General features: G+C 40.8%; 6 protein-coding genes across 6 annotated transcripts; 2 read left to right on the forward strand and 4 right to left on the reverse strand.

Moving 5' to 3' along the window:
- Nucleotides 1-1,593: 1,593 nt before the first annotated feature.
- LOC104450743 (DNA repair RAD52-like protein 1, mitochondrial) lies at nucleotides 1,594-5,996 on the reverse strand. The gene is made up of 4 exons (XM_010065425.3): nucleotides 5,581-5,996; nucleotides 5,325-5,362; nucleotides 5,124-5,218; nucleotides 1,594-2,210 (listed from the first exon to the last, which is right to left on the reverse strand). Exons 1-4 carry the CDS (start codon nucleotides 5,880-5,882, stop codon nucleotides 2,067-2,069), a joined length of 579 nt encoding a protein of 192 aa, XP_010063727.1. The 5' UTR covers nucleotides 5,883-5,996; the 3' UTR covers nucleotides 1,594-2,066.
- A 696-nt stretch (nucleotides 5,997-6,692) lies between these two features.
- LOC104452280 (GDSL esterase/lipase At1g71250) lies at nucleotides 6,693-8,725 on the reverse strand. The gene is given in 6 exon segments (XM_010066771.3): nucleotides 6,693-6,984; nucleotides 7,083-7,307; nucleotides 7,310-7,337; nucleotides 7,430-7,672; nucleotides 8,113-8,240; nucleotides 8,419-8,725. Coding segments are annotated over 6 exon segments (1,098 nt in total). The 5' UTR covers nucleotides 8,672-8,725; the 3' UTR covers nucleotides 6,693-6,763.
- A 1,595-nt stretch (nucleotides 8,726-10,320) lies between these two features.
- On the reverse strand, nucleotides 10,321-14,394 carry LOC104450744 (protein NRT1/ PTR FAMILY 4.4). Its single transcript, XM_010065426.3, has 5 exons — nucleotides 14,013-14,394; nucleotides 13,403-13,620; nucleotides 12,358-12,801; nucleotides 12,102-12,244; nucleotides 10,321-11,789 (listed from the first exon to the last, which is right to left on the reverse strand). The coding sequence occupies exons 1-5, from the start codon at nucleotides 14,164-14,166 to the stop codon at nucleotides 10,907-10,909; spliced, it is 1,842 nt and encodes a 613-aa protein (XP_010063728.1). The 5' UTR covers nucleotides 14,167-14,394; the 3' UTR covers nucleotides 10,321-10,906.
- A 10,009-nt stretch (nucleotides 14,395-24,403) lies between these two features.
- Nucleotides 24,404-26,801, forward strand: LOC104452281 (probable beta-1,3-galactosyltransferase 8). Its single transcript, XM_039314684.1, has 9 exons — nucleotides 24,404-24,559; nucleotides 24,625-24,689; nucleotides 24,808-25,007; nucleotides 25,129-25,386; nucleotides 25,484-25,571; nucleotides 25,698-25,823; nucleotides 25,984-26,093; nucleotides 26,254-26,411; nucleotides 26,736-26,801. The coding sequence occupies exons 1-9, from the start codon at nucleotides 24,404-24,406 to the stop codon at nucleotides 26,799-26,801; spliced, it is 1,227 nt and encodes a 408-aa protein (XP_039170618.1).
- A 1,649-nt stretch (nucleotides 26,802-28,450) lies between these two features.
- LOC104450746 (PHD finger protein At1g33420) lies at nucleotides 28,451-31,883 on the forward strand. The gene is made up of 5 exons (XM_010065428.3): nucleotides 28,451-29,020; nucleotides 29,530-29,665; nucleotides 29,809-30,024; nucleotides 30,160-30,765; nucleotides 30,854-31,883. Exons 1-5 carry the CDS (start codon nucleotides 28,681-28,683, stop codon nucleotides 31,719-31,721), a joined length of 2,166 nt encoding a protein of 721 aa, XP_010063730.2. The 5' UTR covers nucleotides 28,451-28,680; the 3' UTR covers nucleotides 31,722-31,883.
- LOC104450745 (vacuolar protein sorting-associated protein 9A) lies at nucleotides 31,831-37,371 on the reverse strand. The gene is made up of 6 exons (XM_010065427.3): nucleotides 37,026-37,371; nucleotides 35,743-35,890; nucleotides 35,166-35,336; nucleotides 34,053-34,232; nucleotides 32,449-32,758; nucleotides 31,831-32,228 (listed from the first exon to the last, which is right to left on the reverse strand). The coding sequence occupies exons 1-6, from the start codon at nucleotides 37,157-37,159 to the stop codon at nucleotides 31,984-31,986; spliced, it is 1,188 nt and encodes a 395-aa protein (XP_010063729.2). The 5' UTR covers nucleotides 37,160-37,371; the 3' UTR covers nucleotides 31,831-31,983.
- Between the last annotated feature and the right edge of the window lie 13,949 nt (nucleotides 37,372-51,320).

Genomic DNA, 51,320 nt, shown 5'->3' on the forward strand with positions numbered 1-51,320 from the left:
AGGAGAAGAAGCAGAAACCAGCCTTACATTTTGAAATCTGAAACCACAAAGATTCTCATCGATCCCATTCCCCAATTCCAAGTTCTACCATAGAACCATGCTTACCCTTACTAGACATCCATCATCGATATATAAGAAAAACCGCATTAGTTACAAATAGATGCGGATGATTAGTCTTGAGAATATATTACTTTTTGGTGCTCAAATCAAACTGCCAGACATATGATCATAAATTACAAAGACAGCAAGGCTGAAGGTGCGGATATTATCTGGTAGGGGCTACCAGGCACGTGCCCATTTGTAGCCTTTGCACTGCCCTCCGTTAAACAAGAGAAGGCCCCGTTCAATTCATCTTTCTCAATAGACTTTGAGGGGGAAAATATGAAGTATTTGGCAAGTATTTCTAGAACCCTATTGACCAAATGCTAGCATTGGAAATATTAAAAGCCTAAAACAGATGGGACCTCCTTTGGGCTTACAGCATTTTGGGAATGCAGGTCTACATTCACTATTCATCTCATGTTCGCTGTTCATTTTCCACGATTTGCACTGAGGAGCTACTAGAGGCCGATGACAATGTTGCCTGAGGGATCATGTGCCACCAACGACAGCCACCTTGGGGTTGCGCGTCCCCAACAATCATTGCTTGAGGTCACACAATCTTAGGTGGTGTCACTTAGGTCACAACCTCAAGCAACATCACTTGAGGTCACCCTAACCTCAAGCCACCTCGCCTAGGTTGTAACATCAAAAAAGGCTATTCCACAATTAAGCTCCACCAAATTTAATTTTGACTTTGAAAAAAAATGCTCTTTCTAAATGAAAGTTTTACCAAATAGCATTTAAACCAAAGATATTTTCTAACATCATAGCATTTCAGAAAATCTCTTTGCCAAAGGTGTTTATACTTTCCGAAGTCATTTCCCTAGAGCCAAACCAATCGGGACAAAAAAAAAGATAGCCCGTCCACCTTCCTTCTACATCCCGAAAATACCCTTCCCGTACGACCCATTTTTACATCTCTGTGGCAATAGATGATTTTTTCTGGCCAACGAGGACGTGGTAATGCTCCCAACTTATGCCATTTCATTTGTGAAATCTTTATGGATGGGTCCCAAAGAAGAAAATTTCCCGATTTTTTCTTCTGGCTTATGTTCTACATCTCTACTACTAAAATACTCGTACTTTTACGTAAACTACAGTACAGTAAGTCCGTATTACGCTTGGGTATAAGTACTAGGATTATGGACTCTTATTTCATGTTGTTGTCGAAGCCAGCCAATGATGCAACAGGCCAGCGATCATTTATGTGCTAAATGCATGATTTGGTCAACACATTCACAGAGACAGGTATAATATCCCTATAATTCTTGCAAGCTTATATCTGGATTAGCCTGCAAAATTGCACGGCACCAGTTCTATCCGAACAGTACCGAAACACCTCGGTGAGTTATGAAAAGTCAAGCATGTCGAATATATAGTGTCACCGGCAGTACGGTTGAAAGTGCCATATTGACATTGTGGCGCTTAAGTCACCCAAGAACTAAATAGGAAGATCCTAGACAAAACAAGCCATTACCAGGTAAAGATAAATTCCAGTCAAGATAGATACAGCTCCATTAACTCAACCTTTTGTGTCCTCTACACGACAGCAACTTGAAAAGATTGATCTTTTGCTCGGTATGATGCCCCACACCACGTAATGCAACCATTAACACTTCTGTTGCTTAGAGAAAGCAACGACCACACTGCTGTACATTTTGCTAAAGAATTCGAGCATGTGCGAGCGCATCAAAAAAAGAAAGAAGAAAAAGAAAGCTATACACCAGAAGAAATCGCAACAGAAGCTTTAGTGAGACTTCAAATGACATTACTTCGATTTTCTTTGACAGACAATTCTCCGTGTTCCTACATCCCTCATCCCACGCGAACATTGTTAACATGACAAAATCTTATATAGAAAGTCCGGCCCATCTAACTGACAAAAATAACTGATGAACCTCCTCTCCTGCATCCAGAGCAACCAAAAGAGTAAGAAAGTCATGCTTACCACAGAACCAAGCTCATCACAGCATATCTTCATGATACAAATGTAGCCCAAGGCCAAAACGCGCACAAGCTCGACGAAAAGCCATAGCTTCTGCCTTTTGCATAGGATCTCCATAACCAGCATCGTCCACTGAAGCAGTACCAATTGACTCCCTGTACATCTGTTGTTACACAAGAAAAAGGAAAGACAAAGGAAGAAGATTAAAGTCAGCTTCTTTCCTCTCTTATGTGCCATCTGCATCCACATTGTCCATCAAAATGAGGCAAAGACACAGATAGGAATCTGTTAACTGCTTTTTGGAAAATATTTATTAAGACATTTCAAAAGTATGTCTCATCAACCGAACTTTGCCACCATGATACATGAATTACATAATGTGGTAATTGTCTGCCATATCGCATTACCTAGCCACAGTGGCATGGTATGGCCACATCTAGAAAATATCTCAAGAGTGAATATTGCAGATTGAGTTACAAAAATTCCTCCCAAGCAGATTCTATTTACAAGTTCAAGCAGACTAAAAGGTTCTATTCAATTAACGTGTATTTATGTGAAAAGTAGACATATAAGCACTTTAGAAGTACAAAAAGTGGTATAATTGAATTAGGTAAAATTCTTAGACCCAACATTCACAACCCACTAGCTTTATCCAGATACTCCGCACAGATAACTGCTTCCTAAACAATAACAATATCAGCAGTGAGAACTATCTGTGGGGTGGATGTGATGCTTAGCCTCTTGCTTTAATGTTAACTTCTAACAAAAGTGTATATAGAGTTCTTTATTACCGAGAAAACCAGATTATGGCAGCTAATCACAGGAATGCTATCATACTTCTGAAGCTGACCTGAAATCACTAAGTTCAAACTAAAATATTACTAGAACTTTTCATCAAGTTGCACTGAAAAAAAACGTCGCTAAATCATAAAACAACAGATTTGCAGGTATTGAATAGTTCAAATTGTCACATATGGAATCACGGAACACAACAGATGATCCAACTGTAAAACATGAAAGGCATGATGTGCTTGAAAAAGACAGCTTAAGAGAGCAAACGCCCTGATATTAGTATGTACACCCTGAGCCAAGATTTGTCTGGTGCATCAAAAGGATCAGAAGAAAAATTTTCACCTTAATTAATGTAACATAAATCAAATTTCACTGACTTTGCTCTTTGATCAAGGACAAACTGGATAGGCACTTGCAAGTGGTGCCAATAATTCCTCTCCAATTTCAGGAGAAATCTGTTATTTTATCCTGAGAAAGTTCTGTTTTGTTTTCTGTATCATAATCTGTCTCATCATTACAAGCACTACACACTTACCCTTGTCTTCCAAGTGAATCGAACCACAACCTTTGTCCCTTATAAATCTACTTCAGTAGTTATGAACCAATTAATCGTACAATGGTTTCCAACATTTCCAGCATGAGTGGCATGAAACTTTACACAGTAATGGGAATTATATATCAACCTATGAAAGTGCAGCACCCATTATTTTCGAGGAGTCATTTACCACATCTAACATGAATAGTTCATGTTCATCCACAAAGAAATGTGAAATCGATCAAATCAAATAGCCGGTTCTCTCCCTCCCAGTGGGTGAATTATCTTGCCATAAAGCCACAAATTGGTGAAAAGTGCTAGTATTAAAGATTTACTTTCCTCTAAAGACACAAGTTAATTTGATCCAACTACCCCATCTGAAACCTTCTTTACTTAGATCAAAATTCCTTCACTCATGTTGGAACATTGACGGCGGTGATATTATGGCCATATTTTAGGAGTTTCACTGTTGAGGAAGCTTTGAGTTTTACTTTTATCCACTAAAAACTTGCTGCACAAATCCAAGATACTATTGCCTAGTTTATGCCTTTCACATATCATATCATGTCACAAGGAAAGGGTAGAAATTATACACTAAAAAGATTTAGAAGTCAGAGAGGCTTGTTGCATACGTGGAAATGGGAGGATATGGAAATGGAATACCACTTTAGTAAAGGAAGAAGAATGACTTAACCAATGATGAGAAATGAAAGAAATTGATCTTTTGAGCGACTGCAAAATGTCACTTTAATTTAAGAGAAGATTAAGCAAAACTGCGATGAGACTGGCTACATTGCATAGGTCAGATTCATCATGAAAAGAAATTTGGGCAGGAGTGTCAGCATTCAAGAAAGACAGAAATAGAAAGGGAAATTAACAAAAGAACTTGTAGGAGTCCAGTGGAGGATAATATGAGAAGTGAGAAACCTGGTTAAGGCGGTTTGCCTGTTTGTAGCAATGACCAGGAGGAATTTCAAGTCTGAAGATATGGGGTTATGAAAGGAGAGAGCATAAAAAAGAAAAGGGTACGGAAGACAAACATACACAAAACCAGAAAAGATTATGATTTGATAGAACTTCCAAGGATAATGGCACTTAAAATGGTACAACAGCATAAGAGTATCTATGTATGACAGACACTACTTATAGAGAAAAGGTTCTATTATTATCGTTGTTATCATTGAGAAATGTCCCAAAGATTTTCATTGGATGTGGACTACTATAGTTGTACTTGCTGAGATGAGACCAACTCAACCATAATATATATATAAACCGAAGAAAAGAGTCCATAAAGCATTATACAAGCTACAAGTGATGGGTGGTGGAACTCATTCTGCTAGGGAAGAAGAAAGATTAACCTGACAATTATCAGTCTAGGACATGACATGAGAATCCAAAGAGACTCATTTTTTAGATAATGCACTAGCACAATAGATGACGACGCCTTCTAGCACTAGCAGTAGCTTCTAGAAATATATAAATGCACAAGGCATGGGTAGAGAAGTCACCCAAGAGACAACATCCACGCACCTCGGTTACATTTCCCCAAGGTCATAAACAATCTCAGAATGTGGTAGATGTGATCGCCTTGGTAAATCAATGTGATATGTGTTGAATCGAACACAAAAAATCGAGTAGACACATTTAAGGCAAGTGCACTATAGAAAAATGGCACACGACAAAGGACAACTTGCAAAGGTCGTCGGCTTATTGCCATATATGCGATGCTTCATGAAGTGGCAAAACTACCTCTGCATCGGTCCCGTAGAGCGTCACACGGTAAACAACAGACACGGTCTTGCCATCAGCTGAATAAGTGATGCTCCGAACCTCGCCAGACCACTCTGCAACACACCATTCCGAATAAAAAGCAGGAAAGTGAGAAACTTTGATACGCAACGCTCGCCTAAAAAAGAGAGGGAGATTGAAAATGACAGGTCTTCCACTTACCCGGTGCATGTAAGTTCATGATTCTATTGACTATGTGCCTGCAAAGAAACGCAAAGGACAAAGAGCCCACTAAGAATCCCGAGAGTCAAATCGATTCAGTTGCCAGGGCGACAAATGTCAGAGACTCGAACCATTCCATTCAAAACCGGTTGGGGAAAAAAAGGATCTTTTCCAGCTCTAAACTCAAAAATCACAAGGAAAACAAGAACCCAATTCCCATATCGGCAAACAGAGAGAGAGAGAGAGAGAGAGAGACCAAGGGATGTATTTGATGGAGGACCCATCTTCGAGGCGGACTTTGACGAGTGAATCGGGGACGCGCTTGTTGAGTTCCTTGAGTATCTCGGAGAGGGGCCTGCTGATTCCGGAAGTGGGTACGGCGTCGTCGTACTCCTCGGCTCTCTCGGTCTCTGCATCTCTGTCTCGGGTAGGAGAAGGCGAAGACTTCGCCGCGAACATGCGGGAACGAGCTCCGAGCTGCAGGGGAAGGAGGAAGGGTTTCGAGGGGGAAGAGGAACGAAGTGAGTTTCTGAGAGATCTCATCACAAAACCGGCCATGTTCAGTCGCTTTCGCAGAGAGAGAGAGAGAGAGAGAGAGAGAGAGGGAGGGAGGGAAAGAAGGAGGGAGGTTTTCCGAGGTTTATGCCATGGCTGAGTGAATTTGGCTCTTTGACTCTTGAAGACTGTCTGAAAATGGAATAAGGACAAGACTGTCCTCCAAGACGTGGGAATGTTTAAATTTATTTTTTAGGAAAATCCACGTCGGGCTCTATAAATTTTTGAAATTCGATTAATATGTACTCTACACAATACTTGCGCATACAATGAAGGCTTAGGTTAAAAAAGAAAAAATAAGGGCTTAGGTGACCAAACCAGAAAAAGAAAATTTCACATTTTGCAAAACTTGATAATCATTGAATTTCTAATTTTACTAAATGATTTATGAGCAAAATTTAAAATAGATGAACCATATCATATAGGATGATTCGTGTTTAATACGATGAACATATTGACATATATCATTGAATCTAGTTAATGTTACGGATGCATGAATAAGAAATATGCGTGAATGGATTGATCTTCAATGTTGTTTACTTTATTACAATTTGCTTCTCATAAAGAGCAATATTTAATTTTGAAATTTGGAAATTCCACCCTTTAATTTCAAAAACCATGTGCAACTTGAGACTTCAATGAATTTAACCCTTACATCTTTTAATTTCTGTAAATTCTTTCCATGAATTTCTTTAATCTTTGTAGCCTCTCCAAACTGTCCATCCCACGCAATAAATTTTTCTGTCGTCAACAGTAAACATGCGTTGATCTAACTAAAGAGGATAAGCGTTCAGTTCGAGATTACACCATAGATTTGCACATATACTTGGTAAAATCTAAAAAGAACAAACACAAGCAGAACCCAGAAAGCCAAATGAGCTGAGCTAGAGCTGAGCCATTTGCTGGATGTTGATCGGGTAACAGTCCGACTGCGGACCATAGAAAGCCCTCTGGACGAGAACCGAATTAGCGGCCTGCGTCAGGTGATACGCGTCCCAGAACACGTGTTGGTTCGTGTCGGCGCACGGCGTTAGGAATGGAGCGCACGTTATCTCGCCTTGGTTCCTTCCTATTCCACAGCATGCCTTGTCCACGACACTGAACCCTGTGCATTCGCAGACATTCCCGTTAAGGATCAGTCGGTCTAATGATGAAGACGGTGCTGGTTCAGGAAAACCACGAGGGTTTCTCAATGGGTTTTACCGTATGCAGCCGGATTGTTTAGGATGTCACCCATGGCGCCATAGGTGTTTCCGTATAAAAAGATTGAGCCCGGGTGGTTGCTGTTCAGCTGCTGCACGAGCGACCTGAGCCCCTCGTTGAAGGTCCCGAGCATCTGGTTTACTGAGTCGACGCATCGGTCTGGGGGGGATCGGCCGCTGGCCCTCTGGTTTGGGATGCAGCCGAGCGGTGCGATTCCTGCTAGAAGAACTTCCTCAGTCCTAGACTGTTCAGTGCCTGCGAGAATTAGGAACATCAAAGACTTGCTATGTAACTTCTCATCGAACATCCTGATGGAAAACCAAACAAGAAAATTAAAACAAAATTACCAGAATCTGTCGAGCGTAGCGGTTGAGAAGGAGGTTCCCATAGGCCTGGGGAGTGTAAATGTAGCTGGAAGAGTACATAGAAGGCATGAGGTAGTTGTTGATGTAGTCGTTGCTGCCAATGACCATGACGGCGATGGATTTCTCGAGGTATTGGCTCAAAGCCGTTCCACTCAGCATTGTTCTCACTTGATTCAGGGTGTTCTCAAAGTTCAGAACTTGCTGGCTCAGGCTGTACCTTTCTCCCTACATTTTGCATGCGAAAAGAAACCGATTCAGTCAAACGAAGTACATCCACTGAAATGGAAGAGTTTTCTCCTGCATTCATGATGAAGATGGAAGCATATCTCCAAGGCACATCAACAAGTCTGAACCATTTATGTTACGTTGGCAGGCTAGTTAATATTTCTCCAAATTTCTCGTTTTTCTGTCCAAAGTGGAATGATAGCTGAGTAGAATCCCTGTGAACTCCCTAAGAATCTCGACATAAATGGTCATGATACACGAAAGCCGTCACGAGATGGACCGCTGGGCCTAATAAGTATAACCCCCCCGGGGCAGGGGCGTCTCTTTCTTTGCACTGGCAATCAGCATATAGGTCCTGTATTTGCTAGAGATCTCTGTTTATTCTATTGTTTTACAGACGATACCGCGCATTTAAAGTTCAAAGATGGAAATTTTGTTACGTAGTGTCGGCCTGACTCATCGAGTATGCCCCCAGCCGCAGATGCATAATTTACTCCCCCTAGGACTTTTGCTCCAGTTGTGGACGGATTGGCATAAGCCGGAGGACTCGGCAAACCCAGCAGGTCTCCTGTCGAATAAGACTCGGATTAAAGACGAAACTAAATATATGAATCTGTCTCGACCAAGAAAAGGCATATGATTCGTTAGACTTAATTGTTCTCTGTTTCTGGATGCGATGCATTTCAAAATATATCGATTGATCTGTACAAGCACACAGTCAAGAGAGATGTAGAGAGAGGTTTTACCAAGCATGTCGGCGATGTTCTTCCCGTTACAAAATCTACCAGAAGGTCCAGTAGGGTAGTCAATACCATAAGGAGGGTAATTGCATTTGGCATAGGAGTTGAGGTAATTATTGTTCCCGACATCGACTATCGAGTCTCCAAAGACAAACATCGCTGGTACTTGCTGTGATCCTAGAGCCACGTTGGCGCACTGCACGACTGAAATCATCAGTAGCACAGCAACGAGCCATGGTCTCTCACTGAACCCTATCATATTTCTCTTTCCTTGCTATGAAAGCTGTGATGTTTGAGGCACTTTTAAAGATGAAAACCAGAGATGATGATGATGAAGAACAGAAGATAAGAATTGCACCATTTATTGAGCACCATAACGGCTGTGCTTGTAGCATGTCTTTTGGTGTGAGCAAGCCATGTAATGTTGCTTTTGGTCACGTCTTTTGTGCAGGATTTGGGCTGCACCTTCCTCGACGGCCGTTTGTCCTGGTCCTTTCTTCTTAATTACAATGCTCATCAGCAACCTTGGTTTCTTTCATTTTCTGTGTCCTATACCAGATATAGGAGTGAACGTTGATTAAGATACAAGAATACAAACCGAAACTTGTTGGCTAAGTCGGTCAAGGGGTTGGACAATTTCCACTTAAAAAATGGTGGTCACCTGATCAAATCCCACAAACCGCACGACGATGACTTTGGGTCAAGTCCACCTGCACATGCTAAAGACCTCAACTTAACCGGCTCGTAAACCCTTGCAAGGTGTTTCACGAGTCTTCAAGTGGCGGGGTTTCCAGATCAGTATCTCTAGATTAACGAACAAAAGATCAAATTGACACAAATCGGCATGTTCTTTTCACAGCTTTACACTTACGAATAAAATGGGCAAGCACCCAACGTAGAGATTCGTGTCCTCAGAACTTTAGATTATGTTGGGTTGTCTTTCCTTTTCCTTCATGTAATAGATCATATCAGGGCCTAATCTGGTGGAGTGCTGGGCTTAAAAATCCTTGCCCAAGCCTCCCGATGATGTTAAATCTTTTTCTTGTTTTTTTCCTTAAAATGATAGGCTTGAGCAAGCCGAAGCTAGGTGGAAACTGCTCTTTCAAGGCTGAAGTTTGTGCTCTGGACCTGTGGTTGATCAGGCCATGGGCATGTCTATTCGAGGAGGGAGATGCGCTCACTGGTAAGAAAGTCTACCGTATAATCCATGACTTACTCGCAAATAGGCAGCCTCTTGATTGTTTTTGCAATCAAGTTATTATGGTCAGCAGGAAGTACAATGAGCATGATTTGAGAATTCTGTAAGCTTAAAATTTTCAAATTCTTTCCATGTCTCTTGGTTAGTTTAGAATCCCCTATTGCTTTCAAAAGTTCTAATTTTCACTTGCACAATCCCAACCATTTGACTCACATCATTCGATCCACGCATTCTCTTCAGGCCATCTGAACTCTAAAGGAGCAAACGGTGTTCATTCTCATAATCACCTGATTTTGAGCGTCAAGGAGAGATTGCGCACTAAATAGGGAGCATTTAAGTGCTCAGGACGCACCAGACACCGGGTTATCCGCGAGAAGGAAAATCTCAACCAGGTAAATTTGCGCACTCCTCTCGCTCCTCTTATAGCTAAAAAGTAAAAACACATCATAAAAACAATGGCTTCATAGTATCATTCGATGTCCCTCTTTTCCTTAGCCTTGAGGAAGAGAAAAAAGCAAGTGCCAGGAGCATTTCCCAAGCGTGGGACCCTACCTCTACCTCATAAAAGAGACAACAACATGGGCGGCACATTTCTCAGCTGATACGGAAGAGCCTATTCACCCAAGTAAAGATAAAGATCACAGCATTTCCAAGATCTACTGTCAACCTCTTTTGGAATTGATTAATTTAATTGATTTCAATCCAGGGGCGACAGAATGCTCACAAGCAAGCACTGTATTCCACATTGATTCATGAACCGACATCATGATAAATATTAGATTCGCCTTCAAAAGGAAGGGTTCCTTTCACGACGATGGGAAAAGGCACAGACACGGCACCAAGCCACAGCACATCCCCCACCACTTAACATGCCCTCCTTTTTCATCCAGAGAAAGACAGTGACTACAGGAGGTTTATATATATATATATATATATATATATATATGAACATATTGTCATAAAGACACATACAAGCTAGGTGAAGTCACTGAACCATGATGATAGTTTGCATTGTGGGACTAGACCTAACTTCCTCGCGATAGCCTCGCCAACATGGGGGACCCCTCGTGTCCCCCACACACGGTGAAAAGTTGATTCCAGGAAGAAAAAAGAAAAAGAAAAGGAAGACATGACCATTGATCTAGCCAGAGAGTGCCAGAGTTTCCCAAAACAGTAATAATCACCCTATTGCTAGCTTTTCACTAAGTGATCAGTAGGATATCTAGTCAACTGGATCGACAAAATTAATCGCAGACCCGGGCCTAATTTGAGCAACATGATCAGGATCCTTCATGTTCAAGTGGGTTGATCCAGCTGTGGTCTTTGTACAGCGTCTCCTCCTATGTGGGATTTGATTGGTGATGTTGAAGATAATGGAGATAGCTTGTTAGAGTACCATAAAGAGCAAAAGAGGTAGTTGAGGAAGTTAATGAAGCTTAGTGCAGCCAGTAACCAGTAAAAGAGGTCAAGCCTGTCCTTGTTGAGGTCATTGTCACTGAGCCACCCACCAACAGAGGATGATGAAGTTGAGGTTATCTTGTTGACCAGTGAGACCAGGAGTGAGCTCAGATAGAACCCAAATGAGTAGGAGCAGTAAGTCATGGCAGTCAAGAAGGATTGCATCCCCTCGACCGACTGCTTGTAGAAGAACTCAATGAGCCCGACCGCAGTGAACATCTCCGAGAGCCCAAATATGAGGAACTGTGGGGCTATCCAGAATATGGAGAGAGTCTCATGATGCTGCAGCGCCGAGTCCCTCCTCTTCTTCTCAACCAGAGCTGCAGAGACCATCGAGAAGCTTGCAATGAAGAGCCCGATACCGACTCTCTGGAGCGGGGAGATCCCTGAGTCCCTCCCAGTCAGGCGACGGGTGATCGGGACAAACAAGGTCTCGTACAGTGGGACGACAACAATTAGCATGAGGTAAGGGATGGCCTGTAGGGACGCTGGGGGCACATGGAAGTGGTCCTTGATTCGGGTGTCCATGGAACGCCCCTGTAGGACCGAGAATGTTTGGAGCTGCGCTAGGATGGTATTGAAGATTATGGTGCAGGCGAATATCGGGATGACCGAGATTATGATCTTCACCTGCTCCACCTGCCTGACCGTGCAGAGTCTCCATGGGCTTTCGCTGTCCCGAGCTCCATCTTGTATCTTAATGCAGGCCTTGTCTAGGAATCTGCAGTTCAATTATGGTCACAAACTGCATTGTATGCACTATGTCACAGTAAAAATGCAGCCAATGGAGTAAGTCGTCCAAGATTCCATGAAATATGATACGTGACTCTAAGGCAGATATCAATTTAAGTGAACTTAGTAGGCATGAACCAAAAGTCCAGGGACCACAATGAATAAATCAAAAGTTCATTTGGCCAAAGTTCATAGATCATTTATATCATTCTCCCGACTATGTACAACATGTGCAGAGGATAGTGCTATATGATTTTGTTTTGCTGATCTATTCGGCCAACTTGAACAGTTTGAGCGCTACCTGAACTTCTCGGTGTGGCGGAGATTGCTGCTCTCGGCTGCAGAGGCAACCTGATCGTTAGATTCATTGATTTTGTTGCCATGAAGCATGTCAGTATTCGAAGGACAGATCTGCTTTCTCTTTGTGATGGCAGCCACAAAAACCTGACCCCACGCAAAAACATATACATAAAATTTACGTGAATTTATGCAGAACATGAAGCGTCATCCAAGGAAAGTAACTAACACGGGAAAGGCAAAAGCGAAAGACTACTCACTTGGGCTATCGGGGTGAAGATGCTTCCGTGAGGAGGCGTGTTCTTGTAAAACAGGATTCCTGAGATCAGGCTGACCAGCCCCACCACCATGGCGGCGGCAGAGACGCCAAAGCCTACATCCATCCCAGAGTCAGTCTGGACCCAGACGAGGACAGTGAGGGCGACAAGCTCCCCGGTGCAGAAGGCAAAGTAGGCGGCATTGAAGTAGGTGGAGAGCCTCCTGGACTGCCTGGAGTCCTCCCTCCTGAACTGGTCAGCCCCATGGGAGATGATGTTGGGCTTCAAGCACCCACTCCCAAGTGCCACTAGGCAAAGGGACACATAAAATATGAGAGCCCTGTAACCACTAGCCTCCTCACAATGGGACCCTTGGGCATCAGTCATGTTGCATTTTGGTGGCTTTAGTGATTGGAGATGTGCTTGGATGGACAGTAGTATAAAACCCTGCATATCCAATTCAGAAACCATAGTGCATTTCATTATTATTGTGCCTCTATATGTCCTCCCATGACAGTATGGTAGCCCCGTAGGGGGTTGACCTTCACTTATGCAGAATATTCTAATCCATAACATAGTGGTCTTTGTATTGGTATATTAAAAAATTGTGAAAATTCTGAGTGTAAGGTCATCATTGAATGAGAGAACCATGTATAATCCCACGCTAGTCGCACATTTTCCACATTATTGAATTCCTGCAGTTAGTGAGCGTTCCTTTAAAAGCAATTTCGTTCCCTCCATTTCAGCAAAGAGCTTGATGTTCAACGTGCTTCATGCCGTGGATAGATTAAGAGCAGCTAAAGCATAATTATTCTCTGTTCCATAATGGTTCAGTTCCTATTACTAAACCGTGGGCTGGAAAAAGAAGCAAATTTTAATATAGCATGTAAGTGCAATAGTCAAAAAAATGAAAGTGCAATAGGCACTGAGCTTGCTTTTTGCTTCTGAATAGGACCACGACACCAGGAAAACAGAAGAAAAATGGGAATAAAAATGGAAGATCCTGGGAGGGAAAACAATCGAGTTCAAGGCAAGAGGATTGACTCACCGCAAGCTCAACGAAGCCGAAGACGAGCATGGTCCAGAAGCTCCCGAGGTATGAGTCGGAGAGGAAGCCGCCAAGAAGGGAGAGGAGGAAGATGGTGCCGACGAAGTTGGTGACGATGTTGGCGGATTTGGACAGAGGGAAGTGCATGTCGCTGAACACATACGTTATCAGATTGTTGCCAACCCCAGCGATCGCCATCATCTCAAACGCTTGGAGACCTGTGCGTGATCATCAATTACAAACCACCAACCAACCAAAAAACAAACAATTACAAACTACCATAATATATTTTTATGTGCATGAACTCTGTTCGAAGTGAGTGAGGCAAGTGTGTGAAACTCCACTTGCTTAATTACTAACTAAAGGAAGTGACCACTTCTAAGTTCAACAGTAACTTGGCTTCCCATCGCCAACACCTTATACAGTGGCTAGAGAGCTACAGTTGACAGTTTTGAAAGGGAAAAAGTTGGAAACTTGCTCAATTCAGTTCCCACATACACACATCCACAAAACAAAGAGCAAAAAACTTACGGAAAACAGGGGTTAGCATAAACATAAACAAGGCAGAGCATATAATCTTTGAAGCTGCATGAGAGAGAGAGAGAGAGACCGAGAACGAAGATAGCGGCAGTCATTCCGCCATGTCTGTTGGCTCGGCAAGGTCTTCCTCTCCAATCCACAGGCACCTGATGATGAAGAGTCTGATCACCATCTCCAATTTCAGACGTCGAACTTAGGTCCAACTTCCTGCTTGTCTTCTCCATCGCTTACCCTCACTCGGTCTCAGGACTCTCTTTGTGCCAAGCTTGTGTTTTCCCTGTCTCTCTGAGCGCGTGTTATATATAACTTGGCAAGCAAATACTGTTTTATAAAGTTTCTTCGAGGCTTAATGAGGATCACTATGCCAATCTTCTAAAGCGAACCAAGAAAGCTAGAGAACTCATGCCTATCTTTTCCTCTTTAGCGAAATGGAGAGGCAATGTCACAACCCAAAGTGGCAAACAGGCCCTTGATTTTATAATGCATTTTACTGTTGAAAGCACCCTCTTCTTCTTTTTCGTTCTTCTTTTTTCCTTTTCCGCGCGTCGTGCTGGTAAAAATCGAAATAGCTTCGATCTTTTCTCTCGAGCACATGTAATTATGTATTTGCCACTCGTCCAGTTGACTCCATGGATGGATCAAAGTGGTGGACCTGCCCCATTTCCCCCCCAAATTTTTAATCTTTCAGCCTATCATGTCATCCATTTCTAAGCTGCCAAGAAGCTCTCTCTCTCTCTCTCCCTGTGGATTTGGTGGCTCCGGGAGGCAAGGACCGAACATGGCGCTGATGGCGAGCCATTCATCAAATCCTAAGGCCATCTCTTCCTCTGTTTGTGTGGGGCTGATGAGTTCACATGATGAGACCGATGAAGCCATCGATACCACCCCCACCACCATGACTGATGGGCTCTTTTATCTCTACGACCTCTTCGGATCACGAATCAACTCGTGTCCCACGTAATAAAGTTAAGCTGGTCGTTCCTCTGTCCCCTTGATTTTTCTTCAGAGTTCCTTATTTCGAAAGTCAATGGCACACGAAATGAGCGCACACCCGCTTGTATAGATATGCTCCCTAATCATCACCCTCATGATCACATGAATTACTCTGTTTTCTCAAAGGGTACAGAGCTCTCCTCATCGACGAGCCGCCGGACTGAGACGGCAGCGTGTTCGAACTTCATTTGACCTTAAACCGATCGAACCGAGGGGAACCGAAAGACAAGAGCCGAAAGACGAAGGGGGCTCTCCTCTTAATGCAGGAGAACAAGGCTGAGTGCTGCTACTGGCCCCACGGGAATGATGAATCGGATATCTGCAGCACGCCGAATGATGCGATAGTCGAACGAGGGTAACGGTGAAAGGGTAAGTCAAGAGTCTCGTCGACAAGCCCCCACCCCACTAAAGTCTGAATCTTGGTACGACGAAAACCCCGGGATTTGAAGTTGCAGGCATATCAGCACCTACCAGATAGAGGATCTCTACCACTTTTCCTGCTGCTTCAGAACCGTGATCTTTAATTCTTTTTTCTTTTTCTGATTTTTTTTAAGGAATAATATGATAGATAATCCTTGAATTTTGACATGACACGTGATATGATTCCTGATATTTCAATTTGTTCAATGTGATCCTTACACTTCAATTTAATGTGTAATGTTATTCTTGAACTTTTACTTTATTTAATGTAGTTCATGGACTCTTTATATACATTCGATGTTGTCTATGAACAAATCAAAAGTTTCATTGAACAAATTAAAAATTTAGAGATAACACACACTAAATTAAAATTCAAGAATCATAATGAACAAATTAAAAGTTGAAGGACTACATTGCAAATTGAGTAATAGTTTTAAGGACCATTAGTATTTATTTGCCCTTATTTTGTACATCTTATAATTTCTATATAAAAAAAGAATTTATATGCGGTACGTGTTAATGTAAACTCGCAGTGCTTGCTTTGAAACGCTTCCATAGCCTTTCCAGCATTAATCTTCAAGAAAGTTAATTCTGACCCGCACTTGCATTCAAAAAGTGTGATTGTTCACATTTATTATTGAAGTGGAACTTGGAATGTTCTTAAATCTAGTCCCAGGGTTTTTTTTTTTCTCATATTTATTCATTGAATTAATATCAACACTTGGAAAGACATGCATGTAGACGTACCCTAAAACGTGTAGACACACCCTAAAACGCGTTTTCAACACAACCTCTTGAGATATGGATACAAGAACATAACGGTATGAGTCTCGATTTTTGTTCTTTTGTTCCCTATAACAAAAAGAGAACAAAATTCCGTTTTGTGATGCCAACTTATTTTTCTATTCCTCGAAATAGAAAAATAGCTAGAAAATATATTTGAAAAAAAACAAAAAAAAATAGTTACTTGTTTCGAGAACAATATCTAAAAATAAGCCATTTTTTTCTTTTCTATTTTTCTTTTGTTCTTCTTTCTTGTTGCGGCCACCACCGATTGCTTGCCAACCGCTGGCCACCTCCGGCTTCTTGTGTCCACCATCGGCCGACCGTCCCGCCACCGCTAGCAATCATTGTTGCCCAACCGCCGTTGCTCAACTACCGGCGATCGTGCCGCCAACCAAATCATTGCCCACAACCCACGCCACCATCAACAACCGCCACCGTGGGCTAACCAGGGTGGCGGTTGTGCCACCATCGACTGGTGGGCTATGGGCAGCGGTTGTGCAACGATAGTTAGCGACGATGGTCGGCGATCGACGGTTGTGCAACGATGGGCCGTGGTTGTGCGGCGGTGGTCAGCGGTCCATGAACAAGAAAAAAATAAATAAATACAAAAAATTATAAATCGTACTAAATGCATTTATATATATTTTTATTCCAAGGATAAAATTTTGTATAATTATTAAACACATTATTTTATTCAGAAATTGTTCTCCATTACCATGCACGCCTTAAGTACCTATTATCAATTCCCGATCTCATTATGGATGACTTGTCTTCAACCCGACCAAAAAAGAAAGATTTTATTATGATTAAAAAATCAATCTAGGATATAACAACCCAAAAAAAAGGGCTCTCATACTTATAGTTTTTTTTTTTGTTACAATTGACGTATCAACTGCGTGATGAATTAATTGTGTCTAATGCATCTAACAAATGTTCATATGTTTACCTATGAACAAGCCAACATGAATTCTCACTCCACATGTATAACATGAATCAAAATTATGGGGGTGAATAGGATGAATGTGGGATTCTTGAGAGAAAGGCAACCACCATCAGCCTCTTTCTCTACCTCTGGCTCTACCCCACCCACTTTATGGGTAAAGAAGGCAATAATCAATTTGGGAATGTGGTGCAACAGAAGAGGTCACTAAAGCCTATGGCCGAAAGCTCCCTTCCATGATCATATTTTATCTTCCCCAACACTCACATACACACACGAGTAAAAAATGCAAGGCCAAAGGCCCAAAGGTCAAAAGATGCTACGATCGCCTTGACTTCGATCCCCCATCTAAAAGTTTGATATGTACTTTTTGCCCAACAATTATGGAATTTGAACTTCGAAAACTACAAAAAAAAAAAAAATGTAAAATCTCGGGATAATAATACAAGTGATCTTTGAATTCCTACCTACTTCACAATATCATCACTAAACTTTAAATTTATTTAATATGGTCCATAAACTTTAAGTTAATGTGTAATATCGTCCTTAGATTTTTTATTTATTTGATGTGGCCTCTAAATTATATGAAAATGTTCAATCTAATTTCTAGAATATATGAAAATATCCAATATTATTCATTCATTAATTTAAATTCTAAAATAATATTGAACATTTTCATTTAATTCAAGGATTAAATTGAATATGTACATCATATATTGAGCCAAAGTTGAGGGACTACTTATGTCGCTTTCCCTTAAATCTTCTAGATCACTTCCCATCATTCTAAACGAGACAAAAGCATGACATAATGAGAGGATCCGATGCTTCGGAACAAAAGATCTCCCGAATCTAATACCAATTAAAACTTAAGGCAAATTCGCCATGAATTTTTCCATGATAAGTTCAAACCATCGAATGAGGCGTGATATTTAATATTTAAATGCTTTAAGGAGAAAAGGAAGGAAATTTACCGAAGTCTTTTAACCCATAATTTCAACTTTTGATGGGACGATTTTGAGGGAAGGCCCCTTTTTTCGATTGTGCTGCGGGTTGGTCAGATGACAATTTCACAAGCAGTCGATTTTCACTGGAAGTGCATATCCTACGTGGGCGGAATCTACTGGTCCTTTGGGGATGCGAGTGCTGGGGAGTGGGAGACAGGGGACAGCCATTGATCCTTTGTCCCCGACATCGACTCTCGATGAATAATGGTCCTCCTATAATCGAGTGTTTCTCCAACATCAACCTCCTAATTCCTTCGTCAATTCATCATTCGATGCATGTAATGACCGGATGATGCAAGTTTCTGTATTTTCGGGTAATATTGAGTTTTCGCCTTCACTTTGCTGAGCTTCCGGCGCCATGCGTTGGTTGTAGTTTTCTCATTTTATGATGATAATCATCTGTTGTTAACTGTGTTAATAAGACACTCAATCTGACCTTTTTTTTTGGAGATTTTTGGAAAGGTTGACTTTCCCAGGTAAAGTACATATTTAGTGCTTTAAATTCCAGCATTTCTATGGTTTGGTTCCCTATCTTTTACTTTATTCAATGGAGCCGTCTAACTTTAAATTTGTACAATTTGTCCCTCTTTTTTTTTTTTTTTTTTTTTGGCAATTGAATTCTCTAACTTTCTTAATTAGATGACCAAATCGCAAAAATCCTAAAAGTTAAAAGTACTTGTTTGCACAAAATAAAGCTTGAAAAGACATGAACGCAGAAACTTAGTGGACGTGATGTGTATTTTAACCCTTATCATTCTAGATCAAAGGTGAGCCAGATGGTGCCATCACCCTATTGAGAGTTTTGATGTTACCACTGGACCTGCTCATTTGAGCTGGCCCAGGCAAGCTCAAGCCCAAACCTCCTTAGGTGTAGCCCAAGCCCACCAAGGTAAAAGCAAGGGAGGGCCAGGCCCGCTGGTCCACCCATTGAGCGACCTTTCTTTTCTTTTCGTTTTATTTTCTAAATTCTCAGCCAAATGTATATATGAAATAACGTTAAGTCTCTGTGTTATTTTACTTCATTACTTTACTTATGAATTTTATATTATTTTTCCTCTCCTGTATTAGACATATGGTCTTATTTCATCCGACTGGTGTTCATGAATCTTTAAATATCAAGTAAAATGACTAACAGAACATCCTCTTTAATCTCTTTCAATAAAATGTATACATGGGCCAGGCTGAATTCCCCAAGGCCCTGGAATTTTTTGTCGAAGGCTACCCAGAGGAACTGCCCCAACCGGTCAGTTTCCAAGGGCATCAATCTGACTATCAATCATAAAATTGGAACGGATGAATTTCGATCTAATACCTAGTTCTAGATGTGAAATCACTCATCCAAACAAAATCTTTTTTTTTTCTAAATATTTTAATTTTTAAAAAAATATTTAAAGAAACCTAAACTATGTCCCATTTCAAATTTCACTTACACATGCAAACATGCACGAGTCGCATGATTTGCATTGCATTCACACACGTGAGTAAAATGACCAGAACAAATCAAAAACAATAGTATTGCTCATTCCAACTAAATTTTGCCACAAATTGGAAAAAGAGAATGCCACACGTAACTAAATGATTGTAGAAAGGCCTCAATTACCAAGACAATTTTCAATTTCGTCTCAAACATTAGCGATAAATAATTAATAAAAATTTGAATATGCCACAAATTCTATTAGTCCACTCAAAAACTAGATCGAATTGGTTGGTCCGATTCCAAGAGGCACGATTTGATTCTCGATTCTTGAGCGGAAACCAATCACCCTTAATGCACAACACGATGAAACGTAAGTATCGTTTGCACCATCAACTACTGGCTAGAAATATTTTGAATTCCACAGAAGCAAAAGGTCTAAAGAAAAATAAGGTCAAATACGAGGGAATTCGTGACGATCATGTTTCCTTGCGTTGTCGTTCTGCGACATAAATTCAAGAATTATTAATAGTCCGACTGTGGGCATCCAAAAAAAAGTTAAATATACCTTCATCGAGCAGCTAACAGGTATTCATAAAGTTAGCTGTGCTTACATATGTCAATCATCCGACTGCAAACCCGTACATCGCGGACCCATGCAGGGTCGACCATTTTATTTTATTTTCTAGGTCGCACCCATGTTTATCCCTAGGAAATACCAAACGGAAAGGCCCTCTTATTAGGATGCGATGTTGTTGTTATGGCTAGGGCGTAACGTATAGGGGCCCTGCACGGCAGATGGATGAGATCCAGAAATCTGAGAGTTAAAGTTAGTATATTGGCCAGTTCTCTTGTTAACTACGCACATTAAAATTACCCTGGTGGATGACCCCTGAAGATTCTCACTTTGTTAACCCATTCTATGTGTAGTTTTGGCCAAAACAAAAAGGCTTTATGTGTAGTTGTTCTCCTTTTCAATGTTGATGAATTATATATGATTTTTGCACATATTATTTAGAGCATTTTTTTTTCCTTTTCTTTCACACACTCACAATGCATTATACTAAATTTTACGAATTTATCAATCAAACAGAAAAAAAATACAAAGTAAGGCCAAAACCACAAAAATTTCCAAACTCTTTTTTTGTCACAAAAAACTTCAAACTTACCTACTATGATATTAATATCCCAAACTTTTTTTGTATTACGAAAAAACCTAAATTTATACATGTATGGCATATATACCCTCTATTAAAGTTTCACCCAAAGTATATTTGTCACATCAACATCGGTATAAGTTTAAGACTTTTTATGATACAAAAAAAAAAGTTTGATATATTTGTGTCACAATAACTAAGCTTAGGATTTTTAGTGATACAAAAAAAGAGTTTTGAGTTATTTGTGTTACGGTGTGCATAATTGAGGTTTTTTTGTATTAATAAACCAATAAAGTAATCACTTGTTGGCATCAACATTTAATACTTTGCACAACATATCACCGAGAGAATAAACACGTAACTCATATCAAGTGACACATGCTCAGTGAGAAAGGGGAAACCATTTTACATGTGTGAATATTGGGCGACGAGCTACTTACAATGCTTGCGTCAAATTGCTTGAGTTCTGGAGAAACCTCATTTGCGACCCACTTATTTTGCTACATACGATCACCGTCACATGATAATCTTAGTAAGAGATAGCTCACATCCTTAAAAGATCAACAATCATCCTGTGGCTCCCAAATTTGAGTGGGCGACATGCCAAATGTAAAAATTCATGATATCAGCTCACTTACTAACAACTCGAGAAGTTAATGAATGACCTAACAAAAGGTATGCCGAAATAGATTGTTTCCTAGGCCCTCCACTAAATAAATCTATGGGTTGTCAATACAGACCCACCTATCTTTACCTACGAACTTAGGCATGCGCATCACTTTGGGGATTTTCCTTTTAAATAGGAAAGACAATTCTATGAAGACTTTCTCCCTTTTGGTACCAATATTTTGATCACATGGATTGCATTTACTAACATGGATGTCAACTGATGAATTGCTACGCATCCAATTCGTCCTTTGTGGCGAGGCTTTCTGTTCAAAATAGACCCACAATGGCAAATTCTTCTCTTTCTAAACTAGACTCCTATCTGACCAAAACAACTAGACCCTTGAAAAAAAAATAAAGATCTTCAATTTAGACCAAAAGGCGCAAAATTATTAGATTCCAGTGTCACTGAGATCGCACAATTCACTTGGCAAATTTGTACCCACAAACAAAGTTGTACTTGTCTCTAGCATCAGCCAAATGAAACGGTCTTCTTTTGTCAAGAATGTTGTGGATTGTGGGACTGCAGGACCTTGGTACATGCACGAGGGTTGTCCCATTGATGCTCGACGAGTTGGACAAAATGGGGATCAAGTTATTGAAAAAAGTTATAAACTTATTATAATTATGCTAATTCAATCATAAATATTTTAATTTTATCAATCTAGTCTTGAACATTTTGAGAATTTGCTGAACGAGTCTTTTTTAGTTAATTTTGATAAGAAACTGCTGTTTTACATAGGATGAATGGCACTAGCATGGACAGTTTCTGTAATTTCTTTTATAAAAAATGAATTATTTATTTTTTTGGATTTCAGGAAGTTCTTCTTTTTTTCTTTGCTTTTTTATTTTATTGTCCACGTCAGCGATTTCCAATCATAATTAACCAAAAATACTCCATTGGCAAATGGTTAAAAATTTTAGGACTAAATTTGCCATATAAAAAGGTTTTTCTAGGATTGAATGGGTACAAATGTAACGGGGTGATGATTTTATTGTTTCCCATGAAACAGGCCACGATGCATGTGCTTCAACTTCCCATGTTTTGTATCCTAAGCACGTTATTATATGTGCCGTGTGGTATGTCTCTCGAATGCTCAAGCCTGATCAATCAGAAACAAGGTCCATCCGACACAGGCAATTTTAGGTTGTGCACTGTTTTCAGCTCCCCTTGTCGTAATTAGGCAACCGATGAATGACTTTGGGTTGTATTCGCAATTGCAAACAAAACCGTCTCTCTTTCCCCCTCCTCCTCCTCTCTAAAAGTAAGAAAATTGACGGGCGGAATTTCGACGACACATCTCTCGATCTTGCTTGGCGACGTGCTTATCGATACGTTAGGTTACTTCCTTGTAACGACGACCGGAGTGGTGTGAGAACTGGACCAATCGATCCGCACTAAAATTCCATTTCATCTTATAGTAAAAGTAAGAAAATCGACAATGTTTATAACCCTTTGAAATGGAGTCTATCATTCCGACCAAAAAAAAAGAAAAGAAAAAGAAAAAGAAATGGAGTCTATCATGTCCATGTATTTTCTTTTGAGAAAATGACAAAAATAATTTTTAAACTTTGACTCAACGTGTAATATGGTTCATAAGCTATAGTCTAATGTGTAATACCGTTCTTGAACTATTAAATTGTTCAATGTGGTCTCTAGACTTTTGATATATGTTCAATTTTGTCCTTGAATTATATGAAAATATTCATGAATTTGAATTAATGGAAGGACCATACTGATCATTTTCATATAGTTCAGGGATTAAATTAAACATGTATCAAAAGTTCAAAAATCATATTGAATAAATTAAAAGTTCAAGGACCACGATAAACATTAGGGTAAAATTTATGGACTACATTGGATAAATTAAAAGTTCATGAATTACATTGCACATGGAGTTAAAAAAAATTCAGGAACCATTTGTGTCATTATCCATTTTCTTTTTCTTGTTTGAGAAGAAAATTTTTGCCAAAGCTTATCTCATTCGCTCTCTAAAGAAAAGGGAGAGGCCTTGCAGCATGGCGGACAAGGCGTGTATCAACAAGAAGCAAATGTGTATAACCTCGGTGACATGAGCAGACAGGTTCGTTGAGCCATGAAAAACAGATGATCGATCCTCCGAACAGAGCCGTCCGTCCCTCTAAATCGTTCAGCCTTAAAACCATTTGCTTAAATAAAGAGACCGGCATTCTCTTTATCCTCGTGAAACCGAAAGGAAGACAGCGCCCCCGTATGTCATCCCGCAGCTAGCATTTAGCCAGCGCTGGATTGCTGCTATCCTCGCGACCCCTGGACAGGTACTCAGCTTCGTGCCGCTTGTTCTCGCGAGGATATGATGTCGTGTTGTGTCCATGGCAAGTTTTTCTGAGTCAGAAATCTGTTATTAGTAATGTTTTCAGTGATTTATCTACTCAGCGATGCAGATCATCCGTGAGTCCGTCTTGCATTCGTGCATGGTCGACATGGAGAATCGTGCATGAATTTTACTTAGTTTGACGTCGACCTAAGTTTGCCGGTTTAGGTCGATTATGTGGTTCGGTCGCTTCGCCTTACCTAGGCCATTTACTTAGTCATGTATCTTAGCTTTCTTTCTGCAAATGACATGATCATTTCCGTTCTCTCTTCATCTCGGGGTAGCTCAAAACGGAGCAGGGTTTGCCATCAAACTTCACGTTCCCGTCACTTTCGCTAATCTGATTCTCCCCCTCACATGGCATGTTATAACAAGGAGACTTCATGTTCAAATCGACGGCTTCCTTTTGCGCGGCGGTGGCTCGAGGACTATCTAAATCATTGACCGATAATGCTTGGCGTTTAGGTAGAGATCTCTCGAACCGGGAGAGAGGCGACGATCGCGTAATTCTCCAAGCACTAGAGCGATCCTGCACTATAAATAGCATCCTGTGTCCGGGGACTTAAGAGGGCCACCCTGAGTTCGAGTATATCTGGTCATCTTCTCCTTATTTCCTTCCAGGAAACATTTCTCTAAGGCGCCTTCATCGCGGAAGGAAGTGATCGTGGGGCTGCGGCGACTAATGCTCAAGGTTTGGCCAGTGCATCCCGAGAACGAGCTGAAGAGAATGCGGGGAAAGCTGCTTCCAGGGAGATTCATATTCGTGCTGTGCATTTCGAGCTTCCTGGCAGGATCGCTCTTCACGGGCCGAACATGGACTGCTCACCCATCTCCCGACACCGACGGACAAATGCCGACGGCGCAGGATTGCGACCACAAGCGCGTAAGGTTTGGCTTTACGTTCACTCGGTATCGTCATACGAACTGATGTTATTTCCATTCTTTCAGAAACTCGTCGAGGAAGAATCCGGCGATATGGCGGCGGAAGTCACCAAGACCCACCAGGCCATCAAGTGAGTCTGACCTGAGGATACGCTGAGCTTCTGCAACATTTTACCTTAGACAGCATCTGATCTTTTGCGCGGCGTCATCGGCATGTGTATCAACGTCGATAATGCGGTTTAAGCGCAGGTCGCTTGACAGAACAATGTCGAAACTGGAGACGGACTTGGCCGTGGCTCGTGCAGGCCAACTCGACGGCCGTGCTTCGGAACACAGTGCGTCCTCATCCAACCTCAGTCTCGCGAAGGCCTTCGTCGTGGTCGGGATCAACACGGCGTTCAGCAGCAAACGGAGGCGAGATTCACTCCGGCGAACGTGGTTGCCTAGAGGTTTCTTCCCTCTCTTTTCATCCAATCTCCTCCTTCCCTAGGAGAGTTACCTCCTTTTTTTACTTTTATTTTTTGGTCGAACCTTAGGAAAGTTACCTTACATGAGTGCAATTTGTGGCAGGAGAGAAGCTGAAGAAGCTGGAGAAAGAGAAAGGGGTGGTGGTGAGGTTCGTGATCGGGCACACCGCGACGCCGGGCGGGGGCCTGGACCGGGCGATCGACGCGGAGGACGCGAGGCACCACGACTTCCTCAGGCTGGACCACGTCGAGGGCTACCACCGGCTCTCTTCCAAGACCCGCCTCTACTTCTCCACGGCCGCCTCGATCTGGGATGCCGACTTCTACGTCAAGGTCGACGATGACGTCCACCTGAACCTTGGTCCGTGAAACTTGTCCCGACCCAACACGCCTCGCCGGCCACTCTCCCATTTCAGTTTCGCTCTTATCGGCCTAATGACTAATCTTGTGCGACATAGGCATGCTGGTGAGCACATTGGCGATGCATCGGTCCAAGCCGCGGATCTACATCGGGTGCATGAAGTCCGGTCCGGTTTTGTCACTAAAGTAAGTAGCTAGCTATCGAATCAAGACGTTAATTGTCATTTTTCATGCCATTTAATAAAAATCAATTCACGTGCATAATTGGTAAATTATTTTGCATTTTGCGAATGCCGTATTGAAAAATGAAAGGGACGAAAAATACCACGAGCCGGAGTTTTGGAAATTCGGGGAAGAAGGGAACAAGTATTTCCGGCACGCCACCGGCCAGCTCTACGCCATCTCCAAGGACCTCGCTTCCTATATTTCCACTAACTCGTGAGTTGACTCGCTGCTGACGCGGCCAATTTTTTTTTTTTTTTTTTTTTCCTTGAAATCACGGCCAATCTTCACGCAATTATGCTTTTTCTGTTTAGCTAATTTTGTATTTTAAAGTCGACTTATTTTTAATTAATTTTTTAAAATTTTGTTTTGGCAGGCCCATATTGCATAGATACGCGAACGAGGACGTTTCGGTGGGAGCCTGGTTCATCGGCCTGGAAATTGAACACGTGGACGAGCGCTCCATGTGCTGCGGGACCCCTCCAGGTAGTAACTTAATTATGTAGATTTAATTCAGGATTTTTAATTTATATTTAATTATGCGCCCAAAAAGAAGGAAAAAAAATTAAATTAGAGGATCTGATCTTTTTAAAATATATATTCTTTCGTTCCGCCTTTTTTTTTTTTTTTTTTTTTTTTTGGGCAGACTGCGCAGCGAAGGCGGAGGCTGGCAACGTGTGCGTGGCGTCATTCGATTGGTCATGCAGCGGCGTGTGCAAATCCGTGGAGCGGATGGAGAAGATCCACGGGCTGTGTGGGGAAGGAGACGGCGCTCTTTGGGATTTTCACCTGCTGACCCCGGAAGTTTGCTTAAATTATGTTCCCACCCCCCCCCCCAAAATGGAAAAAAAAAAAAAAAAGAGGAGAAGAAGAAGCAAAAAGAAGTGTTTAGAGTACGGAGAGTTTGAGCGAGGCTTTGTTGTTTGCGAGAGTTTAATTGTTAAGTACATCCGGGCTTATATACGTGTTTTGAATATTCGGGATGGTTAGTATGATGGTTGCAGTTTTTTTTTTTTTTTTTTGGTTGCTAAAATATGATGGCCGTAAATTGTTTCTGTGCTTTTCATTTGCTGACATATCAAATCGAACTCTTGCGAAAAAATAAAAATTGTATCGACAACATCTTAGGATGAATTTGCAGCAACTTCGTTGATTATGCTTGATGCTATCTGTGGAGTGAGAGGACTAATTTGAAAAGAGAAATGATTGATGCGTCTAAAAATTAGAAAAAGGGAAAAGGAAGAGGGTCATTGGAAAATACTCGAAAAAAGAAAGGCGGTAGGAGAAGCGGGAGAAGTAGGAACCTTCTGAATGGACGGACCATTTATTGCTTTCGTCGCCCCCCGCCGGCTCCTATTCCCGCGCTTTGCACTATGGTCCACATGATTTTTCCCGCTAAAACGTTGCTCCCCCCCAAAAACCTAATTTCCCAATACTTTTTGTGCTTATTCCGGTCGGAGACAAATAAAAAATTAATTAAAAAAAAATCGATCCCTTTCACCATGTCTCGAAAGTCTTTCGGAAGCTGCACATCATTCGAAATCTCCTATCTGGACGGCTACTCTCGACTTGCACTTAGCCATCCTTATTACATCACACATCAATTCAATAAGATTCCTTTTCGTACAATTCGTGATGATTGTATGATTGTATGAGATATTTTGGGATTACATGGTAATTATCTCAAGAATTTCTTGAGTAACAATTTTGTCTACTAAATAATAAAGCGATTTTTATTTTTATTTTTTCGACCAAAAAAATATTAATGAGATTTTTTTGATAATTTATTATATGACTTTTGTAATGATCTCATGAAAATCATTGAGTTGAATGATGTTTTAAATTTGCTCTATTATAAATAAAGAGATAAAGAGGATATAAATGTCTTGAAGTATCTTTAAATGCAAACATATTATTTGGAGATGTTAGAAAAATTCATGCTCGTTGTGAAATTAAAAATGACGGAATAATGCTAAAACAACACAAAAAATTGTTGAAAAATCTTTGACGCAAATCCGATCTTATCCCATGAAATTTTCAGATATTATAAACTGAAATTAAATCTTTCTTATTATCGCAATATGCAGCCAACGAAAATTTTTCTTCTTTCGTTTATTTGTTTTCATTTTCTGCACATGCGCACGTGTCTCTGTCCCTTTTTTCAGGTAATGTGTTTCAACCTTTTAAAAGCAAATTCAACAGTAATTTCCACCTAAATTTTTTTATAAAAAAACGGAAAAGAAGTCTCACGCCCAATTTAAATTTAAATCTATCCGTTCATATTTTTAGCAAATAATCCATGAATCTCTCACTTTTCGAATTTTGATTTGAGGGTAAATGCCAAGTATTTCATAAGTTCAAATCTTTTCAATATTATAGGAGAGCATCTCGGCTCATTTCCACTGTGATAAAAAGTCTTTGCATTATTTAAATATTGACACACAGATATATATATACACATCTCCTTACCTTTCTTTATTAATTGGATAGGTTTTTTAAGTTTACAAATTTTGAATTTCCAATTGGAATCCGAAGGGGTTTCCCTCCCTTAAATTAAATGCACTAAATGCCCAAAAAGTCTATTTTAGCATAACACGTCGGATTATCATCATCAATATAATAATTATTCGATGACCGAGGTCAGATTTTCTACCATTTTTGGGCCCAATAGATAAAAGGAGAAAACTACAAACAAAAGAAGGGAGCTGAATTATAAATCGAAAAATAGAATTACAGAAAAGGTAAGACAAGCAAATTAAGAAATCTCAGTGGATAGAGAGAGAGAGAGAGAGAGAGAGAGGAAACCGCCAATGACGGAACCGAAGGAAAAAGAAGTAATAAATACAGCTGAAAAAGTGAAAACCCTAATCCAAAACTCCTCCTGCTTCTCCTCCTCCTCCTTCCTCACCGCCTCTCTCCCTTCGCCTGCAACTCCTCGGATTCCAGCTCGGATTCAGACACGAAGCAAGACCAAACCTTTCCACCCTCCCTTCGTAAATCGGATCGAGCCGAAACGTGGGTCGACCTCAGATCCTGCAACCGAGCTCTCCGCTTCGTTCCCCCCGCCCCTTCAATGCCCTCCGCCATGGGAGTCAACGACTGCGGGAGACCCTACAAGCGCCTCAAGCGGAGGGTGACCGCCGACCTCGCCGACTTCCTCTCCTTCAACTCCGGCTCGGCCGCCGCCGCCGGAGAGCTCTCCGAAGGGCCCTTCCGGTCGAGGGTCGCCGAGTTCCTGAGCACCCGCGCCCGCGCCACCTTCCCGCCGTCCCCCTTCTCGTCCCTGGCCGCCTGGAGGGTCCTCTTCCGCGTCGGCGACCTGGACTCGTCCAAGGTGGTGGTCCCTCTGGACGTCGTCGAGGAGGACGTCACGAGGTCCAGATCCGTGTACTGTGACCAGTGCCGCGTCGTTGGTGAGTCTTGACTCAGTGAGTTGGGACGAGTTTAGCTCTTTCTTAGGCCCGGGGGGCGGCTTCTTTTCATTTTTGCTCCTCGCTTTTTCAAACTTTTGTTTAGCTAACGCGAGGAGCTGGGCTGAGCTGCGGAAATTACGAGATGGGTATTTTGCTAATTACAAACGTCTTCGAAAATTCAAGAAGCGACAAAAAGATATTATATAAAACTCTAATGTGAAAGGACTTCTCGGTGAGCCCGGCCTCAACCCACGAAAAGAAAATGTTAAAAAAGTAGGAAGTCTTGAAAATGATAGGCCGTCTGGTCTTCTGCGAAAAGGAGCACCGATTCTCTCTGGGTAGACGCACTGAGCTAGACCATGACACTTTCTTCTTCTTTCTCCACCGAGATTTGACAATACGGAACTTTACTTGAATTTTCGGGTTTTGGTATTACAATGGATGAAGACGATATTGATGGGTGTCTCTTTTCGTTTTTCTGGTCGATCGATGGTCGGCGGTGCAAACAGGGTGGAGCGGACATCCGGTGTGTCGGAAACGGTACCATTTCATCATAAGGAGGTCCAACGAGACCAGTCTCTCCCAAGGCAAATGCCGCAAGGCTTGTTCCAGATGTGGCAACACCTTCCTCTTATCCGATTCCAGGTCTCCCTCTCCGTCTCTCTGTCTCTCTGTCTCTCTCTGTGCGCAAAGCCGCCCGATTCTCATTGTGGGTCTTTTCTTGTTTTCCTTTTAAAGCTGACGTTGTTGTGTTTGTTTGAATTTGTGCGATTGATTGGCGTGGGCAGGTGCAAATGGTGCGACTGCGAGATAACGTTGGAGGATGTGGAGGACTGGGTGTACTCGCAGCTGGAGAGCAACACCCATCTCCTGCACGGGGTCATCCACTCCAACGGCTTCGGCCACTTGCTCTCCCTCAACGGCCGAGAGGGCGGCTCCACCGTCCTCTCCGGCCGCGACATCATGAACTTCTGGGACGGCCTCTGCACCACTCTCTCCGTCAGGTTCGTCTCTCCTCTTATCCTCAGGAAATTGGAGCTTTGGCAATCTGATGTGTATGCATATGCATTCATATGAATTATTCTGTTCACCACTTTACCTTGGTGGCACCATGTTTATATCTTCGACTCGATGAGCAGGAAGGTCAGCGTGATGGACGTGTCGAAGAAATACGGGATGGAGTGTCGGCTGCTGCATTCGATCGCTCATGGCCACTCTTGGTATGGCAACTGGGGCTACGAGTTCAGTGCAGGAAGCTACGCATTGACACTCGATGCGTACAAGAGAGCCATCGATTCGCTCTCTAGCATGCCCCTTTCGCCCCTTCTATTCCACAGCCGGAAGCCTCGGACTGCCTTGCAGAGAGTCATCGCTTTCTACCTAGCCATAGCCGAGACCGAACTTCTAACGCTGCAAGACCTCTTCTCCTTCATGCTGGGTCTAATCCGCGAAGACGGAGGGGTTTCTAAAGACCCGTCCAGGAAGAAACCTCGAACTTCAAAGGTGTTATGTGCTTGGTCTAAGGACGACGTTGAACGCGTGGAACAGGCTATGGTGAGAGTTTTATCAGCCGCGGCCGGTGAGGCTGGCTGGGTGAAAAGGTGTGCTCTTAAAGGTGCCTTGTATAGGTCTGCTTCTCCTGAGCTTCTGGACTATTGCCTCAAACACCTGGGAGGGAAATTGACGGCCGATGGGATGGTAGTCCGGACCCGTTACAACCCCGCGACAAGTGCTGTCGAATTCAGGTAAGTCCAAGCGACGATGAGGTTTCTATCTTACAGTTTGTCTTCAGCGGTTTGCAGTATGTGTTTTCTAAATGAGATGACATGTCAGGCTTGAGACTCCGAGTCTTGGATACGACAGATCTCGCTTCCAGCTTAACCACCGCCCATCGAGAGAGCATGTGATTCGCGACCTTAGGTTCCTGTACGGTTCTTTGATTTTTCCGGAAACAATGGTAAATTATAGACCTCAGACAACAAGAGAGCGTGTGCGCGATTCAGCAACAAAGCTTCTTGATTGCAAACAGTTTATGAAGGATTATGCCTCAGATGAAAAAGCAGTTAAATCCCCACTTAACATTCACCTTTGGTGTCATGTGGAGCTCTCGGACCATTCTAAGGATGAATTGCACCTACCTCAGGAACTAATCGTGTTGCCCTTGAATGCAACTGTGGCCGACCTTAAAGCCAAAGTGACAAAGGCTTTCCAAGACGTGTATGCGATGTTTAAACGGTTTCAGGCAGTGGGCTTCCCAGAATATGGTCATATCGAGGACTCTCTCTCTGTTAAGCTATTGACCGGTTTGAATGGGTCTATTCGGGTTCATGGTAAGTGCCTCTCGATGCATGGGCTCAACCGCTTTCGGATGGAGAGGGGGATAGAGAACTGGACGGTGGATTGTGACTGTGGCGCCAAGGATGATGATGGAGAGAGGATGTTGGCTTGCGACACATGCGGGGTTTGGCAGCATACCAGGTGTGCTGGAATCGACAATTCAGACTCCGTCCCTTTGAAATATGTCTGCAAGAGGTGTTTGGACCCGTCCGTTCAAGTTATGAAGGCATCGGGCTCTGGTGGTAACGCCACCAATATGGATTTTCCTATCTCAGGTGCTACTTGCAGGGTTCAAGCAATGCTAACTGATGATAACAAAGTTGGAAGCAATGTAAATGTGTCGTTTGGTGTCCCCAGAGTGTAGATTTCATGTTTTGTATATTTATGCAGTCATGCGGTTTTGCCACCCTGGATCAGCAAATATGAGCTGCTGTGATGAATGGATTCATGTGATCGGACAGTTTTGTAAAGAATGAAAAAAGAAAATGTAAAGAGAGTATTTAGGAAGTAATGTTTTATCCTGTGATCCGTGAACATGTTATGTTTGTCAAACAAAATTGCATAGTACAATGGCAAAGAAAAGTCCAATACCTACCTGATAAACAAGGTAATAAGTTTTTACCGCATTATTCACCTCTTCCGTCGATGCTTTCTTTGTCTTTGCGAAGGCTTGGGTGAGGTGGCTGGGCAAACGAGCCACCAGTTCCCTCCAAATGATGAAATTCCGGTTTTGACAATGTAAGCTGCCTAAACGCCTCACTTAGATGTGTAAACTTGTCGACTACATCCTTGTATATGCTTAGCAGTCTTTCAACATCTCCCACTGTAAGTTCACCAGCTTTCGCTTCCATGAATGGATAAGTTGAACGTCCTGCAATGGTTGGTTATGAGCAGCTTATTAGTAATAAAGGCAGTTACAAACCAAGCTGCGATGAGCCTCTACAAGACAAGTTGTCAAGGAAAATAGAACATATTTAACTCAGGATATGCAAAATTCAATAGCACAATAGGAACATGAAAAAGTACATAACAATCCCTTCAGAAAAACTCCTTCAAATGGAACATGAAATAACATTCTACACTGAGCTTACCCTTCATGATTCTTTCTTTATCATTCATTGTAAAGGACAGACCGGGGTTGCCCTGTCTTCTCCTGGCAGCCATCTCCTCAACTGCAGGGTCAGGCTCGTTGTGTGCAAGTTTATTGGCTCCTCTAGCTGCTTGCATGTTTTCCTCAAATTCAATTTCATTGATAGATAGAGATCTGGCATTTAAGTCAGCAATAAATGATTTTGCAGAGATGAGATTTGTGAGATAGTAAGCTGCCTCAGAGACAAGTTTTGCCTGTCTTCGATATAGCTGAATGAATTTGAGGTTGGAATGCAGCTCTGGAGGATTAGCCTGTCCATAAGGAATTATTGCCATGAATACAGGAATAAGCATCACTTCCAAAGTGAAAAGAGGATTTTAACCAAAATGTATGATCTTTTATCTAATCATGTAGACTTCAAACCGAGTATCGAAAACGACAATCTTTCTATCTTTTTTACAATGATTTAAGTTACAGAATCATATGATAAGTCAATCCATGTAACTTCATCTCAGTCAAACATCGATTCTTTGAGGACCACAAAGAACCAGCAGGGCAGTCATTAATTGAGTCATTTGTTTGGGTGAGATCTAGGACAATATCTAGGAAGATACTGGCTAGATTGTTAGGCCACATACACCTCAGGATGATATTTCTTAAGGGGAGGAAAATCTAAAGATGCAGCTCCTTTGCAAGCAGCAAGAGCTTGGAACATGGTTACATTCAACTGGAACCACATCTCTTGCATTGGGCATTCTGCTAACATTGGGTAGTAAACTCTAGGATTTTGCTTCGAGGCCGTTCTGAAAGTTTTTCAGAAGACAAAGACATCACAGCCACTAAAGATTTTATTCTGCAGTAACTTGACAAATATGATAAAATTTAGACTTCAAAATTGGATTTCATTGAAACCAGATGAACCAAGAGAGAAGAATGTATTGCCCTATAACGAAAAGAATAAAAACACATGAACCGATTGACAACTTTTTGTGTTCCAACATATTTCCACAGGAAAACACTTGGTTTTAGCCATAGAAGTTTCATGTCAGATTGTAATATGCCTACATATTCTAAGTTACTGGAAAATAACCATTTAAGTCAAGAAAGTCAATTAAATCATGAAATCTGATCCTTCAAGTTTTGACAGCATCTGGAGGTAATCTTTCAATTTTTCAATCTAATTAGTCATGATTTGATTGGGCTACTTCCAAGCATCACAAAAAGTCAGGAAGATTATAATCACAATAATAGTAAGACTGACAAAAACAAAAGATATCAACTGAAAGATGTGAGGCGAGACTACCGTCTTTCCCATTATTTCACAGCGCCTCAATTGACAAAACTGTAATAATCAATGTCATTGAACAAATGTGCTTCCCTTTGATTAATGTCATCGAATAAGCAAATACTACTTCCCTTCTTAAACTCAACTTTTAATCAAGGAAAAGAGAAAAGCTTACAAGAAGTGGCAAACCGCATTTGTGTTTACCAGGCATTTAGATAAGAGTACTTCCCCTTTTAATCATACAAACATACTTGACATAAAAGTACATTTATATAAATTAAAATATATACTGGCGGAAAATATTACCAATAAGAGCTTGCCTTGATCGTGACGTATATAAGAACTGGAAGAAAGTCATCAGCCCCCGCTAGCACATGATTTTCCGACATTGATGCATTGAGCAGCAAATTGTTGATGACCCTACAGCAATTCATAATGCACAGAAGCTTCTCCCGAGGAGCTTTGAAGCTATTCATTTTTTGCAGCTCCTTCTCTGCAAGCTGGAAAGCACAAAAATTATAGCACTAGAAGTATTAGGGGAGCAGACACAACAATGAGCAGTCTAAGAACTGATACACGTGAATTTAACACATCGATTTAACATGTGCTAAAAAGTACAAGAAGTGATGCATCCCCCATAGTAGTATAGTTGTTAATTATCTGATTCGAGGTTTTTCCCCTCTGAAGAAGAAAACAGTCAGTTAACAGGAGCCAACAACAGCAATCTCTAAGCCTTTGCTGTAATGACCAAAAATAGAAAAGGCATTGGCCGTAAGCTATGGTTAAAATCATTTGTTACGGTACAGCAACTTCAAAAAGACAGGCATAGGACAAATTCATGCTGTTCAACACATCATCAAAGCCTCTAAAGTGCAACAATGGCGTGCTTTTGCTATCCCTATTTATTGAGCTTAAAACTGTCTGCTGTGGAAGGTGTTAAAGTCACCACCCCTTGTGGCCCAAGAAATCAATGAAATAAATTGTTCAACAGGCAACCCAAAATGATACCGAGAAGCATCAAGAATACCAAGTGTTTAATTTCAACGGAATTATTATTGTCAAACTATTTCTACTAAAAATCTTCTTTGATCCTTTTACCTCCTCAACAATCGCATAAAACTATTGCTTGAAGAGGACCAGAGGACGTGAACAAATGAACTCATTAAAACAATGAATCAATAAACATACACTGGAATAATCATGCAAATCAGCAAACTGAAATAGTTTCAGCTTTGTTTTAATTTTTTAAAAAAATATTAGAAAGGCCAAACTAAGGTAAGTATTTTACAAAAAGAGTAAAACCACAAAAAAACTAAGATCTTCCAGGTTCCATGGGGCATCTATATGGAAACACTCAGGTTTCCTACAAACACCATGTCTTGAGTAACATGCATGTCAAATTTGCGAGGGAAAAGCAGTAGTATTGCACATACCAACCATGACGCTTCATTTCGGAGAACAGCTGGTATATCTAAATGCTCAGGCCTCAAGAAGGTCTGCAATAGTGAAATTTTCTCTGCAATCTCCCTGTCAACTTTTGTATCCTCTGGAGAACAAGCAAATGTCCGAGAGAACAGCTTTGTCATGACATATTTTTCCAATCCCTGCATAGTACATAAGAGTAGAGGTTAAGACCAAAAATAAAAATAAAAATAAAGAACATCAGCTGTAGAAGAGAAAAATATGTACTAGTTTTGAGCAGATTCATAATTGAACACGGCATGCCTCCAGATTTCATAATTATAAGCACCAGGCTCATATATCTGTTTAATAATACCTAGAAGACATTCAACTACTCTTCATTAACAAATAGTGAACATAACAACACGAGGTATCCCAAAGGGAACTTCGCGATCAGGCTCTAAAGCTAAACGCAAGCTAATCCTAACAGAACAGTCACAGTGGACTTTTGAACTCAATTGCCCACATAAACTGACCCACAATTCTGAGTGGATGGCGACATAATATCTTTTGATCAACAGAATAAAAAGGATTACTAAAAAAGATTACCTCCATTGCACAGTCAATTTCATTGTCAGAAGCGCCTGCCCAGAGAGGATGATCCCTTAATGCACCTTCCATTGTCATAAAGAAGTCTTGCACTTTTTTGCCATCATTTTCAGGATTCGGAGGATAAAACGAGAAGGATACAATGAAGCTGCAAAAAATGCATTCAGTGCAGTAAAAGATTTAGAAAACTTTGGAAGAAGTCACTCGAGGGAGTAGGGCCTATCTGGAATAAACTACAACCCTCAAAACAGGAGCCAAATCAATCAAAAGGCAAGTTCCTTTCCAATAATCCCTTAACAATACCCTCAAGGATGAAACTGTGGAAGCATTAAAAAAATGAATGCTCAATAATTAAGATGAGAAGTACATGATGCTAGAAAGAAGCTTTCATCATCCCATCCTCTCAACTCTAGTCCTACGAATGACGGACACTGGAGATCCAAAACTGAAGTTAAGCTGGTCGATGCACTGAAAACTATCTGTTTGAAGATTTAAGAAAACCATTGATCTGGGCAAGGTAACACGGATGTTTTCTTTGAGAGTGATTAACGTTCTTCTGACGTCTCTTTGTTTCAATATCCATGTGGCTGGTGCAACTTAGGGAACTAGTAGCACAAAGTATAGGCAAGTTGCAATGCTAGTTTACTCTAGATGCAACACGCACGTTCCTTCTTGTCTGTTGGACAAAAAGCTAAAAAACACCCAGAAAGAAAAAAACACTCTGCAGCAAGAACTACAAGGATCCACATCGTAGGTAACAGAGAAGAGGTTCCTGTCAAAAAGTAAGCCCCCAAAACCCCCTAAGCGTGTTCAGCTTGAGCTAGGAACAGGAAACATTATTCAAAGAACATTCACCGGCTTCTCCAAAGCGCCCAATCACTCTGTCTTACGCAATTCTATCGCAAACCCCAGAACCCTGAGCAGCAGAATATGCTAAAGTTAGCATCTTGCTAAGCGAGTCCATCGATACGGTAAATCAAGGTACAGAAGGCGAACGTTTCCGAACACCAAAGGCTTCCACAGTCGTCGGGCTTTTAACTGATGCAATTGCTTAAACTCACGACGAGTATCGCGCTTTCCCGCATGAACTAGTATCCACAAGTACCGCAAAAAGACAAGTCAAATTGAAAAAAAAAAAAAAAAAAAAAGGAACAAACGAACGTGCTTCCACAAAATCAACTTCGGATGAACCGAGCAGATCGTGCAAGTACAGATTGAGCTGCAACCGCCACGGAATTGAGAGCGAGAGAGAGAGAGAGAGGCAAGGGAGGGAGGGGATGAACCTCTTGATGGACCGCACGAGATCGAGAGAAGCCGGGTTGCGCATCCTGTCGAGGAAATCGTAGAACTCCATCGAGGTCGGAGACGCTAGCGACGGCGACGACGACGGCGACGGAGACGGCGGAGTCGTATCCATGCTTCAAACTTCACCAAAAGAAGAAGAGAAAACGACGACGACGAGGTTTGTTTTCCCGAATTCACTGCTTTCAGAAAGCGGAGGATCGCGCGGACTGCGCGGACTGCGCGAGCTCGATCACCTCCTTACTCTCCGCCGCCGCCGCCGCCGTCGAAGTCGCTCGCTCGCTCGCGATTGCAGGTTTTTTGATCAGGCGTTTGAGATCAGACCCTGGGAAGAAGAAAGGAATGCAGTTGGAGACCGACGACCAGAGCGAGACTGTTAGGTTCGGCACGTGACCTGAGTCACGGCGTGCTGGCGCTTGTATTGACGAGGAGCAAATACCCTAGAAATCCAAACATTTCTAACACTTATTACAAAAATATAATTGAATCTTAATATAAATTTTAAGACTTCATTACACATTTTAAAAGATTTTAAGACTTGATTACACTTTCATAATATATTTAAGAACTAGATTGGGTTTATTGAAAGTTTTTTGAACTTAATTGTATTTTCGTGACAAGTTTTAAAATGTTCAATACACTAATTTTTATTAATAATGAGAGCAAAACCTAGGGGTATGCAAAAAAAGGGAAGCCACCTAAGCCACCAGAACTAGATTAGATCAGTCTTCTTATTAGGACTGATCCGATTCTCATTCCAAATTACTAAGACTGGTAAATACGAGTATTGTTCTCAGTGTCAAATGTGGAACTGCATACCTGGATTGAACGAGTACATATATATATATATATATATATATATATATTTTAAATTTTTAGATCAAAACTCTAGTTTCATTTTTGTCTCTTTCCGTCTCTCGCCTCAATCATCTTGAACCTAGCCTCCCTCTCTAATTCTTGCTCTTGATCACCTTTGACCATGTCGCTCCCTCTGTCACTCTCGCTTTCAATTGCCTCCAGCCTCCGACCTCGTTACTTGTTCACAAGTCTCATGCCTCTTTCGAAGTAGATAGCATACTTAATTCGTTTTCGAGTTTCTACGTAGAGTAGGAGATATTAAATTCATGAGACTCCATTATATGAAGGTTTGAGATTTTAAAAGAGGAGATTTACTTTCACTACATTTTTTATTGACATTCCACCGCACTTTCCCTTTGTTGGTTACTCCTATTTTTCTCCTCCTCTCACGTTCCCTATAACTCTTGTCATTACAATATCCTAAGGGGACAATATCGCTATTTCATTTTACTTCCTCACAGCAGGAGCACCGACCATAATTTATGATTAGCTACATTCTTGCAATCCGAATGTCTCTCCTAGATTAACCTCATCTCTGTTGATCAGTCAATTATGGCGGTGGAACAGATCACAACAAATAAAGGTAAATTGCTCCACTTTAGACAGCTCTTGACCAGTTCCATACACCCACTCAAGAACTGGACTGAGCATTTTTCGGAACCTATTCTTAGTGAGCGGTGACTAACTCAAATATGAATAGATTTCGCAATACTAGTTGTGGTAATTTTTGACAAGCTCTTAAATAAGGCAAATCATTAATTACAAAAAAAAAATGTCAATAAGTAATAAGGATGCAAGTTGTTAATAAAAAATTAGTCGGTAACTTAATCTAAAAATAGTGAGCAAGTCATTCTCCAAGAGTCAGGAAATTCAAGGAGTTAGTAAGAGTGACAAATAAAAATTGATAAAAGAGAAAAGTTGGTAATTCACAATCATAAAATTGGGTAAGTAACTTCGTGAAAGTACCAATAATTTACTAACAAATTTCACCGAAATGAGGTGAGCGGTAAGCTTTTTTCACTAAAAATGTTGTTATCACTTATCTATATTTTCAGAAATCTATGGAAAGGAGAAGAATTCCTTTCTTTTTTTATCCATCTATATCTACTACTGCAAGCCCTCGTCGTGGAAGTTCTGCAAAAATTGTGCAGCTGCGTGAACGGTGCTGACGATGCAGCTCAGCAAAAATCTTCCCAGGATACTCTCAGTTCTGTCATTGAACCATTGCGGATTGTTGAGTTTTACCTACTCTATCCCATATTTGGGAACAATACTGTCAATACATTCATCAGCCATTTTTTCATCCGAGACTGATCCGATCTGTCTTCCTTAAATCACTGCCGTGTTCTTCCCCCTCAGAACCGGGAATCCTAAAGTATAATGCAACAAAGCCGTGCATGGTTCCTTGCCCTGTTTTGCTTACAGAATACAAGAGGCCGAGAATAAAAAAATCCCTCCTGGAATCACAGGTCGATATACATTGCAAAAGGTTGGAATGAAGAGTCCATGTACTAACTCTTTGCCGAAAGGATATTCCCAATCGCTAGCCACACGGTGCAATGAGAAAGTTCAGGGTCATCTTGGTTGAAACGAGCCCATGTCTGCCAATCTACCTTGTTACTTTCTGTTTTGAACCCTTGAAGAGGTTGTACAGATCAATCGAATCAGAGAGCTACTTGGACAGCGCTGTTCGAATCGTCTGAGAGGAGCGAACCGCCTTGCCTTGGCATGATGTGCTAAAGCTGAACTGCACCAGATCATCGAAAGCAACGCTGCCCCTTCTCTTCGGCCCAGTTGCAAGAAATTTTTCGAACTGCAAAGTATGGCAGAACTGGATGCTCTCTCAGCTGCAAGAATGTCACCGTAAGAGTCAACGATCTCTTCCCAATATGATAGATGTAAGTAGAGACAGTCTAGCGTGCTCGGAAGTCCTAGAACAAGCTACGCACCTCGTGGTTTAGGCCACCCTATTGCAACCCAGTGACCTTGGACTGTATTTTCAACAGTTACCATGTATCGAATCATTATTTTCGCTCACGATGTATCTAATATAAACTCGCGATCCAATCAAATTCTATGAACCGGTATTGCCAGATTCAACCCAGCATGGCCAAGGATTCTTCGAGCGCTCCTTCGTCCGAGACGGCCAAATGAGACGACCATGCAAAAGGGGCGCAGCGATTCAAGGCATGAACGCAAAGTGTTGCATCTCATTAAGTCAACTGCTCAAAGTTTCCCCATCCCAATATTATAATCTGGCCTTTCTTCTAGTGATGGTCCCATGCAATGAGGCCCCCATCGTGGTCATGTCGGTGTAGTTATGTTTCGCTGGCACGTGAAAGTTGGAAATAGCGGGCGAAAGATCGCTTCAAAAGCCAGTAAACCTGCGAATTCGGGTTGCTTCAAGAGGTTATTTCCGATGGTGGTTTGACCTTCGAGCATTAATCGAATTAAATTCGAAACTGTGTCGAATATTCTTTTGTTGTCTCGTCAGGTCAATGATGAGCACGATGCTTCAGCTGGAATTCATCCCAATCTAGATGCCGGGGCGTGAAATCTTGCCACTTCCTTTATGTAATAACTGATACATGATCAATGGGAGATGGACCCGAAGGTGGGGCGGGCCGGGACGCGATCCTCGTGCCCGGGGAATATCCTCCCCATCCAAGTCAAGGCCCTGCGATGCTCCCGTGCCCGTGTCTATAATCAATGCATCATGGCCTTCTTGATTTGCTCTCTTGAAAATTAAAACGCACCATCGATTAATATTGCTTCGGTTTTTCATTTGCGCTAATGCAATGTATGCTCATATTCAAAATTCAAAAACAGTACAAGATTTCGTTTTTATGAACCGGTCTTATTCAATATTTCTCTTTTTCCAGAGGTCTTATTTTGTAAAAGTTGTTATATACATCATCGTGTGTCATTTTTATCTTGAATAATTTCTTTTACACGTAATGATTACAGATTTGGTTATCATAGGCGAATCTCTAAGTACAAAGAGCAGGACGTTCAATTGGGAATGACTTCCCGCCAATAAGAGTAAACTTCAAAGCTTTCAAATCGGAACAAGGTTTCATTTGCCAAAGAAAATAACGACCAATTTTATCATAGGTAAAATTATCGATTTCCAATTACCAACTTCTATTTGCATAGTTTTCCAACGTGGTTAATTCAATATGAAGGTTTGTAACTTTAACAAAAGTTGATAATTTATTAGAATAGCCAGTAGGTTGTTAAAGAAGTTGACAATTTCTAATCAAATAAACGTCGGTTTAATTACCCCCAATAAAAATTAGCAACCTAAAACTAACTACTAACTTAATAGGAAAAATGTTGGTTATTCAATCAATCAAACAGAGATTGATGATTTCTTATAACAATCAATAATTTTGAAAAAATGGTTACTGATGCAAATAAACGTAGGTAATTTCCAACCAATCAAAGCAACTATTATTAATTTATGATAAGGCTGTATTTTTCTTTCATTCCGGTTGAGAGGAACTTTCTCAAATCAATATTCTGATTATAAGGCTACAAATATAAATACCCGTTATATATTTTTTTTGGTAAGGTAAGTAACAAATACGCGTTATATTCATATTTAATTAAGTTTGCATGTAGTGATATTCATAATTTGCAAATTACCAATCATAGACATAGTCAGACGAGTTCAACCACTTAAAAATGGCAAAAATGTTTTCTCGTTAGAATAAGTAATACCAATAACTTACTAATAATTTGCCTATCAAATAGTTAACTGGTTGCATTTTGCTTAGGAACAATATTTGATATAATACCAACACTATTTCCTATTTACCAATTCAGGAAATTGTCCTGTTTCTTAGCACCCAGAATCAATTAAACTTTGCCATTTAAGAATAGATTAAAGAAGTGGACGGGCGAGGGAAGTAGGTCTAGCATTCTTTCATGAGAGTGCAACCTCGAGATCCTCCATGAGAGTGCACTTAGTGGAACTGTCACCGTGGATGCCTAAAAAATTACGACTTGCTGCCAAAGGAAGAAAAAGGTGGTCAAGGTTTACCTCGGCATAAAGTTTTAGGATGTGGACACAGGATATCACTCCAAATAGGCAAATAATTTGTCGTCGATCGGCTCGAAAACACAAATATATGCACGGTCTTCACCAAACGGTCGTGCTTTCATTCATCTCCAATTGGAGTAAGCCATCTTTCAACCAGCCTTTTGATTGATAGGTTGCATGTGTATACTTCACTTATATGTAAACTTAACTAATTGCATATTTCTCCTCCCTCGACCTCCGCCGCAACTTGCCTCATCATCATGACTTGCCGCCATGCACCTCGCTATTCGAGCCTACAGCCACTAGCCGCCGCCGGCCTGGCACTCGTCCCGTCGCCACCATCCTGTATGTGTCCGTGTGATGTTTATGTGGCGTGAAACAAGCTGCAAATGATTTCCTAACCCAATGGATCGTTGAAAGACTGAATCAGCAGAGCATTTATTAGGGCAAGCAGCATTCTAGGGACCGAGTCATGTGGGAGACAAGCTAAGCCTACATTTTACAAAGCGAGGATAACCCTACTCCTAGCACATCCCTAATAACTCCTACAAAATCAACTCCGCAAGACCATGGGAACCTTCAATATCATATGATATATTATGGTCATATATAATCTCCGGGAGGGTTCAATGATATCTATTACGCAAGGACTAGGACGCGTGCAATTGAATCAAATGTACAAATGCAAAGGTCATACCCACCGCCACACATGTGCAAAGGCTCAAGCTATGGTGACTGCCTCTCCGATAGTTGATGAGAGGTGCCATTTTGGAGCGCCTAGTGAACATTCAACGGGTAAAAAGATCGATCGAGAAATGCGTAGTTTTCTTCTAAAAGTGAATAAAAGGAGTTCACAACACTTGACATGCTAGGCGGTTGATAGGCACCACGGCCACGCTATGCTCCTAAAGCAATAGAAAGTTTCCCGTCCTGTTGATGATAAGAACGAAAATCATACCTAATTAAGTCGGGCCCATCTTTTATATCCAAATATTCTGTGAGTACAATAGTAACGATCTCAACTTTTCCAATAAGAGGAAATAAGTTGACGATACTAACGTCCTTTATTGATAACTTCCAAGTGGAACAGAAATATTCACGGTACTATGACAAAGAAACAATCTAGTTAAATCAAGACACAGAATGTGGGTAAATATCTAATCTAAGTTGTCTTAATATGATAATAATTTCGCCATGCAGTAACTTTTCGCATCGATAATTTTCAAGTAGATACAAGATAATATAAAATCTTGGTTTCAGCTGAACTAGCATGAAGGATCGAATTGATATCCACCAAAATAACTTTGGCCGTTTAATCGAACGTCGAGAATTCCTAGGAGGAGGAAGTGGCTGTTTTTCCAGAGGTTGCTTTGAGAACAATCAAATATCCCCGTAAGTGAATTCCCTTCTTTATGCCTCGGGATCGTTTAAGGGTTTAATATATTCCATTCGGCTCGTTCGTTGCACTTCGACAATGGACAACTCCATGATCTTGCGGTGGCACGTGGATGCATTTTTCCCTTTCCTAATATTTAGCTGTCGCTTTACCCTGCTGATATTCACGCGGTACGTTGTTTTTGATGTTTTGGATATGATCAACTATTCTTACTAAGATACTTTATCAATGATTGAAATGTAGATTATGTAAAGATAAAACCTTCATACTTCTGAGTCACTATGAATTCTGTATCTTTCCAAACTTATTCATGTAGGTTTTTCAGTTATTAAGAATCCTTTTTGCATATATATATATTACTTAAAACACAAATACTTCTTACATTTATCAAGGTTGATATAAATCATGAATGGTTTTATCAACTTCAAAATATATTATGAAGTTTTCTTAGTAGGAATAACTGCTTAAAAACAAGATCATGGGATAGTTACCGTGCATTTTCAAAGAAACAGCTGCTCGAGAACAAGGTCATGAGATCGTGAAAGTATGGGCGCAAGACTTTCAAAAGTGGAGCATGAAGGCAACTGCTGGAAACATTCAAGAAGGGAACCACTAGAAACCACTTCGAAGTAATTACACGGAACCATTATAAATACTTGCGGTTGTCTACTAGTGCCCCCTCCCTCCGGCTACAAATCAAACAAATTTGCTATCTTTTAGTATCTTTACTTTTTTGGCATTGCACTTTATTTTTCTAATTGTAGCTTTCAGATTTGTATCGTCAATTAAATTATAGCATGTATCTTTATCTTGAGTGCTGTGTCACCAATTAAATTTCAGCATATTTTTTTTTTCTATTCTCTAGCTATATCATCAATTAAATTTCAGCATACTTTATTTATCTATGGTTATTTCATCGAGTCGGTATCTTCCAAGCCTTGTAGTTGATTGAATTCTAGCACAATTTGCAGTTGTACGATCTTATTTTAATTGAAGTTGTTGGTTCATGTTGCTTGTGATATTTTCTATTCGAAGTTGGAGTAGAACCCTAGTATCCTTTAATTAACAAACCGAAGAACGACTTTTGATAAAAGGTATTTTGTCTGGCAAAACAGTTACTCACAAATTATACCAAAAGTGAGCAGTAAAATTTTTCACTAACAAAGTTTTTCCACTTATCAATTCTTTTGGAAAACCACCGGAAGGGGAGAAATTCCTTTCTTTTTTATCCATCTAAATCGACTACTTGCAGGCCCTTGTCATTGTAGCTCAGCAAGAAAAGTCTAACCGTGTGAATGAAGCTGACAAAGAAACTCACCAAAAATCTTCCCAGTGCAATACGAGGAAACTCTCGGTCCTATCATCAAACCATCGCGGAGTTTTGACTAATCTATCACATATTCGAGGAGCAACACTCTTATTGCAATAATCAACCATTTTCGCATCCGAGGCCGATCCGATCTGAGCAACGTCGTCCTGAAATCACGGACATATTCTTCCCCCTCAAAACTGGGTACCCTGAAATAAAATGCAACGAAGCGGCATGGTTCATTGCCCCGATTTGCTTACAGAACCCAGAGACAAAGTATATATAAATGCCTCATGGAATCACAAGTCAATATACAGCGCACGAAGTTGGAATGTGCAGGCCATGGATTAACTCTTGCACAAAGAAAGTTCAGGTCATCTGGGTTAAAACTAAACGACCCCGTGTATACCAAGCTACTTTGCTACATTCTATTTCCAACACGTAGAGGTTCACTGACGAATCGATCATAGAGCTACTTGGGCCGCAACTACATCCGGGACAGGGCCGTTCGAATCCTCCAAGAAGACCGAATCCGCCTTGCCTTGGCATGAAGTGGTAAAGCTGAATTGTACCGGATCATCGAGAGCAACGCAGCGCCTTCTCTTCGGTCTAGTTGCAAGGAACCTCGAACCGCAGAGTTTGGCAAAACTGGATGCTCTCTCAGCTACAAACCTCATGGGTTTGGCCAGCCAATCGCAATCCAATGACTCAGGACTGTTACCATTCCCCAAATCTTTATTTTCGCTCGCGATGGACCTAATGAAAATTCATAAGGTGATAAAATTCTGGAAGATGGTATTGCCGTATTCAGCCCGGCGTTGCCAAGGATTCTTCGAGCGCTCATTTGTTCGAGGGGCCAAATCAAACAGCCATGCAGAATAGGACGCCGTGATTCAAGGCATGAACGCAAACTGGTGCATCTCATTAAGTCAACTGGTCAAAATTTCACCATCCAATATTATAATTTTGGCCTTTCTTTTTTTAAAATAGCTCCATGCAATGAGGCTCTCATCGTGGTCACGTCGGTGTGGTCATATTTCGCTAGCACGTGAAAGTTTGAAATAGCGAGCGAAAGATCGCTTCGCAAGCCAGCAAGCCTACTCGTCAAAAAAAAAAAAAAAAAAAAAAAGCCAGCAAACCTAAGGATTAGGGTTGCTTCAAAAAGGGTAAATTTCGATGAGGGTTTGACCTTCGAGCATTAATTGAATTAAATTCGAAACTGTGTTGAATATTCTTTTGTTGTCTCGTCAGGTCAATGATGAGCATGATCGCTTCAGTTTTGGGATTCATCCCAATCTAGATGCCATGCGTGAATCTCACCATTTCCTTATGTGATAAACTGATGAATGATCAATGGGAGACGCAAACAAAGGTATACTAAGGGCTTGTTTGTTAAAAACAATTTATGTTTCTCAAAACAAAAATTTCTATATTTTTGTTCTAGGAAACAAAAAAAGAATAGAAATGTGTTTAGTAAAACTTTTGTTCCCGGAAAAAAATATATATTTTTTTTTGTTCCCATGAATAGATTTGGAACAGAAATAAGAAGTAGAAAAAAATAGTATTTTGTTCTCGGAAATAATTTTTAGAATCAATTTTTCTCTCTTCTCTTTTCTTTTCTTCTTCTTCTTCTTCCTCCTTTTGGCCGATTGCCAGCCTTGGCCATGGCCGGTGCCGGCGACCTCGCTGGAGTGTTGTTGGCCCCTAGAGATGCCGAGCCATGGCGAGGCTTGTTGGCCTGAGCGTCACCACGGCTGGGTGAAGTCAACCTTGCCTAGATTTGGCGAGGCCAAGTTTGCTGGGGCCAAGTCAAGGTGAGCTCACCGGGCCTCGCCTTGGCCTAGCGAGGCTCTAGAAAGCTCGCCGGACGTTGCCCAGTCGATCACCGGCCACATTAGTGGCGGGCGACACCAAAGAGAAAAAGAAGAAGGGAAAAAAAAAGAAAAAAAGAATTTAAAAATTAAAAGAAAAAAATCTAAGAATTTTTCCAAACGTATTTCTATTATGGGAATAGAAATTTTGGAAAGTTATCAAACGCGTTCTTTGTTCATAAATTGTTTCCGATAACAGAAACATAAAAAATCATTTCTCAACAAAAGTTGTTCCCTGGAACAAAAGCGTTACCAAACATACCCTAAAACTAGTACTTGTTAGGATAACCTAAAACTCCTTAGCAATTTCTTAAAACAGTTTGTAATTTTGAAAATTTTGTTAAGAACGCAAATAAATGTAGGTAATTTCTAACTAATCAAAATAAACGTTGGTAATTCGTGATAAGGAATATTTTCTTCCAACCTGGTTGAAGGAAACTTTCTCAAATCATGCTCATATCTATTTTTACTTAAGTTTGCATGTAGTTAGTACCCACACCCTGTAGCGCACTAATTATAGACATAATTAGAATAAGTCTCCTCCAATTAGAGGTGGAGGAAAATTGTATATTTTAGAATGAGTATTACGAGTGACTAACTAATAAGGACCTATTTGGTAACACTCCAAACGGTGTTTGATTATAGTCTTTTGTTCCTTGGAACTAAAAATAAAAATAAATCTGTTCGATAAATTTTTTATTTTTAGGAACAAAAAATCTTTTTGTTCCTGGGAATAGATTTGGAACAAAATAAAAAAATTGAAAAAAGTTACTTCTTATTCTCGAGAACAATTTTTAGAATCAAGTCTAATTTTTTTTCTTTTCTCTTGTCTTTCCTTTTCTTCTTCTTCTTCTTCTTGGCCATGGCTAGCGACGCCAAGCCACGGCGAGTGACCTCGCCTTGCCAGCAGGCGCAAGGCTGGGCCTCACTAGGCCAGGGTGAGGCCGACCTCGCATCGCTTGGGTGAGGTGGAGCCTTGTCGGTGGTGGTCAGGCAAGGCTCGGTCTCACCCAAATCTACGAGGCCAAGGCTCGCGATGGCTTGCTTCGGTGAGCTCACCAACCCTTGCCAAGCTGGTCGCTAGCCACCATTGTGGCCTGCAACCGTCCACAAAGAAGGAGAAAGAGAAGACAAAAAGAACAATAAAAAATAAAAGAAAAAAGAGAGAAAAAATATAATAAAAGTATTATTAGAAAAAAAAAAAATGAGTCTTATCAAACACATTTTTATTCTGAAAATAAAAATTTTGGACAATTATCAAACACCTTTAAAAACTTAGAAATTATTTCCAAAAACATTAAAAAAAAAAAAATCATTTTTGAGCAAAAATTGTTTTCGAGAACAGAATGATTACTAAACATACCCTAAATTACTTGAGAAATAATTAACCGGTTGCATTTTGCTAGAACACTATTTAATCTTTACCAAAACAAATAATTTAACTATTTTTTAGCAGGAGACTAAAGCGGAGCACCAAACTTTAGCAAGGCCCCCCTTCTGTAAGTGTTAGGTTAGTCGATCTGGCCCCGGCGAGTCCCTTGCGCTAAATTCACAAGTCCCCTCGTAACTGTTGATATAGTCTCCTAGGCTAATGCTTGGTGGTGCCCGCATTGCTTTCCTCGATCTGGACTTCCTAAGAACTTTGAGGAAATTCGATTTCCAAATGGATTGGTTTTCCATTTTTGTAGACCAGAACAATAGAATTTTGCCTCTAATGAGTGGACGAGGGGAAGTGGATGTAGTTCATTTCATCGGACACTAGTTGCAACCTTGATATCCTCAGTACGAATTAGGGTTTAGGCCGTGGATGAACAATCGTGAAAGTGCACATATCATCGTGAACGCCTACTGAATTACGACTTGCTGCCAAAGGAAGAAGGTGGTCAAGGTTTACCGCAACCTAAAGGTTTTCAATGTGGAAAAAAATATGACTCTTTCATTAGGTAAAATAATTTCTTGTTGATTGGCTTGCCAACACGACAAATGTGCCACGTGGCTAATTTAGGAGTTAATAAGAATTGGATTCTCTTCAATCACCTATTAAATAATGGACCATACTAAATTACTCTGAATTGACCAAAAGGTCACGTTTTCCTTCGTCACTTATAGGAGGAAACCAGACTTTTAATTGATGAGTTATACGTATGGACTTCACCCATATGTAAATTTAACTGAACATGTGTTTCTTCTGATTGGCTTCTGCCGCATCTTGACTTATCACGGTGACTTGCCGCCTTTTGCCTTATTATTGGGCTTGTAGCCACTAGCCACCATGGCCTGATGCTCGATCTCCGTTGCTACCATTCTATATGTGTGTGTGTGTGTTTATGTGAGGTGAAATAGGTTGCTAGTGATATCCTAACCCAAATTCTTCATTGAAAGACTGAGTAATAAGCAGAGCATTTATTAGGGCAAGCAGCATTCTAGGGACCAAGTCATGTGGGAGGCAAGATACGCCTACATTTTACGAAGCGAGAATACCCTACTCCCAGCACATCCCTAATAACTCCTACAAAATCTACTCCGCAAGACCATGGGACCCTTCAATATCATATGATATATTATGGTGATATATAATCTCCGGGAGGGTTCAATGATCTCTATTATATAATCATGCAATGACTAGGAGACGTGCTATTGAATCAATTGTACTAATGCGAAGGTCATATCCACCACTGCACATGTGCAAGGCTCAATCTATGGCAACTGCGTCTCCAGCTGTTGATGAGATGTGTCATCTTGTAACGCGGCGTGAATATTCGCCCAATGAAATGATCGATTAAGATATGTATACTTTAATTTCTAAAGTAATTAAAAAAGTTCATAACAACGAACCCACTTAAGGTGCGTTTGTCAACCGGCTAAACAAAGGAAAATTTCTATTATTTCGTTTGCGAAGTAGATTTAAAACAAAAATTCATTTAGTAATTTTTTTCCTAGGAACAAATTTGTTTCGTAGAATAGATTTGGAATAAAATTAAGAATAGAAAAAAATTGATTCTTTATTCCTAGAAGCAATTCTAGAATCAAAGCCAACTGATTTTTTTTTTTTTTTTAATTTTCTTTTCTCTTCTTCTTTGCTTCTTGTTTTCCTTCCTTTTCTCTTCTTCTTCCGCTACCGCTGCCATTAGGCACCATGGTCACTTCCATCTAACATCGCCAGTCTCCGGCAATCGGTTGGGTGAGGTTTGGCTAGCTTGCCCAAGCAACTCCCCAAGCCTCCTCGGCCACCGGCAAGCCTCACCTAGCCAAGATCAACTCAGCAGATGAGGCACAACCTCACTAGGGGCCGACGATCGGCCAAAGGTTAAAGAAGAAGATAAAAGAAAAGAAAAAAAGTAATAAAATTATTTAAAAATTAGAAGAAAATTGTTTAGATTAGAAATTTTGAAGACGGTACTACACACAATTCTATCTCGAAATAAAATTTTTGGGTAGTTATCAAATGTTTTCAAATGCTTAGAATTTATTCCTATGAACAAAATAAAAAAAAACAATTTCTAAACAGAAATTGTTCCCAAGAATAGAATGGTTATCAAACACACCTTTGGCGATTGATCATCATCACGGCAATGCTAAGCTTCAAAAGCAATTGAAAGTTTCCCATCATGTTGATGATAAGAACCATAGTTATACCTAATTAAGTTGGGCCTATCTATGATATATGAGTTCTTGTGAGGATTGTTCCCTCAATACAATAATAATTTCTTTTTCAATTTATCTGATAAGTTAATAATAGTAATGTTCGTCATCAATAGCTTTCAAGTGGATACTCAAATATTTATAAAACTATGGCAAATAAACAATCTAATTGAATCAAGATAAAGAATGTAGGCAAACGTTTCATCCGAATTGTCTTGATATGATAGTAATTTTGCCACGCTATAAACTTTTTAGGTTAAACAATATTATAGGATACGAGATTATATAAAATCTTGATTTGAGTTAACTAGTATGAACGATCGATTTGATATCCACACACAGTAACGTTAGCCGTCCAATCGCGCGTCGAGAATCCCAAGGAGGTATAGTAGCTGTTTTTCCAAAGGTTGCTTTGAGAACAATCAAATATCCCCATAATTGAATTCCCTTCTTTATACCTCGGGATCGTTTACGGGTTTAATATATTCCGTTCGACTCGCTCGTTGCACTTCGACATTGAACGACTCCAAGGTCTTGTGGTGGCGCGTGGATGCATGTTTCCCTTTCTTTAATTTGACTGACGTACATTTTACTTCTTCAACTAATTTATTTTTTTTAGCTAGGTACCTATTGTCAATTTTGGGGTCGTATAGTTCACTGCGCCCGCCGCATAATGCGAGGCATAAGCCACTTAGACCATGTTCTTGGACAAAATAGTTATGAAATTTTAAGATATGACATCTATCCATTGAAAAATTCTTTTGCCCTTGCCTATCTTTTATGATGAATATCGAAATATAGTTCTTGAATTACCGATTCTCATCCTACTAATTCCTTTTCTCTAAACATGGATCCGGTATTCATTTACCATCTCGTGAACAAGACGATAACACGTTGTCATTTTATGAATGTGCTTAAACAAACATTAGGTAAAGAAATTTGAGAATCCTTATCACCCTTCTCCATACCCTTTTGCCCATACCTTGTCATTGGTCCCCCACCGCAACTCCGATCACCACCGCCTAAGGCAACTTCAACTGTACCGTCATCACTCTCCCCTCGACGTCCGTGGGTTTCTCTCTCTCTCTCTCTCTCTCTAACTTTAAGGCATTCATTTCTTTATAGTATGGATCCCGAGGTCTAGGTAGATAATTG

This window comes from Eucalyptus grandis, chromosome 6 (assembly GCF_016545825.1).
Source record: "Eucalyptus grandis isolate ANBG69807.140 chromosome 6, ASM1654582v1, whole genome shotgun sequence".
Lineage (NCBI taxonomy): Eukaryota > Viridiplantae > Streptophyta > Magnoliopsida > Myrtales > Myrtaceae > Eucalyptus > Eucalyptus grandis.

Excerpts from the sequence above, each read along its gene's own strand:
- LOC104450743 (XM_010065425.3), bottom strand. The coding sequence starts at position 5,882 with ATGGCCGGTTTTGTGATGAGATCTCTCAGAAACTCACTTCGTTCCTCT. Across the intron at positions 5,219-5,324 it reads CATGAACTTACATGCACCGG|AGTGGTCTGGCGAGGTTCGG; the intron begins GTAAGTGGAAGA and ends GGTGTGTTGCAG. Across the intron at positions 2,211-5,123 it reads TCTACGGGACCGATGCAGAG|ATGTACAGGGAGTCAATTGG; the intron begins GTAGTTTTGCCA and ends GTGTAACAACAG.
- LOC104450744 (XM_010065426.3), bottom strand. The coding sequence starts at position 14,166 with ATGGAGAAGACAAGCAGGAAGTTGGACCTAAGTTCGACGTCTGAAATT. Across the intron at positions 12,245-12,357 it reads TCTTCACCCCGATAGCCCAA|GTTTTTGTGGCTGCCATCAC; the intron begins GTGAGTAGTCTT and ends GCGTGGGGTCAG. Across the intron at positions 11,790-12,101 it reads CGCCACACCGAGAAGTTCAG|ATTCCTAGACAAGGCCTGCA; the intron begins GTAGCGCTCAAA and ends ATTGAACTGCAG.
- LOC104452281 (XM_039314684.1), top strand. The coding sequence starts at position 24,404 with ATGCGGGGAAAGCTGCTTCCAGGGAGATTCATATTCGTGCTGTGCATT. Across the intron at positions 24,560-24,624 it reads AGGATTGCGACCACAAGCGC|AAACTCGTCGAGGAAGAATC; the intron begins GTAAGGTTTGGC and ends CCATTCTTTCAG. Across the intron at positions 24,690-24,807 it reads AAGACCCACCAGGCCATCAA|GTCGCTTGACAGAACAATGT; the intron begins GTGAGTCTGACC and ends GTTTAAGCGCAG.
- LOC104450746 (XM_010065428.3), top strand. The coding sequence starts at position 28,681 with ATGCCCTCCGCCATGGGAGTCAACGACTGCGGGAGACCCTACAAGCGC. Across the intron at positions 29,666-29,808 it reads TTCCTCTTATCCGATTCCAG|GTGCAAATGGTGCGACTGCG; the intron begins GTCTCCCTCTCC and ends TGGCGTGGGCAG. Across the intron at positions 30,766-30,853 it reads ACAAGTGCTGTCGAATTCAG|GCTTGAGACTCCGAGTCTTG; the intron begins GTAAGTCCAAGC and ends ATGACATGTCAG.
- LOC104450745 (XM_010065427.3), bottom strand. The coding sequence starts at position 37,159 with ATGGATACGACTCCGCCGTCTCCGTCGCCGTCGTCGTCGCCGTCGCTA. Across the intron at positions 35,891-37,025 it reads CTCGTGCGGTCCATCAAGAG|CTTCATTGTATCCTTCTCGT; the intron begins GTTCATCCCCTC and ends CATTTTTTGCAG. Across the intron at positions 32,229-32,448 it reads TAAAGAAAGAATCATGAAGG|GACGTTCAACTTATCCATTC; the intron begins GTAAGCTCAGTG and ends CAACCATTGCAG.